General features: G+C 42.3%; 2 protein-coding genes across 2 annotated transcripts; both read left to right on the top strand.

Moving 5' to 3' along the window:
- Window positions 1–24,719: 24,719 nt before the first annotated feature.
- On the top strand, window positions 24,720–35,306 carry LOC144262131 (p53 apoptosis effector related to PMP-22-like). Its single transcript, XM_077811772.1, has 3 exons — window positions 24,720–24,930; window positions 34,042–34,185; window positions 35,107–35,306. Exons 1-3 carry the CDS (start codon window positions 24,720–24,722, stop codon window positions 35,304–35,306), a joined length of 555 nt encoding a protein of 184 aa, XP_077667898.1.
- An 11,285-nt stretch (window positions 35,307–46,591) lies between these two features.
- Window positions 46,592–66,624, top strand: LOC144262130 (p53 apoptosis effector related to PMP-22-like). Its single transcript, XM_077811771.1, has 3 exons — window positions 46,592–46,802; window positions 65,974–66,117; window positions 66,410–66,624. Exons 1-3 carry the CDS (start codon window positions 46,592–46,594, stop codon window positions 66,622–66,624), a joined length of 570 nt encoding a protein of 189 aa, XP_077667897.1.
- The last annotated feature ends 3,304 nt before the right edge of the window (window positions 66,625–69,928 follow it).

The raw sequence follows: 69,928 nt of genomic DNA, 5'->3' as shown, positions 1-69,928 counted from the left end.
TAATTGTGCCCTTTAAAGAAATGCAGTAATTTACTTCACATCTGGAGTAAGGTTACCAGGGCCAAGGCGTATCCCACTCCTTTCCTTTCTACACTCACCTGTTCAATGGAAGGAGTAGCATGCATGCAGCATCTACTTATCCCCTATGCATTGGAACCCAAGATCTGGGGAGGCCTTGCAACGGTGGCTGCAGTCTGGCTTTAAATGAAAGTGTTTTAAGTACAAAGTGAAGGGATTTATGGGTATTTAAGATATGGATATTTATTTCTAACATTCATAAATTCATTAATAAGCCCAGCCTCTTTAGCGTCAATCCTCCCCCACACTTCCAAACCCCCCTGACCACCACCCAAACCCATCCCCATGTTGCCTTCCTCTCCCCTTACAATTACCCTGATTCTTCACTTCCAAAATGTATTCAGCCTGTTTGTGGCTGTGTGCTGAGGGTTCAAAGTTCATTAGACTGACTGTATTATTTGTTTTTGGAAGCACTGGCACCCACAATTGTCCTCACCATGCCAGAAATAAAAGAAGGCACAGTTTCTACCTCACAACAGGTGGGATCCAGAAAGGGACTTTTTAAATTTAGGTATGAATCTTTATATTTAAACTTTATATTAAAAATATACACTTCTACACCAAATAAACATTTTATGTACAATTGAATCATATATAGCGTATTATATTATACCTCTCTCATATCTTCCACTTTGCTTTGGTTATAATGTTTGAAGAGGATTAAATTGCTTGTTGTCCATTTTGTTCTGTATAACTGGATGGACGGAGAATTGTGGTAGAAAGTGTTGGTGGAAAAAAGGCAAATGCTCAGTGTCACTGAACCTAATATTTAGGATCCTAGAAAATCATAGGAACAACACTAAGATCCACAAAGCCTGAGTTAGGTGTATAGGCTCCTATACAATGAATGGGAGAGATAGGCACCGTAGACCATAATGCTAGATGGGGAACCACCTAAAATAGCCGGTGAGAGATGCTGACCAGCATGGGCTACTCCTGAGGGCATTCTGCACCAAAAAATAAAAAATTTTGTGTACAGTATTTTAAAATTCTGCAAATTTTATTTGTCAGATAAATGTGGAGGCTCTAGCATGGCTTTGGGGAGCACAGGCCACTGGCTGCACACAGGTGGGAGATCACTGTGCAGCTCCCACTCTGGGACATGGACTCAGCGGTGAGGCTGCACCCAACCCTGACACAGTGCCGGGGCTGGGTTTGTACCAGAAACACCCCAGGGCCCTGCCGCTCCATGCCAGGTGCACCAGGTGTGGGCAGGCAGGCTCAGCAAGGCAGGATTCAAGTGTGGAGGGGCTTAGTGTGGGGGGATCCAGGTGTGGGTTGAGAAGGTTCTGTGTGGGGCGACCTGGGTGCGGGCAGCTCAGTGGAGGATCTGGGTGCGGGGGAGGGGGAATCTGGATGCACAGGGGCTTGTTGGGGGGGTTCTGGGTGCAACGGTAATGGGACTCTGCAGGGAGGTCCAGGTGAAGGTGGTTGGGGCTCAGCAGGGAGGGGGTCTGAGTGTGGAGGGGATAGAGCTTGATGGGGGGTCTGGCTGTGGGGTCCAGATGTTGGAGAAGTGGGGCTCAGTGGGGTTGGGATCCGGGTGCAGGTGGCTCATCGGGGTGGTGGAGTTCAGTGCGAGGGTCTGGATGCATGGGGGGAGGGGCAGCTCCCTGTACAGGGATCCCTCCCCCTGCAGCTGAGTAGCGATGGGTGCAAGAAGCAGGGGGAGTTTGCAGAGCTTTCTGCAGCCAGGAGAGAAATTCTGTGAGTGGGTCTGACCCGGCCCCAGATGCCATGCAGGGGAAGAGGAAGTGCCGTCCTCCCCAGCCCAGCCAGGACTAGCAGCTGAGCCTGGCGCGGATAGGAGCCACCAGCTGGGTCTTCCCCAGTTTCGCCCCCTGCCCCACAGTGATTTACCTCTCTGCCAGCTGCTCTGGGCACCCAAAACATACTGCTGGTGAGGGTCACATGACTGCTCTTATGGCTTCCCTTTGTTTCCCTGTCAGAAAATCATTTTTCTGTGGGGAAGCAAAGAAATCTGTGGGGGACATAAATTCTGTGCATGCGCAGTGGTGCAGAATTCCCCCAGGAGTAATGGATGGTGCGTATCAGAGGCTTGGGGGAGACTAAGCCTTCCCAAAAAAGACTGACCTCACTTTGGAGGTGTGTCAGCCCGCTGCCTTTGGAGCTGCAGAAGCAAAGCTCCTTTGAAGTTGGGGGGCCACCAGCACCGAGACCATGGGCCTGCCCATGCTCTGCTGCAAGATCCCACCCCTGTTCAGCCTCTTCCCCTGGGGCAATCCCCGCCACTCGCTTCTCTCCACCATGGAAGAGGCAGAGAGGAGTGAGCAGCGGGCAGGCAGGCCTTGGGGGAGGAGGTGGAGAGGGGGTGTGGGTGGAGTCTCAGGGGGCGGGACCATGGTCTGGATGCTAGTGGTCCCCCGACTTCTAGGGAGCTTCCGGTGCTTGCATTTAAGCCTCCTAAATGGAAGACTCATGCACCGCCTATGCTGACCAGATAGGTGTGGACAGAAGCCTTTCCCTTCTCTTGGATATGGTTGCCTGAGACTGGGCTGCAGGTAGGCACCAAGCTCTGCTAGCAATGGAGTTAAGAAGAAACTTTCCACAAGTGCAGATTCTTCAATAACTGCCTACTGCAGGGTTCTTGCACCTTCCTCTGACTTGTCTGCCACTGACCATTGACAAAGACAGGATAATGGGATAGATGGACCAATGATCTGATCCAACAGTGCAAGTCCTATCTTGCTATGCAATGGTTGCCATGATTTTAGCTCTCCATTATGTCTCAGCTTTGTTCTGGAGAGGTCACGTGCAGGGGGCAGCGGATAGTTCAGTCTCTGTACCTATTCACTGCATGGCCTCCTTCCTGACGTTGACTGCAAGGGAGCTAGTTGTGATTGTGATAGTGTTTTTATAACATGGGAACCTATCTGCTGGGGATGGATAGCGACCACCATTTTACCTAGGCCATAGAACCACCATCAGATAAAATATTCATAATGAATAATTAATGGTAAATTTGTCCACTGTTTGCACACTTGCTTATTTTCAGGAAGCCAGTGATGACACTCAATTAACTCCAGTCAAATTTATGATATATTTTCTAGATTAATGCATTATAAGTGCATGAATTAATCTCTCTGTGGTCTTGACGGCACTGCCTTTTGCAGCTGGGGTCCCTACTAAGCCACAATCTTTTCATAGAAGTTTATCCATGGAATCAAGACTCAGACTCATTTGCATTGCCGTCACTATCACTGCTGTTTGTTTTCCAGCAAAATGTATACTGCACAGCTGAGCATTTCTTCAGGACCGATACAGCAGGGTGGGAGGACCCAGGTTCATATTCAAACCCTCATCCTATGCTTGAATTCTGCAACCCACTCCATGATAGTGGCTGGAGGGGAAAAGTCAAAGTAAACAATCATGTCCCTTTCCTAGCAGATAAGTTTTAGAGTGCCACGATGCTATGGTTTGCTGACATCAATGACGTAAGCCACTTCTCTTTCTTATCAGCCCAACAACAAATGAACCGGAGTCCATCAATCCTTGTCTCTGTTTACTATGGTAACCACATAAATGTGCACATACCATATCAGTTTCAGCACACTGGGAGTCAGTCCATGAGCTTATTGAATATGCCCTGTAAAGTACATTACATACAATGGACCAAATTTGTTTGCATATAATGGCTCCCTTCCACATTTAGCCCAAGTGGTCTGGAATGGCACAGGGGCCTTGGGTGGCAGGTGCAGAGTGGAGTCAGGTGGGAGAAGGGAAGGAATCCTCTGGCCCCTGCCATGGGGTGGCAGCATTGCTGCTCCATGGCTACTACTATGGCACACTGCGGCTGCAGCAGGGCCTGTTGCTGAACCCTGGCTATGCAGGAAGCAAAGGCCAATAGGCCTGAATAGTGGCAGATGCAACAGCCTCATCTCAGCTCCTCCCTTAGCACATGTTGACCTGTCCCTCGAGCCCTGCTGGACAGTGATGTAGGCGGATGCCATACAGAACTGGGGTCCATGGGATGCAATGGGAAGTAGCCCAACACCCATTGATTTCAGTGGAAGCTGGATGCCTGACTCTCTTAGATGCTTTTGGGAAGCACATCCTGAAGTGTTGCAGATCTTTTGCATTGCAGCACTGCAGACGATATTTAAGTCCCCATACCACACCCAGCACTGAGCTCCTAAAGAGGCACCAAATATGCAAGTACCAATGAGGGGCATGATATAGAGTGGAAAAGTAACACATATTTAATATTTATTATTTATTATTTATATGACTGTAATGCCTAAGAGTCCAGTTATGGATCAAGACCCTATTGTGCTACTGTACAAACATGACAGAGAGACAGGCCTTGTCCCAAAGAGCTTGCAGTCTAAAGAGAAAATGTTAAGTAAGAAATAAATAACATTTGTGTCGCCTCCCTAAACACCTGAAAGACATTTGGGTCCAGATTTTCAAAAGAGCTCAGGCCAGGTTTTCAAGTGCTCTGCACTGACAGCCAGGGCCAGGTTTTCAAAATGGCTCAGCATCCAGCCACTCCCATTGTGTCACCACTGGCCAGATTCTCAAAAGAGCCCAACACCCAGCATGCTCTGAGTGCATTGAAAAATCTGACCACATGTTTTGGTGGCTAAATTGGAGCTGGACCCTTTCGAAAATCTGGCCCGGATTGCAGATGCTGAGCTATTTTGAAAATCTGAGCCCATCTCTCTTAATTTTACTCTCTGTTGATTCAATAGAACCATGAGACTTTACACTAACTGAGGCTCTGTCCCCTAGACTGCAATGAGATCACGTGAGTAAAAAGAGCAGGACGGGGCCCTTGTTTTATATTTTGCATGTCTGAGTTTTGGCATAGGGAGGGTGCTGTAATTTTTACCGTGTTCAGGTAGGAAGCCACCATACACTCTGTTAGTACTCACTAAAGTTGTTCCTCCTCAGTGCCACCCCTGCATAGTGCATGACATTTGTAAACCGAGAAAAAGCTTTGTAAAGCTAGTGGCACTAGGGTGGGGCAGGCAGCAGAGATTAGCAGTGTTAGCAAAAAAAATGTTTTGAGGTGGGATTTACCTCTATCTACTCAAATTAACTTTGCCTTGCCTTTATTTGTAGGTATCATTGAAGTCTGATATAAGGATATAAGTAATTGGCTAGATTCTCTGGCCTTGCTGAGCTGTTCTTGGCACAAGACCAACAGAGCGTGGGAGGCAAAACAGGTGATGTCCTAGTAACTTGAAGAACTTCAAAGACAATTGAGAGAGGGTCTTGGGAGGGGGAATGAATAAAGGACAAAAGGCAGCACAAAAGACTTGAACTACACAAACAATCTACACAAATGTAATATTGGTAGAAGTCCACGGCACTGAAAACACTGCCAAGTGGAAAGGGAAAATGAAGTGAACCAAAGGACAGGGCTTGATAGCACAAGTGCTTTGAGTTGGGCGTAGATAAACTTCAACCAGCTGTCAGAGAAGTCACTGCACCTCCTAACCCATTGCAAAAACTCTATAGGGCAGGGTTGGGCAAAGGGGATGCTACAGCATCTCCTTTATCAAAAAGACCACCTAGGGATGAGGCCTAAGGGGTCCAGATAACCAGCAGAGTGATGATAAAAGCCCTAAACTAATTCCCTAATAAAAAGATTTCACCCGTTTCAAAACTGAGAGGTAGTAGGGTGCTAAAGGGATAATGGAAGTGTCTTCCCCCAAAAGAATAACATATTGGGCTGCCTTTCTTTCTATGATTTATTATTGATATTTCTCTTATATGGCTTCACCTTATTTCTATGATTTTTTGCTGTATATATAGATATCCATAGAGAGGGATTAAAGACATAGGACTAAATTCTTCTTTCTGGTGCAATGGGGTAAACTCAGAGTAACCCCATTGACTTCATCTGGATAACAGAGCAAAATTTGCTCCTTGAAGCCCAATACTGCAGCCTTTTCTTATGCAAGTTGTGACAAAGTGGGAATGTTTTTAATGTTTTCTCTGAATACTGTGTGGGTGCCTCAGTTTCTCCTATGCATTTCTTAAGTATCTAGGTGGTGGGATAAGGGTGTGTGATTGTTGCAGAGCCCTAGAGGGCAAGTGTGATATGGTCTGCACAGGGAATGGCCAACACCCTGTCTCCTGGCAACTGATGGCCTGAGCCCCTCCCCTGAAAGATGCAAACTGAAGGTGTTGGAGAACAAAGAGATCAGGTGGCCTCCTTGCCCAGGAAAGAGACAAAGGCGAGGGGAGGGGCTGGAAGGAGTTTCAATTTGGAGCTAGCTGGGAAAATGGAGGGAGGCCCAGAACCAGGGTCTGGGCTCCCTACTCCCAAGATGGACCTGACTGAGGGGTCCCGTTCTCTGTACTTACAAGCTCTGTTTTAGACTGTGTTCCTGTTGTCTAATAAACCTTCTGTTTTACTGACTGGCTGAGAGTCATGGTGAATCGCAGGAAGTGGGGTGTCCAGGGCCCTGACACCCCCACACTCTGTGACACAAGTATTGTCATTAGCTTCTAGGACTGCTTCTATTAGAAAGGGTTGTCAGATCAGGCACTGATTTATTACCAGTATTTATATATTAGTAGGATCCTGAATGGACAAGTCCAAATAGCTTCAATTTGAGTAGATCTGTGTTCAAACAGGAATCCATTACATCCCTAGTTCTCACACAATAAAATTCAGGTCACTGACAGAATTAAAAATGCATTAAACACAATTCTTTAGGTCATTTACTATTTTTACACCTGTTATGGCCTTTGATTGAGAAACATATGCCTCTTGTTATCAGGAAAAAAGGGAGGTTGGAATGTAATGGCTGCTATTCTGTATCTGTCAGGTACTAAGGAGGCACAGTCCAGAAAAGGTCCGGCAGGAAATGGACAGTGATTTACTTATTCTGTTTGTCTATGAGCAGGTTTATAAATATGGTTAAAATGTTAAAAACTGAAATGGTGTCAGGTTCCTTTTTAAAATAAAAATCCCTGTGAGACCACAGATTTACAAGCCAAACTGCTTATGCATTATCAGACCTTCATGCTGAGTTCACCAGTGACCAAACCCATTATTTTATATCTGTAGTGACATAGGAAAATTGAAGTGAAATGCTGTTGTTTTTTTTTTAAAGCAAATGAATAAAAAGCCTGTTTAAGAGTCGAAAACTTTTACAGAATATGGGCCAAATTTTGATCTGTTGCAGCAGTCTAAATCTGGAGTAACTTCATTGGTTTCAATAGCATAATGACAATTTTACCCCCTCACACAGATGTAATTAAAATAAGAATCTGGAATTTTATGTGTAGACTTAACATTTAAAAATTAAAGCTTAAATAATTGCAGAAAATTCTTACATAACTTATCTGCTCAAGATGCAGGGTCAAGGTTCTGAGAAAAATTCACATATGGCATAAGCAGGTGCATTTGCATTTACATAAATGGTGCTGGACATGCTCACGCCATGTTTATATTTGTCCCCCTGGTATTATTATTATTATCATAATTACTAATAACTAAAATTATATAATGAAAGTGGCTTCCTACTCTGATTTCGCTATTCATGATTTAATCAGTCCATTAATGGGCCTCATTGTGAAACATCTAAGTACCATACAGTAATCACACCAAGCCCCTAAAACATTAGAAAATGTAAAAAGAAATAAATGTGGGTGTCAACTGTTATAGGTGAAACACAGAACCCTGAATTCAGAGAAAAAGCTTTTACCTTTCATGAATTTTTTAAAAAGTTTCTCTACCCACAATATTATAAAGTGGATTTGTCATTTTGCTTGTGGCCTATGGGTTCTACGAGACGTCATCAATATTCCAGAATGCGTCTAAGTATCAGATTCTGAGATGATCACGTAAAGAACACTTGAAGATCTGAAATGTGCTACCAAAGCTGGAGACAATTGGTTTTTAAAGAATGGTCCACTACTTTCATTGTGTAATAATAGTTTGTCTGAGAGAAGGACTGATAAAAATCACTTAATGCATAGGATTGATGGCAGGAGGTTAGATTGGGAAAAATAGTGATGGCATTAAACTCATACTAGAGTATTAAATATTTTGGTAAAATGATCATCTGTGTAATGGTTGATGTTGATTTTTAAATTATGTTCCAGAGTTAACTCATCACTGTGATGAATGGGGTAGTTCATGTCTCTCAGAGTTCCTATTTCTGTCAATCTGCTGAGTCAGTGGGCCTAATTCTGCTCTATGTAGACTTCAAAGGGTTACTCTGGATTTGCACTAGTCTAAGAGACCAAATTTGATACAGAAAGACTGCAGTGCACTGGTTCATATCTGATATGTGCTCTTCACAACCATAAAAGGTAAAAATCTTATTTTAAAGAGATTAGGCCTTAGATTCTGACGGGGCCACCAAAAAGTGCAAGGAGGTACCACACGCCATACACTACTATATATGGGGACATTATCTCACATTATCCTATGATGTGCAGATACATGACTTCTGAAATACTTCACAATGATAACATCAGTTTAGGAGACTGAGAAATGCATGTGTATGTAACCCACATACCATGAGTCAAATTCTGTCCTCAAATGCATGCACAGGACTCCCGAAAACAGAATTTGATTCCATGCACCTAGAGATTAACATGAAGAATCAGCCCAACAGCTTTCAGGTTAGCTGTGCAGTTACATGCTTGGAGAGTTGTCTTGGACACTCTCTCAAAAGATTCTGGTTTAAGTTTTACTGTAGGTTGTACACCGAGAAACAAAAGTGACCAATATATTTTAGTTTTCAGAAATGCCCTTATGTATTCATTATTTACTAGCAAAAGTCACTATGAAATCAATGCTCAATTATTATTGGCATACACTTTTGGAAATATCATCATAGAGAATGTATTATTCAGATTTCATCATGTTTGAAGTCGACAGTAATTGCCTTTAAATCATGGTCAGAAAATCCAATACTAAGTGTATATTGAACCACACAAGAGCTTTAACTGCATTAACAGCTCACTCCAAACCTGAAATAATATCTTTCTGCCAAGTACATTCCTTAGCAGGGCAGACGAACACCATTTATTTAATAATATTCACATATTTAAAAGATTTGCTTTGAAAATTGCTAATATTGGCCAAGTTTCGTGAGATGTTCATAGGAACAGCAAAAGGCATGTCCTGGATATAAGTGCCTCCCCCTGCCAAAGTTCAAGTCCGTGCTCCAAAGCCTGAGAGCGCTAGAATTTCTCAAAGAAAAGATTGCCAGAATTTTTACACATGGGCAAAACAATGTATTTTTCACTAGCTTCTTCCTTGGAAACAGCTAAACCATTTTGGTTGAAGTTTTCTGATTCAGCCTGAGGCACGGCATGGAAAATTTCAACCCAAATGGATAAAATTTGGCAAAGATATAAGCAACTGAAAACAGGGTCTTGTAATATGAAGTGCCAGTCAACCTTATTGATAGGCTGTTCTATCATCTGTGTCTATGAACAGATCAGTCTTATTATAACTCAGTGGTTCTCAACCAGGGGGCTGCGAGCAGGATTCAGGGGGTCTGCCAAGCAGAGCCAGAGTTAGACTTGCTGGGGCCCAGGGCAGAAAGCTGAAGCCCCACTGCATGGGGCTGAAGCCCAGGGCCCTGGGGCTGAAGCCAGAGACTGAGCAACTTAGCTTTGCAGGGGCTCCTGTAGTGTGGGGCTCTGGGCAATTGCCCTGCTTGCTACCCTCTAATGCTGGCCCTGGCTTTTATATGCAGAAAAACAGTTGTTGTGGCACAAGTGAGCCATGGTGGGTTTATAGCATGTTGGGGGGGGGGGTTAAGAAAGAAAAAGATTGAGAACCCCTGTTATAACTAACATATCTGTGATAAAGTTATAACTTTTGTGAAACGCTGTGCCTCAAAGCAGCACCCTGGCACCCCCATATTCACCATGGTGATATAATTATGATAGGTTTTGTACAAAGTATGCCTTGTGAGGTATCATTTTAGAAGTCTTGATCTGTTGAACATTAATATCCTGTTGGATTGTATGTGCTACCATTGTATGTGAAGTTATGAAGTTTTTCTATGTGTGTGTTACTGAAATATGTTGTGAGGCTGGGAACACCCACAACCAACCTTTCAGGTACAACAATGGAGCAGCCAGACCGCGTGGATGGCCCATTAAGGGGAATCCACACTACCAAGGGCTACCACAGGATCTGTATACAATGAAGGCTTCTCAGAGGGAGCATGCAGACAAAGGATACTGTTTGACTCATGTCATAACAAAAGATCTTTCCAGCAAGCTGGAGGAACCTAAAAAGGAGGGGAAGTGACATCATCATTTGGCCTCACTCCCCCCACAACTCAACACCTGTAAACATGTCTGGAGGACAAAGACTGAACTGGGGAGATGGTCTCAGGCTGGAAAGGAGAATCGCAGCTTGTGTCTGAAGGAACTGTACTATCAGGGTGAGACACTGCTTGATTCAAATCCTGTCTAGTTTATAGAACTCAGATTGTGATTTTACTTTTATTTCTTAGATAATCAACTTTGATCTGTACGCTTACTTCTTATAATCTCTTAAAATCTATTTTTCTGTAGTTAATAAATCTGTTTTATATTTTACCTAAAGCAGTGTGTTCTGGCTGAAGTGCCTGGGAAATCTGCTCAGGAAAAAACCTGGTCATGTCGTCTCCACATTGAGGGACGGGAGGACTGGGTAATAAACGTACACTGGTCAGGCTTCTGACCAGAGCAAGAGGATACAGCTCTGGCATCCTAGGCTGTGATTGCTGTGGGGAATTGGCTGGAGCCTCTCTATTGTTGGTGTATGAGTGGCTGCCAGAAGCATTCATGAACTTAGTTGGGTGGGTCCCTGCCTGTGGAAGTCTGTGTTAAATACAGTACTTGGAGAGATTTGCAGCTTGTTACAGCATCACAGTGTGAGAGGGATCCCAGGTTGGTGAGTCAGAGGGCTCAGTGGTATCCCAGTTCCAGGTTGCAACCTTATCTTAGTCTTAGTTAATACAGCAACAAAATGTCACTAATAGTAGTAACTGATGTACATTTATATATTTCAATTACTTTGCCTTCTCTGATTGCTTTGGAGGGTTTAAGGGTTATTTTATTCTTATATATAAAGTGCCTCACTTTTATGATGTCTTCATTCATTAGGAACCTGGTCCATTGCCCACTGAAGTCAATGGAAAGTTTCCCATTGATTTGAACGGGTGCAGGACAGAAGAGTATTGCTGCCTCACAAATGTACATCCATGAATCTATCAGACTAACAGGATTCCAGTTTTGTTCCAGTTGTTTGAGTTTACATGAGCACATGACATTCATAGTGTAAATTAGCATCTCTGTTGTTTTTGAAAACATGTTTTGAAAAATAGAGTTCTCAGGCTCTGTTCGTAGTTCTAATTTCAGCCTGAAGCAAAATGTTGCAAACTGATTTATTGCCATTAACTAATGAAAACAGGCATGCCGACCCACACAAAGCCTAATCTCTATTATGACATTTATGTTCAGGACTGAGAAGAAGAAACTCTCCAATTGTCACAACCCTCCCCAAGAGCAAACATTAACACAAGACATGTATTTTATAAGAGCTGATCCTTCAGTATACCTACATTCACCCAGGAGGAGGAATGCAAGAACTCATGTATTCTCTATCATTCCTGAAAGGCTCATGTGATAAATGTAAGTTAGTCATCATGTACGTGTGCAAGAGTGGCTGTATATAGACTGTGTTGTACATTGCCATCGTCAAAGCACAGATCTGTCAAAAAACTGGACGGATGTTACATACCTGTGTTATGGGCAACCAGATCCTCAGCTGATATGAATCAGCATACTGCCATTGAAGTCAATAGAGTTACACCAATTTACAGCACCTGAGGAGCTGGGCCTATATTTTTAATACTACACTGTACCTAAATCATGATTCAAGATCCCTAATATCATCAGCTGGTCAAAGAGAAAAAGGCAAGTATCTTATGCAGCCAAACCTGTTTTATTTCAATTTTCATTAGCATCAAAAGTCAATAAATAAGGAATAGGCATGCTGTTTATAAATCTAATGCTTCCCTATTATTGCTATAATGAATCCAGTTAGATGGGATATGGCAGATCTATGCCACACATCAGAAATGTGATTTTATCTTGAAAATGAGACATTTGTATTATGGTGTAATGATCCATATTGTGTTGCGCAGATGGCATTTGGCCTTTGGCCTTGTGTTTAACAATGCAATGAGGAGGACTCCTTAAAAGCTGTGCATCAATAGAAGGATTCTGAGTCAATGGCAGCACAGAAAAATTAAATGTGAGCCTTATACAGATGATGAAACTTATCATAGAATATCAGGGTTGGAAGGGACCTCATCTAGTCCAACCCCCTGCTCAAAGCAAGACCAATCCCCAACTTTTGCCCCAGATCCCTCAATGGCACCCCTCAAGAATTGAGCTCATAACCCTAGGTTTAGCAGGCCAATGCTCAAACCACTGAGCTATTGCTCCCCTCTCTTTAGTGACCCCCTGTGTGTGTATCCAGTCTCAGCACTTTTTTCCACATAGACCACTCACCATTATGTGCCCTCAGAAAAGTATTCACATCTCCACTCTGCAAAAGAACATTACTGCAAAGTCTGGGAAAGAAGTAGCACAGATTTTTCAAATCCTCACCAGGTAAAAAAAATACATTCTTGATATTGTCATTTGTTGAATCTTTCTTTCTTTCTTTCTTTCTTTCTTTCTTTCTTTCTTATTTCTTTCTTTCTTTCTTTCTTCTAATCTAATAAGAGAACTTCCCATGGCATCAGGGCATATTTGCAATGAATGGCTTTTGTGCTTATCAAACATTTCACAGCTTGCTTTGGCATTCAGTCACCTGCAAAAGCCATTATCCCTTAAATAATTCATATTCCATTGTGCCTTATTGCTTAAGCTGCAAAGGTCATGCCAGATATTTAGAGATGCTCTTTACATAAAACTCACATATTTTAATATAAATACAGTTGAACCTTCTTCTGGAGTCAAGTTTGTTCAAGAAAACTTCGGTAGGCAGGAAATTTACTCTGTCTGGTGTGAACAGTTTTCCTCCTGATTTGTGTCTGAACCATGAGAAAGAACATCTTTGGTGCAGTCTTCATTTTTGGAGGGACATTTACAGACAGTTAAATCATTTTTATCTTCTAGATGTTCCTGTGATTTGTAATTTACCATTTGCATTTACAATTAGGGGGCAGAGCAGATGGCAAAGGCTCAGCTTGATATAACATGTCCATAAAATAATGGAAGCTGTCAGTGATCTGTCTCTCCAGCGGGAGTTTATTTCACTTCCAATAGCATTTTTCCTTCGCTGGAACGTATTGTGAGAAACTGTGACTTCAAAGAGAACAATAACTGTCTTGTTACCTAGGGAAATTCAAGTCTCATCGAGTTCACAAGATGAGAGTTTAGCTATCCTAGAAATCGAAAAAAATTCCTAAATATATCCTTGAATTATAACTGTGGTCTAGGGAAGGTGGTGGGGCTTGGTGCTCCATTCCAGCCAGGGGTAGCTCTACCAATTTTGCCGCCCCAAGCAGTCGCCGCCGAATTGCTGCAGCCGCAACAGTGGTGGAGCTGCGGCACAAAAACCGCCGCGGCAGGAAGAGCAGCGGAGCTGCTGCTGAGTTGCAGCCGCGGGACACGGACGGCCGCCCCATTCTGAATGCTGCCCCAACCACCTGCTTGGAAAGCTGGTGCCTGGAGCCGGCCCTGATTCCAGCCCAGTCAGCCTTAGTCAGGACATTGAGATCAGGATCTAAACGAGAGATGTGGGGATGTAGATCAGGTATTCTACCTTGGGCCCCATCTAGTTAGACTCTAGTTAATAACTGCTGCTCCCTTATTGTGTATTGATTTGCAAGGATCTCATTTTTCAGTGTATAAAAGGGTGAGTCATAATATAGACGCAGCTCTGCTGAGAGCATAACAAAGAGTGTTTTGCAGTGCAGCACAGCTGATAAGTATCAGTGCTATTATCTGGGCATTGTCAGCTCGATACTGCCGTGAATCACAGGTCTCATTATAGTGCATTCTAATGATGTTTTTGGCAGGGTTTTTATTTTTAAAATTTTCTTATGTTTGCTTTGTTCCTATTATCATAAAAAAGGGAAATTACAATACTAAAAAGAATTTGGTCTCAACAAGCAGGGAGACAAGGGTGAGGAAGTTGCTTTTAAATATATGATTTTAACCATGATGGTGTTCCTTTAGGTAGGGCCTGTAAGCCCCAGTCTTGCAAGGAATTATGTACATGCTTAATTTTAGGCACATAAGCAGTCCCTTTGAATTTAGTGGACTATCATAGCATGTGTAAGTCTTAGCAATGCCAAGTAGGGTTGCCAACTTTCTAATCGCACAAAACCGAACGTCCCTGCCCCACCCCTACTCTGAGACCCCGCCCCTGCTCTGCCCCTTCTAAGATGCCCTGCCGCCACTCATTCCATACCCCCTCTCACCGTCGCTTGCTCTCCCCCACCCTCGGTCACTTTCACTGTGCTGGGTCAGGGGATTGGGGTGCAGAAGTGGGTGAGGGCTCTGGCTGGGGGTGTGGACTCTTGGATGGGGCCAGGGATGAGGGGTTTGGAGTGCAGGAGGGGCTCAGGGCTGGGGCAGGGGTTGGGGTTCAGGAGAGGGTGCGGGGTGCAGGCTCCAGGATGGGGCTCAGGGCTGGGCAGGGGTGTGGGCTCTGGGAGGGTGTTAGGATGCAGGACGGGTGCAGAGCTGGGGCAGGGGGTTGGGGTGTGGGCTCTGGGAGGGAGTTAGGGTGTGGGAGGGGTCTGACCTGGGACAGGGGGTTGGGGTCCGGGCTCTGGGAGGGAGTTAGGGTGCAGGAGGGCGTTCCAACCTGGGAGAGGTGGTTGGAGTGCAGGAGGGGGATTGGAGTGTGGGGGCTGGCCGGGTGGCACTTACCTCAGGCAACTCATGGTCGGCTGCGCAGTGGGGCTAAGGCAGGCTCCCTGCCTGCCCTGGTTCTGTACAGCTCCCGGAATCAGCCAGCAAGTTCCTGCGGCCCCTAGGTGGAGGGGCCAGGGCGCCCTGTGCACTGCCTGTGCCCACAAGCACCGTTCCTACAGCTCCCATGGACTGCGGTTGCAGGCCAATAGGAGCTGTGGAACCAGCGCTGGGGGTGCAGGCAGCATGTAGAGCTTCCCTGATCGCCCCTCTGTCTAGGGGCTGCAGTGACATGCCACCCACTTCTGGGAGCTGCACGGAACCAGGGCACACAGGGAACCTGCCTTAGCCCCACTGTGCCACTGACCAGACTTTTAATGGCCCGGTCAGTGACACTGACGGGAGCCGCCAGGAACCCTTTTCGACCAGGCATTCCGGTCAAAAACTGGACGCCTGCCAACCCTAGTGCCAAGGCCTAAGGCTCTTACTTAAATGTACACTGCTGAGATCACTAAAAGTCACTCTCTTACTCACGTTAGGAGTTACCCTCCTAGGCTTTGCAATGAACCTTGGAATGAATCTTTCAATGAACTCAACAGAGGCAGATCCCGGTGCCTTCATGGAGTTCGTTGTAGAGTATTAAAAGTGAAAGAGATTTAAATATCTGACAGTCTTCAACACTTATATTGTCTGTGTGCTTTCTGCATTTCCCAACCATGTGGCCAACTGCATTAGCCAGGATAACAGTGCTCAGATACTATAGAGATAAGCAGGGCATAAATGTCTAGCTAGGTCAGATTCACTTTCTGTTTATAGTCACTTTCACTTTCTGGCACTAGCGCCACATTGCACTGCAAGGCAATGTTTAAATCCACTCTACAGTGATTTGCACTGAAATTTAAAAAAGAGAGCGAAATCGTGAGAACATTTTTGTTTAGCTCAGGGTTTGTAAATCGTCATCCCTTTTTTATTTTATTGTGTTCTAATTTTTACAGAAGCTACATTTTGGACCTAAATTCCTCACCAAATCCAAGAACTGTAGGATCCAAGCCACCATTCTATCTTTAATACACACTGTAATGCTTGTTCAGAGGCCTGAGAACAGAGGAGGATCTTATACACTGGGTGTGCATAGAAATGGTCCCAAACCAAAAACCCTGGATCCAACCACCCCTAATTTGGGGAAGGGGTATAGCAGTGGATACACAGCCTCTGCACACCTGTGACCTCTGAGGGCCTTTCTACCTCCCTAGAGCAGGAGGCTCCCCAATGCTCCATGTGTTGGGATGACTCTGCACTGCTCGTAGCTCAAGGCTGATGCTGACATGACCTATGGAGATGAAAGGCGCCCAAAGGGGCAGAAGCAGGGATGCAGCATGAGACAATTTACAATGATCTCTCTGTGTGTTTAACACCTACCTATTTGGCCATATGTTCTTTTGGCCAAATTGCTTTTTAGATAGTGCTTTAACCTGGCCTCTTTTTCTATGTTTACAGCAGAGGGGTCGTCATGGAGAAATGTGATCTTTCATTTGTTTTGCAAATATTTTTTATTGCCCCAGTCTATATTGTCCCATCTGTCAGTGCATGACCATTTGAAGTCTCTTGTGATCTTGCTCTCCCAACGGATCAGACTGTACCTTCAATGTAATTACCATCTGTAAATGAGAGAGAAAGAGAGAGAGAGAGAGAGACCAGGAAGATGTGACTGTTTCATTTGTGTCTAGCACCCCACTATGTTTGAGTATACATACATTGCAATGCTAACTGATTACCAGTAATGGCAATAAAGATAATTCCTCTCCCTTCCCATTCTACACAAGTGTGGTGCTGATATCTCATTGTTTATTACAGGAACAGGAACAGTCAGGGTTGGCGTGAGTGAAGAGAAGGTCCCGGTCTCCCAAATATCTTCCTCTTACGAAAAACAGGTCTTGTCAAACAAACTGGATTTCATTCTTTTATGAAATTGCAAGTGGGTTGATCAAGGTAACTGCGTAGCTGTAATATACTTACGCACGGATCCACAAAGGGACTCAGATGTTGCAATGCTAAGTGCAATGCTGAAAAATCACAGACTCATAGTGTGATCCACAAAGTTGAGTTCAGTGCCAAGGCTCCTATACAACGAATAGGGAAAGGTGGGTGCCTTATAACGCAGGCCACAAAAGCCAACATGCTGGGTGCGGAGACACCTAAGGTAGCCAATGGGAAATGTCGAGAAGAGGGGTGTGTGCTAAGTCCCATTCCTCTCACTGAGCTAGGCGGCTATGTCTGGGCTGCAGGGAAGTATCAGCTGTGCTTGTGACCCATGAATGGGAACGCACTGCCTGCTGTGTGGTGGCTTATGTGCTTGGTCCACTTCTCTTGGGAAGAAGTTAGGCACCTGCCTCACTCCACACAAAACAGCCAAAGGAGGCAGCAGAATTTTTAGTCCACTGGTTAGAGCACTTGCCTGGGACATGGGAGATCCAGGTTCAATTCCCCCCGACCCTCCCTCTGTCCGCCAGGGAGAAAGGATTTGAACAGGGGTTGTCTACCTCTCAGGAGTGGGCAGGGCTCCAGTCACTGGGCTATGGCATATTCTGACGTTGGGGTTCCCTCACTCTCTCCTTTTGGACCTGTTCCACTGTGGCTAAATAATGAAAGAATAACTGGAGCCAGGGGACTGGAGCCAGGGTCTCCCACCTCCCATGTGGGTGCCCTAGCCACTGGACTTCAAAGTCAGTCTCACTATCTTGTCCTTTCTCTCTCTGGCCCAATAGTTACTTAAGAATTTATCCACAATGGAACAGTCATTTGGGTCAGAGAGAGAGAAAGAGAGACTGCACCTTACAATATAAAAAAATTGAATGGCCTTTGTCATGCAGGAGGTCAGACTTAATGATCTAATGGTCCTTTCTGGTCTTCAAATCTATTAGTCTATTAATGTCATTTTTAAAATTTTAAAATCTTTTCTAATATTAATATTCTTAAAATATTTTTCTCAAAAACATTTTCTTAAAAATAAACCTCTTGTTTCATTTTTAACAAATATTTCTTCTATCTCCTGTGTGTTTTCAGGGCTGGGTTGATCTTCTCTCAGATCTCAGCTGGATGTGATTTTTTTCTGATGATTCTGAAGCTGAGCTGAGTTTAGAGAAGTTGAAATGGCCCAGACACACGTAGGCCCTGGTACAGCGAAGACTTACATACCTGAGTGACATTTGGCACATGCAGAACCTAAGGGGCCCCACTGAACTAAATGAGGCAACTCTTATGCATAAGTGCTTTTAGGATCAAGGTTTTAGAAAGGCATTAGCTCACTCGGGTGCAGGGGACCCACACAAGGACTTGCACACAGGGGTGCTGGAACAATTTTTATAGTGGGCGAGCTGAGAACCATTGACTCAAACTGTTAATCCTGTCTATGATGGAAACCACTTCAAGCCAGGGGGTGTGGCAGCACTCTCCCTGCCCCCCCGCCCCGCCCGTTCCAGCACCTATGACTGCACAGGGTGAATTTCAGCTTAGGGCGCTGACTATAGCAGAGTGGCAACATTTGCCCCTACATGTGTCTCAAAATTCCTTAACTTTTTTTAGTGTCTTCTGCCCTCTAGTGGTAATATCTATCAGCCTTTCTTGTATCTCCTAGGAATGAAAATCCATTGGAACATCAAAGGAGAATGGCTATTAATTATTATTAGTAGTAGTGATGAAGTATCACTTAGGACCAGGACTCTGTTGTGCTAGACAATGTATAAACAGAGAACAAAAAGCCTACACAAAAAGCTATCACACAGGGTTGCCAATTTTGGTTGGACGTATTCCTGGAGGTTTCATCACACAACATAATCTTTAATTAAAGGTTTCAGAGTAGGCTGTAGCCCACGAAAGCTTATGCTCTAATAAAATTTGTTAGTCTCTAAGGTGCCACAAGTCCTCCTGTTCTTTTTCTTTAATTAAAGATTAGACTTTAATTCCTGGAGACTCCAGGACAATCCTGGGGGGTGGTAACCCTAATATCATAAGATTCCCATGGCTCTGGTGTGTCAACAGAGATTAAGTCTGGTTGGGGAGCCTGCCAAGAGGAGACTAAGTATAAGATGCAACTTGCAGGAGGCACCACGGTGGCATAGCCAAGTAAAAATATTTTGGTTTTTCAGGTGTTTTGTTTGTTTTCTTTAATCCATATTTTCCATGGAAAGCAGACACTCATCATGAAAAAAAATCTGTTTAGGCAAAAAAACAATTTGCCATTGAAAAACAGCTTTGATAGAGCATTGCCGACCACCCTCAGTGATAGATAATGAGAGTGACAGTGGAGTAAGCTTCCAATAAGTGCTGGTGGCATGGAAACAGATTTCAAAATGTATGCAGCTCAATGAAAATGGATTATAATCACAAAGAATAAAAATACCTTAAGTATGGATATTTTCTTACTGGAAAGCAGATGTGAAACAAATTTTGCACTCACACCTGTTCAGCTCCACTGAGTCACTAAGGCTCTATGTGGGTAACTGAGGTCAGAGTCTAGCCCATCACTCCTGTTTACATTGGACTTGTTTAACTTAGTGATTCATAAAAGGTGAAATGTGCCAGACAGTAGCTTAAAGCCACGTTCAAGCTTAAAGAATGTTCAATCTCCACAGGATCCAGCAGGGAGCACTGTAAATCCAACTAAAGATCCATCCGATGAAGTGAGCTGTAGCTCACGAAAGCTTATGCTCAAATAAATTGGTTAGTCTCTAAGGTGCCACAAGTCCTCCTTTTCTTTTTGCGAATACAGACTAACACGGCTGTTGACTCTGAAACCTGATTGCTGTAGTTGTGTGTTGGTGGTCATCAAAACAAATAGGAAAGAAACCTGAATAGAGTTAAAAGTTTGTAACAGAAATATTTCAGTGTACTAGCATTTAACCTTTAGGGATAAACCTTGTAAGGAGTTGTATTCCAGTGTTTATAATGGCTTTGTGAGGCTGATGTTCCTGCTCTCTAAAAAGACCTGATCCAAAGCCCACTGAAATTAATGGAAGGACTCCCATTCACTTGAATGGGCTTTGGATCAGGCTATAGGTCCTTTCAAAAAATAAACTAGAAGTGATTACTAAATGAAAATTTTGCTTTGTAGCTCAGGGCAGCATATGGTTTTGCCGACACAAATTACACCACATATCAAATAGCCAAATGCAGGCGGAGCCCCAGCTGTGTAGCGCAGAAAAAATATTGCTACAAAATAAAAAAGATGATGGAATTATCTGATTTGAAACAAAGGCTATACAACCCTTTTATACTCAATAATTAAGGGTGGGAGGAGGAACAAGGGATTCAGGGTTACTTATGGTGTCCCTGGTTTATGGTTGTCACTATAAAGGTGCCATTCAGGAAGAAGGGTCTAGATTCACGCTAATTACAGCACACATGACTTTGTGTTGTAATTCAGGATCCTGCATGTCTGAGATATCATCTTGTTCCAGAATGTGTGCCCAAGTGAGTCACATGCCCAAGACATTTGAGTAGGTTAGCTAAGCAAAGGCTATTTCACTTCATTAGGGGTTTTTGCATCCTTTCCCTGTGATTACATGCATCACTAAGGTTTTGGTTTGTTTCTTTGCAGTCTCAGACTTGATAGCTACCCTCTGGTCTCTGGGCATAAGCAGTCAACACACCTTTGACAGGAGAGACGCACCATACCCACATGGAACTTCCTGCTCTGCTAAGGCTGCCATATTGCTTTGTTAGATTTTTCAGTGCTAGATAACAGGAACATTAGCACTGAGGGCAGGTAAAGGTCAGTAATATGTCATTGAACACTTGGCCACAGATAATATACAGTAGATTTTAGTTTATTTTTGGATTTATTTTGATTTCTCAAGAGGCTTCCCTTCAGCTGGATTGTCACAGGTATTTCTTCTACACAGCTCAGTGAGGCAGCTCCTTTCCACAGCTCAGTGAGGTTTCCAGAAGTAGAGTCCAGGAAGCAGTGCAAAATGTAAGGAGAATTACTCTTTTTGGGCAAATCTGTCTCCTCTGTGCCACCCAAAACCAGTATTCGTTCTAGGGTGAGTAGGGATATTCCTAGTGTTCAAAGGGTAGTACGGCTGAGTAGTGGGAAGTGTGGCTTGAGGGCAGTGGCAGGAGAAATATATGTTGGACTTCAATAACGGTCATTCATTTAAAAATGAAGAGAAAACTTACATGTACCTCTGTGCAGTTGCACTGGGGAGGGGGGTAGGAGAAGCCCAGTTTAGCGCTGACGGCAGTGTTGTGAAACAAGAAGGGGCATGGCCAAGTCTCCAGCAATACGTTGAACAGCACTATGATGGTCGGGAGGGGAGTGGGGGACATAGATTACATTGTCTTAAGAGATGTAGCAAGGGCTGCCTCTCCCCACACTCCCTTTAGACCCCAATACAGTAAGGTACTTAAAGCATGATCCTAACTTTATATATGTGAATTATCCCGTCACTGAATGAACTGACTTCATGGGACTATGCACATGCTTAAAGTTAGGCACACGATTAACATATCTTCCTTTATTTTAGTTATAAGCTGGGGACGCATCAATTAGAAGTAACGGAGGAGGAGAAGGACCTTGGAGTATTGGTTGATCATAGGATGACTATGAGCCGCCAATGTGATATGGCCTTGAAAAAAGCTAATGCGGTCTTGGGATGCATCAGGAGAGGTATTTCCAGTAGACATAAGGAGGTCTTAGTACCTTATACAAGGCACTGGTGAGACCTCACCTGGAATACTGTGTGCAGTTCTGGTCTCCCATGTTTAAGAAGGATGAATTCAAACTGGAACAGGTACAGAGAAGGGCTACTAGGATGATTCGAGGAATGGAAGTCTTTAAACCACAATTTGAGGACTTCAATAGCTCAGACATAGGTGAGAGGTTTTTCGCAGGAGTGGTGGGTGAAATTCTGTGGCCTGTGTTGTGCAGGAGGTCAGACTAGATGATCATAATGGTCCCTTCTGACCTAAATATCTATGAATCTTCCTGAATTGGGGGTTAGCGTCTCTAACCTTAGATAGCATAGGGATCCAACTACCTCTGCCTGCGTGGCACACTTTCACTGCAACACATGTGTGACTCTTACAAAGCATATTTTAATCTTAACATAATTCTCCTTTCTTCCCTTACCATTAGTGTATTGCATTCAATACAATCTCTTTTTAGTCTTGAAGAAACAACAGTGTTTCCACTTCTGAGGTTATTTGTTTGAGTGATGAGGGTGGGTGGGTTGGGAAATCTCATCACTGAACCAACCAAGCACTTCTAAACTGGCACTGGTTACACTTTTTACAGAAAAAAACAAACACCCTTATGTATACCTTATGCAATCCCCAATGAGGAGTTACATGTCCATTCAATGTAGGCCCTATATTTTATTGTTTACATGAAAAAGGGATGGAATCTGAACAACAGGAGAGACCTGAACGCAAGATGAATTTGAGAGCATCACTTTGGATGAAATTGCAGGGGCATGGTAGCAGTAGTCAACGCTGAAGAAGAGAAAATTAAAGTAGTCAGGATTCAATATGACAAGGGCCTGGATGAGAGTTTTGGCAGTCTGGAGCAGACAGAAAACAGGACATGTTATAAAGGAAGAAGTAGCAATATTTGGGTGTAGCTTTGATGTAAGGATCCATAGAGAGAGATCATTCAAAAATATGGGCATGATACGTGACATATGGTATCAAATGTATATTCGTTAAGAAATTTTCAATTTATCGCTTACCCATCTTACACTTCTTGCCGTTGTTTGTATCTCAGTTGACTTAGTTAAGAATTCTTATAAGTTTATACATTTTACTAACCAAAATAATATTTATGGTAACATTAGAAATTACAGCATGAAAAATAAAGTTGGTTAGATAATAGTGTTCATAATTTCTAAACAAATGATTCTGACATAGAATACTAAAACGTTATAAAAAAATCTATGTCAAAGCAATAAACCAATATATTTTCACGATAAATCTTAACACAGTGGTAAATATATTGTATTTTTTCTGGATAGGTATTTTCAATACCAGTATAGAACAATAGATCTTAAAATAAATGCTTCATTAGTTTGCCAGTCAAACTTGATATGCCAATTATAAGCTTTATGTGTTAATTAAATGGCGGGACTGTCCATCAATTCAACCCAATACAATTTCAAATTTAGGAATTTATTTAATAATTAAATAATTAAAAGTATCAATTTAGTTCAAAAGTACCTTCTAGGTAACAATAATTCATAGCCATGCCTTGTCATTTATACACTAACAAATATGCCACATACTAAGCATCAAATATGCAGATAATGACAGAGCTATTTTTAAGAACAAATTACATACATTAGGGGAAGCAAACTTAATAACTTTATTAACTGAGCCACTTCTTTCATTCAGGTTTCATTGAAATTGGTATGAACAGCTATATTTCTTTCCAGAGTTTGCCAGTGGAGTCTTTCAAAAAGACTTTAGGAAAAAAAGTGATACTTTATAAGCTGTTTGGTGTTACCATGTCACAAGTCTTTGCAGATTCTAAAAATTCTGGGGCGAGATGCCAACTTAATTTTCCTGGCCATATATTCCAATAAATCATTTAATTAATGTCAGTCAATATACAGGCACTTGGCATAATGCTGACTGTAATAGCAGGTAAGCTATAGTTAAAACAAGCAGATTTCCTTGTTAATAATTTCTTACTTCCATTCTAAAGACAGTTTTTGCCCCTAATTTGCATTTTTGCTATCTCAAAATTGCGTGAGAAGTCACACATTTTAATTCAATAACAACACGTTTTAAGCCTTCAATACATTAGATGATTAACATATTAATAATATCAATTTTTGGTAGCTCATAATGCTATCAGTTTTTGGTAACTGACTTGTTTTCAGTGCTCAGACTCTGGGTGTAAGCAACATTATCAAGAATGAGGGAAGGGAGAAAAGCATGGGAGATAAAATGAGGATCTTAGTTTTAGCCATATTTAGTTGCAACTGCCAACAGGACATCCACAAGGAGATGTTAAAGATACAGCCTGATATGTGGGGACTGAAGGAGATCTGTTAGACTTAAGTAACCAGCTACAAGCTATAACATAACATGAATAATGAACGGTGAAGAGTTAAAGTCATCAGTTCATGAACAACTTACAGGTTGGAAACTAATACTTCAAACTAATTTGGGAAATAATTATGAATAATGACGATGTTAGAAGAAATGCAGGATCAGTTTGTGGCTGATTCACGGACCAAAAAATGGGCTGATTTTATACTAAATATTTTTTACATCAAACAGTTTGATCAGCACCACTAGAGAATACTTTTTGTAGTACCTTTCAGTGAGATTTTAAATACTGCATCTCTTATGAAATCTCACTTTCTCACAGCCTAGGGCAGCCCTGAATCTTCTCATACTGCAAAAAGACTTGTGAACTCGTGAGGTGCACTTTATGCTGGGCAGTGCCTGCTAGGAAAGGGTTAAGTGCCTAGACTAGGGAGTGTAATTGGAACCATGGTTTGTTTAGCAGCCAGGGGACAGGAACAGAGCGCAAGGGAGTTGAGCCCAGCCCGGCAGCTCCTCTCTGGCTCAACAGGTTATTGCTGCTGTTAGTCACTGGAATCTAGGTGGGGCTCTCTCCTCCCTTACTGCCTTTCTGCTGATTAAAAAGCAGCTCTCGCTCTCTCACACACACACTCTCTCTTAAAACACCCCGCCCTGCAGAATCCAGAAAGAGCTCTCAGGCTTGTGCATCCATTCTCTGCTGAAGGCCCTGACTGCTGCATGAGATGGCGATATGTACCCTTGCCTGCTGGAGATGCAGGTGGCTCCTGCCCCTTCTCCTGGGCTTAGCTATCATCTTGGGCATCATTGCATTGTCCGGCCGAGGCTGGCTGGAATCGGAGTCAGCGCCGTACCAGCACCAAGCGTCGTTATGGGAGAGCTGCACCCGGTGGGACACTTCCCCCAACTGGGTATGCCAGTCCCTCATGGATTACTGTAAGTGTTTGCAATGGGGTGTCAGAGTCCAGGCCACATGCCTGAGCTCACCCTACTCCAACCACCCCAGTTATCCCTGCCAATATTTGACAGCTGTAAATTGGTGCCTTCTTTATTAGCAAAATAACTGCCTCTACCAACGGCCATTAGCAAAACAACCCCTTTCCTCACTTAGGAAGGGTCCAATTGTTCCCCCTGTGTGGCTGGTTAATGGGGGGTTCAGGACAAGTTGGCGTTTGCAGGACTAGCATTAACAGCATTTCCTAGTTAATAGTTACACAGAAAACCAGGCCTTATCTGCCTCTGGTTGCTTTTGAACAGGCTTCCCTGTCAGTCCAACATTAAGCAACTGGATGAGGGACTCACAATGGAAGTAAATGAAAAAGAATAGCAGATGGAGTCTTTTAAAATCAAGTGAACAGATCTGGCTCTTTGCATGTCTTCTCTCCTTTATTGCTGGCTCTCCACCAGCACTATTTGTGACCTACATGAGGCTCCTTGAAGTCGCCAACCTCTTTGCCCTCTGATGAGTGTGTTGATAAATGCTGGCCATTGCTAGCACAGCACACATGCCCAGCCTCTGGAGTGCCATACCTGGACAACATCTTAACTACCCTCTTCATAATACTCTGGAGGGAGTGAGGGAAACAGGAGTCCAACCGTTCTGGACTAAGGAAATTCTGCTGTTTTGGTGCCTCTCAACCTGTGATTTCAAATAGAGTGAAATGTGTTTTGAGTATGGAAAGAAAATGGTATTTAGTTGATACACATACATATATTATAGAGAAGGAAGTCACTATATGAAGCAGCTGAAAAATCTGAAACTAAATCAGGGGGATATTGTGTATATATTTTCGAAGTGGCTAAAAATGTTAGTAAATTATGTTCGGTTCAGCTGCCTCCTCTTAATACTCTCACCACATATTCTCAGGGTATGGTTTTTGCTGCCAAAGTACTTGCTGATTACATTTGTTGTTTTATAAAATGAAACATTTAGGGTCAAATACAGAGACACACCTTCAGAACTTCATTGAAATGCACTGGACTGGGGAAGCTTGGGAGGATAAGAAAAGGAAAATGGAATATATTTTTTCTCCCTAAAAGGCAGAGGCTGTTCTTTGCACATATTGGTTCTTTTACAGCCTTCTTAGTGGGGGAGGAACAGATACAATGATTGTATCAAGATGATAAACATCCAAAATGATCTGGAAACTCAGAAACCTTGGATTATACTGGATTTAAAATGGGTATTAGGAGTGTGGAAACAGAGGATAAACCATTGGGATACTGTATCTGTTGTGTGGATGGATTAATGTTTGTGAGTAGTTTTCCATTATGGCACTTGCCCGCAAGCAAAATGCAGAACTCATTGTGAGAGCAACAGCATAATTTTTTACCCTGATGATGTCTGTAGGTTTTACTCTTATGTGGGAGGAATTTGGCTGCCCTCAGAAAGTAACTCCATGTTCCCAGACCCTTCCTACAAAGAGAAGAAAGGCTAAAAAAACAGGTGCCAGGTTTCAGAGTGGTAGCCGTGTTAGTCTATATCAGCAAAAAAACCCGAGGAGTACTTGTGGCACCTTAGAGACTAACAAATTTATTTGGGCATAAGCTTCTGATGAAGTGGGTTTTAGCCCACGAAAGCTCATGCCCAAATAAATTTGTTAGTCTCTAAGGTGCCACAAGTACTCCTCGTTTTTTTTTGCTAACACAGCAGAGTTACTGCACTTGGGTTTCTTTCAATACATGCTGTAGATTTAGTACTATATGACTGTTTCATACTTCACCCCAGAAAACCAGGAGCTTTGGGAAAGGGCCACATTCTGCTTGTTTTGCTAAAGAACTGTTGTTCCTATGGCTGTTATAAATGAAGAATAGCCTTAATTATTGACAGGTTATTTTAACCAACTCAACTTTGTCCCTTGAATAATCTTGATGAGGTTAATGTTGTACTGTCAAAATTATTCTGTTCAAATAGTATCTACATCTAGGCAAAGGACATAACATGTCAGACCATGGTTTGATTTTCTTAACATACCAATATGGAACATGTTGTTTTATTTTTTAAAAATGCTAAGAATTTTAACTCAAAATAGGCATGCACAGGGCTGCCGCAGTTAAAACAATTAATTTATTAATCTAGACGCATAACTCTTTGTAATATCTAATTACTCCACCCTATTCTGTTCCCCTCCCAGTGATAAGAAAAGAAAGCTTCAAGGTGGATCCCCTCACTAATTTAAAGCTACATTGGAATCAGCTTCTTAATCAAGCATCTGCATGTCCATTGCATGTTGATTAGGGGAGATGAAACTGAACCATGCCCTCTAGTTGGGGGGGAAAAAAATCTTCCTGTTGGAATGGTTCCTAAATTGAACTGCTTCTTAATACATGTCTGAAACCTGGGGCTCTGGTGCCCCACAACGGACAAAGGGTGGAAAGACAAAAAGAAGAGTGGGGGTCAGCTTGTAGCTGGAAAGAGGGTTTGTTTTGAGAACTGTTCTGGTTTCAGGCCAGGAAGCTCCTGAGTGCCAGCATGTGCATGTTACCAATATACTACATGCAAAAGCTGGCGCATTAAACTGCATTTTGAATTGAGGTTATGTAGCCCAGAATGCTGCTGGATTAACAATCCTCCTTTTGTGTCTAGTCTGTGCTGGTCAGATATGCTGTATTTGATGTATTACTGGTAAGGGCTTGTTTGCAAAGCAATTGTTTTTCGGCCTTTGTACCTTAAAAAGACACTTGTAGGTTTAGACCCAATATTTGTGGATGGGAATGTCCTCTTGATTCTAGATAAACATTTTTATTTTTTTAAGGTTCTTAGCTTCACAGTTATTTTAGATTTGAATTACCATCCTCTAACAGAAAGTATATATGGTCAAGTACCTAACAGGGTACTTAGTGCCCTGCTGGTTATGTTTTAATAATCCATTGGCATTTATGAAATTCACAATAATTGATTTGAAAAAGTACATACAATACATGGAAACATTAATTTGGATCTTTACCAGGAAAAAAAAAAAGGCTAGAATCTTATGAGCATGAGCCAGGCTCCGTGAGTTATTTGTTAAGTCCATCTGGGGATGTGTAGCAGTAACAGTGTAGCTGGGAGACTGAGTGGACTTTGATTCAGCAGGCTCTCAGCCAAGTTTGTTGATAGATTTATCAGGCAGCTCAGATGAGTTAGGTAGGAATGTTAAAGATATATTACACTCTCTTGACCTTACCCCTCTGTGCGTATTCCTATCAGCTTTGTGATACAAGAGTTGCTTTAGGGGAAGTTGAATGTAGTTTGCAGTGTGTGCTCAGCAAAAGTCAATGACAGTAAAAGAGACACTATCAAGGTTGCTGTGTCCAACCCACCCAAATCAAGTATTATAGCTTTACCTAAACTAGGAAGCATTATATAAGGTTCCTGCCAGGGTACCAGACTAAGCATCCCAGTGGAGATGAGTATTGCCGGACCAGTTAACTACCTGCTTTTCAGCATGTTCAACTACAGTACAATGGTTATACAGACTCTGGAAGCTGCCAGCATTTTGTCTACAATAGGACCCCCACCCAGTGTCAACCTGTTGTTGTACTAGTGGGCATTGTTTTGTACAATTTCCAGATGTAGCCATGGCTTATTCAAAACTCGCACCAGTAAAATAAAGGGTGCAATTAACAATCTTAGTTCCTCCAAAACAATCTCTGAATCCTGCATTTCTTGCACTCTGATGTGGACATATCCACCTTATTCTGTCATTATGTGTGCAAGAAAATTCCCTTTACCATGGACTCCTGCTCAGGATGAACCAGAAGAGAGCTTAGACCTCCTTATTTGGTCAACAAAATCACATTTCATACCTGCTGCTCTGTTGCTGAACCAAACAACCTGCAGCCATTTATGATAACAGAAAATAAATATAACATCACTATCAGCAGTTCCCAGTCTTCAGCCATTAGAACGGCAATTATTCACAACCTCACCAACTGAGCATTGCAATGAAACTTATAAAATCAGAAGTTATAGATGGAAAAGTCCTGATACTTTAAATTATCTAGTCCATGTACCTGCTGCTGTAGGATTGCTCTCTACAGAATGTTCTCCTAGGGTTTTGGTTCAATCTAATTTTAAATGTCCGACGCAATAGAGTTTTCACCACTTCCCTTGGGAACACTTTTCACTGTCAAAAAGATTTCCTGACATTCAGGCTAATTTCTCTTCCTTTTTAAACTTCATCCCATTTCTGGTAATGCCACCCTAAATAACTCCTCTCCCTCCTTGGTGCTTGCAGTCCTCTAATATCTGTAGACTTACGTTCTTCTCTAAATAATCACTTAGCTAAGATGTGGGTATATAGGTCTAACTCTTTTAATCTTTCCTAGTAATTATATCCTTTCAGCCCTGAATCATTTTAGTTGCTCTTCTGTGAACTCTGAAATATATTTCTGGTAATGAGATGTCCAGAATTAAAGGCAGTATTTCAGGCGAAGCTGGTGCAGAGTACATAAAAAAAGACTATTACTTCACTGCTGCATGATCTGATGCTTCTATATATGCAGCCCAAAATTGCATTGGTGGTTTTGCGACCATATCATAAGCACCTATTTGCCAGTGCTGAATCAGAAACTCTCTGGCTAAAAAGGGATTGAATACATCAATTTCTCCAGAACTGAAACATTAACAAATAAACACCTCTCACTTATGATTGCAAAACTAGCCTTACAAATGTGAACCAAATGGAAACTGGTGCAGTGTTTTCTCCCTCTGTCAGGAGGCATAGAGCTTCAAGTTGCCCAAGCAAAAACAGCGTGAAAATGATGAGACAATGGCTAACCCCAGAGAAAGGCTGTTAAGCAACTGAGATAGACAAAGGACCCCACAAACAAAGGCTGGGAGCTGGGGATCAGCTGAGGCCCACTCAACAGTCAGAAAGCTCTGGGATGGAAAGAGAGCAAAAATCTGTCATTTCTTTTAGCACACTCATGGACAGGGGGAGTCTTTCACGTTTGTCAGACAGCTGAGAGGCAGAAGCTGATCAGAAAGAAGGACCTCCATCTAGAGTCTAGGGATAATACTCTAAAGGAATCCTAGCACTCTCCCTCAGATCTGGAAGTCTCGTGTGTGTGTGTGTAAAAGTGGTGTTCACCAGGTGCTCTGTGGTGAACCTTCCTACCCCAATCTTTATATTGACCCTTAACACAGGTGTCCGGTACATTTTTCAAGCCCTATACTCCTTGGTATTGTCAAATGCTCTCATTTAGGGCATATCTATACTGGGGTTTTCTTGCATTTCTTTTGCCAAACATTTCCCACTGTTGCTTCCACCAGTGTTAGGAACAGTAGCAGTGTTAGTGTAAACAGGGCTGTAGGACTCACTGTTTCAAGCACGATGTTGTCTAATCCTGCTCAGAGCAGGTCCACAAGACGCAATGGCAAAAAACACCAACAGCTATCTTCAGTCCTATCTATACTAATATGCCAACTCTTGCTGCCACTCGTGGTGCTGAAATGGTGGAAGCAATAATAGAAAATTTTTGGCCAAATTAGACAAGGCCACAGTATCATTTGTAAATTTCATGACCATTTTACTCCCTCTTTATTTATGAAGACCAGGGCCGTCCTTAGGATTTATGGGGCCCTACGCAGTATTATTAAACTGGTGCCCCTATGCTCCACTGAAAGTGGTCCCCAGCTGGCACCTCTGACTCCAGTGTGTCGAGGGGGCTCAGCCAGGGCCGGCTCCAGGCACCAGCTTTCCAAGCAGGTGCTTGGGGTGGCATTTAGAAGGGGGCGGCCGTCCGTGTCCCGCAGCGACAATTCGGTGGCCACTCTGCTGCTCTTCCCGCTGCGGCGACAACTCGGCGGTGACTACTTGGGGCTGCAAAATTGGTAGAGCTGCCCCTGGGCACAGCCACCACCCCTGCCCGCGGTCCCCCAGAACCCCCGCCATTGCTGACACACACCGAGCTTCCTATGCAGCAGACGCTGTGGCAGTGGTTCAAGGCAGGCTTCGCGCTGTCACATGGGGGCTGCATCTTGCCAGAGCCTAGGGCCCTCCTGCAGCCCCTCGCCCCTCCTGGCTCACCATGAGCATTTTGACAGTAAGTACCAAGCAGTAATAACAACAATAATAATACAAGTGTGTGCGTGTGAGAGAGCCTGTGTGTGTGTGAGAGAGCCCGCGAGAAAGCCAGTGTGTGTGTGTGTGTGTGTGTGTGTAGGATTGTGTGTTGGGGGACTGTGTGACAGAGTATGAGACTGTGTGTGTGTGTGTGTGTGTGTGTGTGTGACAATCTGTATTGGGGGACTGTGACTCGTGAGAAGCAGAGTGTATGTGGGTATGAGAGCCAGTCTGTGTGTGAGAGAGACAGTGTGTGTGTGTGAGTGTTAGGGAAGTGTGAGCTCACTGTCACTTTAAGTTGTGTCGTCCCGTCCCCCCGTCCTTCCCCCACTGCTGACTCACGGGGAAGTTTAGCTCCTCCTGTCCTGGCCCCGGCCCGGCCCCCGCTGGAGACCCTCTGGCAGGCAGGGTCCAGGGAGGGACCTGAGCTGGGCTGCCGCACCGCCAGTGACCGGCCGCACTGCCCTGGGCTCCCCTTAAGGACAGCCCTGATGAAGACATTAAATAAAACTGGTCTTGACACTAATCTTTGCAGTTTCGTCACTAGACATCTCCCAAAGCTAAATACATTGCTAGTTTATTATTACCAGAGCTGAGCAAATAATTCACAGCAAATGGATTCCAGGAGGAGCTTTCACAGCAGGCAGTTATACAAAAACTTCTTTTTACTTGTAAAGTAAGTGTATCTGATAAGGAGATCCCTGAGACTCAATAAATGTGAGACCCCTACAATGCCATTTTTTTACAGAGTCAACTGTTCAGAGTCCATCCAAATTATAAGGTGTTTGAGTCCTTGGAATGTTTGTACTTGATATTCCAAACTCCCCTTGCTCAAGGAGTGTACAGATCTGGCTTTCTACTGAACTTTTATAATAGTTTTGTGAATTATTCTGTATGACAAATCCCAATAAATAGTTTAAATAGATGGTTTAATCCAGGAAGCATTTTTTCTTGAGCTGATTCCATGCTATGTTTAAGCATATTTAGACAGTAATGATCAGCAAATGAATCCTTTGGCTGTGGCAGCTTTGAACTTAATGGCCAGTACCAGCATTGGGAGCGTCAGCGAATGACATCCAGTATGAAAGAATTAGTACAGGTTTCAGACCAAAAATTCCAACCAAGCCGTTCCCGTCCTCCATTCCTAACCCTGCATCAGTTCCACATGGGAGGGAAGGGATAGGATATACTAGGGGTGGTTGAGGAGGAATGCAAATTGCTGATAGTGATGTTATATTTATTCATTTGCACAAACTCCCTTCTTTTGTCAGTAGCAATGTGGGTCCAGTTTGCAGGGCTGCTGTGGAGCTTCTCCACATTCTTTCTAGGCCCGGCTGACTGTCTTCAGGATTGGGCCATGCCCATGTGGAACCCTCATGCGTATTCTGCTATGCCCCTTAGTCCTATACGAGACAGGTTCAGGATTTGGGCCTACATGATTTCTTTGTTTTAATCCCCTGTGTAAATGCAGGCAACCAGTCTTTAGAGTAGGTGGACGCATGGTAGATGCATGACGACTGTCTACCTATAAAATTAAAACTCTTGAATTAGTACCTTTGGTCTCTTCAAAGTCAAAATAGTCAACTATTTGTCCTCGTGGTTAAGAAATGGCCTGTTGTTGCATGATGCTTGCCTATGCTTGTGTCTGCTGTTTGGAAAGAGAATGGGATTTGAATCTTCAGAAGCCACATTTATTTTAAAAAGGAAACTGTAGGTTGCTTTTCAGGAAGGGATGTTATTTTTCTGGTGCCCGGACATTGATGCCCATTGTTGCTATGAAGGGATTTCTTACTTAGCAGCGGCAAATGGAGGAGAACATTCTGGAATAAGGTTACTGGAATAAGGTTACTTTCTGAATGTCTTTTTGGTCCTCTTCTTCTGCCTCTGAGTGACTTGAAGTTATACTTGAGACATATCCTGGTCCCATGAACCTGTCCACTTTGAATGTATTCTCTTATCCCACATGGTACTCAAAATAATTAAAATTGGGAAGTTTGGGTAACTCCACCAGTCATTGGACTGCTCGCTTTCCTTCTCCCTACACATCTAAGCTGGTTCCAAGTCCTTTTGGTGCTGAGTCTACATTATCTTTAAGAGCCACCTATTCCCTTCTATTTCTACTGGTACAAACCATGTCCAAATCTTTGTAATCTCTCCCCTTAACTATTCCAAATCTACCCCATTCTGTTCTCCATTCTGTTCTGTTCTCACTTCACGCTCCAGTTCATGCAGAATAAAGCTGCCAAAATCCAATTCCTTGAATGTGACTTATTCCACTCCCTTTATGACTACCCATAACTTTCTGCATTGGTTGCCTTCACATCTCTCATTTCCTCTATGTGGGCATAGGCTCCCTTATCTTGTATACCAATCACCCTTTCCTTATTCAGATCTCACATTAATCCTAACTTCTTCTGCTAAGCCTTCCAGTGCTAGTCCTCCATTACAGCATTACTCATTTCTTCATCAATTAAAAAAGTAACTACAAATTCATGATGTCAAACAGCTTCTATCTCTTGGTCCCAGCAGAAAACTGCATTGCCCAGGTTGATATCCCTTCATTTGTCTGATTTTTGTCCTCCCCACATCCTTCTTGTCTGTTTGCTCATGGACCATGAATGGAATTTTCAAAAGTGGGCTAACTCTCCTCCCACTAACTTCAGTGAGAGCTTTACCATTGATTTCAATGGGAGCAGAGCTAGGCCAATGCTGAGTGCTCTTGAAAATCCCGACCTTTGTCTTTTTTCTTGTGCTTGTAAAGCATTGTGCATACTTATGGCACATATAAATAGTGATAATAAATAATTACTCTCTGCTCAGACGTCTATGGTTCCCTAAAAGCCACACTTACATTTCTGATACTAAGTCAAAGCAATATTGTATGCTTATAAGGGAGAGAATCTCCACAATGATAGAATTAAAGCAAACAAAAGACCTAAAGGTGACACCTACTTCCATGTACTGTTTTATATAACATGTTTCCCCCTTTCCTTTCAAGCCTGGGGAAGAGCAGCAGCTGCCACCTACCTCGTCGGCTTCGTGATCCTAGTCATCTGTTTCGCCCTAGCAGTCATTGCATTCTCTGTTGACATACTTCGTTTCAACTTTGTGCGAGGAATCGGTGGCTTGCTCTTTGTCGCTGGTAAGACTGATGATTGCTTCTTAAACTGATGTTTGTTCTAACTCTGATACCTGCTAGCTGGAGTAAAGCCTCCTTCTCTCTTCTCCTAAAAATATCCACCCCACACATATTTCTAATTGGGTTCATGATTCATTTTTATGAATGAGAAAAGCTTGTTTTACTTTTGAAGTGATACTTGGTTTGCATCCTCAGAGATTAGGCATGTTGTAATGATCATTACAATGTCCAAGGATGCAAATCAAGTTTCACTTCAAAATTAAAACAGGATGTGGGTGTTGTGACATGATGGGGGAGACATAAAGCGAGCAGGTAAACTAGAATGCTTTGCTCTGAACTCTTTCTGATAGTTCTGTGGAAGTAACTAAACAGTGAAACAACAATCCCAGCAGCAATGTCTCTAACACACAAGTATGTTTTGCCCTGGAAACTGCTATGCAAATACTAAAGTAAAGGACTTTTAACTACAACATTTGATTCTTTTAGTCCAGATTGTTCCACCTCTGCATCTATGCTTGGTTAAAGAAATTTGCATTCCTCTTATTAAGCATCATTGCCATTGTGTTAGTTTGAATTGTTCTCAAGCATAGGGTTGAGGACCCAATTCTTTAGTCACTTTGCACCCAAAACATCCTTTTGAAGTCAGTGAGAGATCAGTGTGTAGAATGGTTCCAGAATGAGGCCCTGATCCTGCCATAAGATCTGTGTGGGCAGACCCTCATACCTGCGCTGAGTCCCATTGAAGTCAATGGACCTCTGCAAGAATGCAAGGGTATACCTGCACTGATCTGATTGTAGGATTGCAGCTAAGTCCTTAAATATCTGAGAGGGGAGTGCACCTACCTGCCAATAAAGTCAGAGTAGGAAATGTGATGAGATTAATTGTCACTCATTTTCAATTTGTTTATTTTTACCTTCCTTTAGCAATATTCCAGATCATATGCCTGGTCATCTATCCAGTGAAGTTCACAGAAGACATCGAAATGAGGGGAGCTAATATGTTCAGCTGGGCATACGGCTTTGGTTGGGCCAGCACTATTATTCTAATAGGCTGTGCTTTCTTCTTCTGCTGTCTCCCCAACTGGGAGGATGAGGTGCTGGGTAACATCAAGCCAGCATATTAGTATTCTTCCCCAGAGAGGAGTTGAAAAGCACATTGTATACAATGAAAGAATAAATTAAAATATAAACACACTAAAAATTACAGCACAGGAACTTTGAAAATTGGATGTTACAGACTGAAAAAAAATCTTATTTTTCCAGAATGTTTTGAACTTGTGCTGGCGCTGAGTTAGCAGAAAGGCTTGGCAACCTGAAGCAAATATTTTAGAAATTGTAGGTAAAAGATCAGAAGGTTTGTATTTTCATATTCATATCCGATATGGATTGATTTGGGTTAGTCAATCTGTTGCCTCTCTCTCTACATGCAAAAGTTCCTACTAATTAAGTCACTCTCTTCCACACATTTGTTTAGACATCCATATAAAGAATTTAGTACTTAAAGTACAGAGGGAGAGAAACAGAAGTGCATTCTGATTTTAACCAGAAACACTGCAGAGCCCTTTTATTCCCTTCCTGGTATTTTTGTTTTTATGTTTTATATGCAAATTTGTCAGTAGTGAAATAGAATTAAAAAAAAATCTTTCAAAGAAGGTTTTTTTTCTTCCAACATAATTAGTCCCAAAAAAGAATTTTTGCTTTGCAAGTTCATTGCAATCTGAAGTCTCCTAAGAATTTCTTCTCCCCTCCGTATTATTGGACTGATATCCAATACTAAGTAGTAGAAATTGAAGCTAGAGAAATTAGAAACTTAAAACAAAATATTTTTCCACTGACTGTAGCAGTTAGATGGCATTAAAAAGCATAAAGTGAATATCTGTGTGTACAATATTAATGGTGTGTGCTGGTGTAACATTTATTAGCATTCGTTTGTGAAGACTGCAGTACTCATATGTGATGAAACCATAAGTGAATAACACAAATTGTTCCAAGAGTACCAATAAAACCTTCAGACCATCAAACACCATCATGTATTTTTATGCTACATTTTAGAGATATTAGTTTAGAAAATATTTTAGAGTTGTATTTTGTTTTTAAATAGGTACTATTTTTCACATCCCTTCACCTTTAAAACCAGGTTGCCTTAGCTATCAGACAGGCTTTGGAGGAAAATTTTAAAATACAGTTTTCAAAAGTGATTTAAAATAGATTTTCTGTATTTCAGAGTGTAGCAAATTTAAGGTCTCATATGGGGTGAACCACCAGGGATCCAAATGCACAGGTCTCTGTGTGAGTGTGCATATATTTACACACATTTCACTGGATAATCGGAAATCCCAGCTGAGTGGGATAACAAATGTGATTCTAGACTTGAAAGAAATACCTAAGAGATGTAGACATATTTGGAAGTAAGGACTTATCACCTTAATATCTCAATACCAATGACATCAGGCCTCTAAACTGTGGATCCCTCACTGATGCAGCAAATGTAATTTTCAATCTGTACTTTTTACTTTATCTTCGTTTGAGGAGAAAGAAGGAAACTTTTTTGTGGCAGGTTATTTTTTTTTAAGTGGTGCCTATTTGAAGCTGCTCAGAGGTTGCAAATCCTGAAAGTAGCTCTGGCACAGCTATATGACTGGGTAGGGTACAGGTGAAGTGGTGAAAAGTGAAAGCAAATGCACGTGGTCACATCCTTCCATTGTTTGTCAAGTGGTCTGGGGTTTATATCACATGGCTGAAGAAATAAAACAAGTTATTCGAAGTTATCATGACACCATACTGTAGGTGGTGTGTGTGTGCACACATGTATTTATACATCATGTAGAAAACACACACAAAAATATAACCTATAAGACATAACCAGAACACAGTAGAACTAAAATACATAAAAACTAAGTTTACTCAATGCCCAATCTATTTTGTATTATATTGTAGTTTTGTAATACACCTTTTGCTTTTGGTGAAAATGTATAATTGTACATGTTATAATCTCAGTCATGGCTAGCCAATCAACTAAATTTATGATTCTTGCTGGGAAGGGGCAAATTTTCCTCTCTTTCTGTACAGTACAACTGCTGGTGCGGATTGCCTTACAAATTCATCTGTACCACTAATATGATAATATATAGTTCTACATTGAGCACAAAGGACAACAAGGAATAGTGATGTTGTCTCGCAAATACCTTGCACAGCTAAAGATCTGAAGCAAAACAAGACCTGAAGGTGGATGTACGCACTTGGAGAGAGGTTGAGTAGAAGTGTGTTGCTCAGAATTACTGAAGTGTTTTGTATGTTTTTGTAATCATTGTCATACTTGACAAAAAAAGAAAGTTAAATATAAACGAAGTTGAGTTCCAGAAGTATTTTGAAAGGAAACAAAAGCAAAATGTTATGGCTTGTTATGTTCACTTCAGCTGTTCAGGAATAAGCAATTGCAAATATTTTAATAATAAACTACTTTCAATAAATGATGGCAATATATTTTGATAATTTCCAATATAGTGGTTTCACTTATTCTGTTTAAGAAGGTTATTCAAAAACTGTATACTTAGTAGTGGTAACTGTTTGGAGTAGTTTGTGAGAAGGGGGCTCACTTAAAGCATGAATTTAAGGAATTCTTGACTTTTAATGTGAACATGAAAACGTATGAACTCTAAAGGCAAATAAATGAGGCAGAGCTATTATTTATATGAAAAGGCAAAAATGCGCAATGTTCACGGAAATGAATTGCCCCTCTTATTCTGAATACTTTCATCAAACGCAGTGTATCTGGAAAACACTCCATTAGGCCTATAAAAGGTAATCATTCAAGAAAAACAAATAAACAGCATTCGAAAGAGATTAAGTATAAGCTGCATCTGATGAGGAAGATGGAGCACAGACATTTTTATTTGTGATCTGATTGGATAATGTTGTTCCAGACCCCAGGACTGTTGATTTCTGAAGCAGGTAAACAACAGAGACATCTAACAACAGTTTCCAGCTAATAAGCCAGAATTTTCTTCTTTGTTTGCATTAATTAACCATCCTCCTTCTTCATCCCCAGTGAATCTGAGAGACTTGCTAGTACAATTGTAGGGAACATGTGATTTCTTTCTCCTATCCTTCACCCCACTTTGTTTCTGACTGTTGGTTGGGTTTTTTTTTAAGATTTTTAAAAATACTCATGATTTTTAAGTACACATCTAGGTCAGTCTGGTTGATTTTAGATTTTCCGAAAGGGCTTGAAGAGAATTTAAGTTTGTTTCGGGTGTTCTCCACAAACATACTTATACATTAAAAGTCCTCTCCTACAACCCTTGCTCACATGAACGCTCTGTATTCATAGACCAGAGCCTGCTCTCATCGAAGTGAATAGAAAATCTCCCACAGGCTTCAGTGGTGCAGGATCAACCCAATCCTGGGAGACAATAAGCAATTCTGGGGTCTGAGCACCTGCTATTCCTAGCTATTTCTGGATGAATCAAGGGCACTTGCTATCTTGCAGAAGTGGCTTTTTAAGAAGGCTCATTCACTTGAACAGACAACTAGCGAGTATACCTATGAATAAGTGTGGCAGCATTAGGCCCACATTGAGATTTTTTTTCTTTTTCTTCATATTTAGTAAAATTAAGGACACATTTTTCAAAAACAAGTTGTTAATAAGAAGGTTCATTAAAATATCTGGCTGAGCTTTAGTTTAAAAACCTGTAGTTAATTTACATAAAGTAAAGCACTGGAGTCCAGATATTTGAAGATTTGTTGGAGAATGGGTGGGGGAGGGAGTAGTATTATGGTGATGAGCACTATAGAAACACTCATACGTATAAACAATTAAATGAACGTAAAAAGGAGCCTCTGAGATCAAGTGTTTAAGTAAAACAATGAGTTCCAAATAGATTGTATAAGAAAGAAAGTTAAAGCAATTTATTTTAAAAAATGGTTTATGGAACTTGTGTTGTAAGGTTTCAGAGTAGCAGCCGTGTTAGTCTGTATTCGCAAAAAGAAAAGGAGTACTTGTGGCACCTTAGAGACTAACCAATTTATTTGAGCATGAGCTTTCGTGAGCTACAGAAGTGAGCTGTAGCTCACAAAAGCTTATGCTCAAATAAATTGGTTAGTCTCTAAGGTGCCACAAGTCCTCCTTTTCTTTTTGTGTCGTAAGTTAATTTTTCTTCTGTGCTTGCCTCATCTGAGAAAGTCTGCCATGGTGTCAGCTGATGCAGTGGTTTTCCAGGGGCAATGAAGGCTGCTGCAACACAGAGAAACCCCCTAAGAAGCACACCTACTAAAAACTATAGGCTACATTCACAAAAGGACTGAGGAGCCTAACTACAAGTTAGCTGCCTAAATCCCAGAATCAAGCCCCACTGAGATTCACAAAACTCCTGTTCAACTGCTGCTGAAGACTGTAGGCACCTAAACTCACTCAGCACCTAAATGTTTGTAGTAAAAGTTCCCTGGGCACCTGTGTTTCTGCCTCTGGGCATGTGCACACCAGGCACCAAGATACCTAAGCCCCAGAGTGATTCACAAACCCAGGGAAGATAGATGGCCCTCCACCTAACTTGCCTGTGGGGTCCAATCCAGTAAGCATGCTTACAGCTTGCCTATCAGATTGGGCCCCTTTAAGGTAAGCTTACACAAAACAGCCAGGGGAAGGGCAGGTTCTCTCACAGCTTTTGGCCCAGAGGTTAGGGAACACTCCGAGTACATGGGAGACCTTTGTTCAATTCCCCCCTCCAGCTTAGAGGGAGAAGGGTTTTGAACAGGGATCTGCTCCCTCTTGCGTGGGTACCCTAACCACTGAGCTATGGCATATTCTGAGGGCTGGGCTCCATCTCTCTAGTTAAAATTATTTTTCTACAATGGAATAGTTTCAAAAGAGTCATAGGCATGGGGGACCTGGATTTTCCACCTCACAAGTGACAATGTGCTAACTACCAGGCTACAGAGCCATTCTCTCTCTCCCCTGCCTCCCTCAATGACCTCCTTTGCCACTGAGAGGTGGCCGATCCCTATGCAAATCTTTTCTCCCCTCAGCTGGCAGGGGACTTGACCCCCAGGGTCTCCCATGTCACAGGTGAATACACTAACTATGGGGCTAAAAGTTATGAGGGAGCTCCTTTCCCCCACCCCGACATTGAAAAAAATGGCATAGGCACCTAAAGCCAAGACAGAGTTTGCAGCTGAGAATCCCACAAGAGTGGTACCTCCCTGCAGCCCAGATTTAGGCACCTAGCTCTAAGAAAGCAGCAGGAGTTGGCATATGCCCCTTGGCTTGGCATCTCTCATTAGCTGCCTTAGGTGAAGAGCTGCCTAGCATGATGGCTTTTCGTGTGTGTGTGTGTGTGAATTCTATTCTGAGGTGTCTCTCTCTCCCCATTCATTAGACAATGGAGTTTAGTGGTCAAACACAGGCTTTGTGAATCCTGGTTTGATTTTCTAGCACCAAAAAATTAGGTATGGCAATGCATAGTGTCACCACACCTAAGTATCTTTGTGAATCTAGCCCTATGTTTTCTGTACAAATAACTGGAGCTACAAAGAAATAAGGACATAAAAATAAACAACCAAAGAGTTACGTACTGACGTTAGACCTAGAGGAGATGACCCTCACAGAGCATATGGCCTACTAAATTATGCAAAGGGATGCCTAATGTCACATGGCAAACAAGCATCAGAGCCAGGATTTCCATCTATAAAGCTCCCGGGCAAGACTTCTACCTTACTAAATGTCAGTCGCTGATCTATAAACTAGGAATAATAAAAGTCTTGGCACTGTCATGTTCTGTGGCTCTCAGAGGTCTTTACAAAGGTAAGTAGCTCCAATTTATAGATATAGTGACTGAGGCACAGATAACTTAAGACTTAAACCACTGACTCCCATTCACAGAGGCAGCTTATGAGTCTGTCAAGGTTCCTTCTCCACTCTGAACTCTAGGGTACAGATGTGGGGACCTGCATGAAAGACCCCCTAAGCTTATTCTTAGCAGCTTAGGTTAAAAACTTCCTCAAGGTACAAACTTTGCCTTGTCCTTGAACCCTATGCTGCCACCACCAAGTGTGTTAAACAAAGAACAGGGCAAGAGACCACTTGGAGACGTCTTCCCCCAAAATATCCCCCCAAGTCCTACAGCCCCTTTCCTGGGGAAGGCTTGATAAAAATCCTCACCAATTTGTACAGGTGAAAACAGACACAAACCCTTGGATCTTAAGAACAATGAAAAATCAATCAGGTTCTTAAAAGAAGAATTTTAATTAAAGAAAAGATAAAAGAATCACCTCTGTAAAATCAGGATGGTAAATACCTTACAGGGTAATCAGAATCAAAACATAGAGAATCCCTCTCGGCAAAACCTTAAGTTACAAAAAGACACACAAACAGGAATATACATTCCATTCAGCACAGCGTATTTTACCAGCCATTAAACAAAAGGAAATCTAATGCATTTCTAGCTAGATTACTTACTAACTAACAGAAGTTCTGAGACTGCATTCCTGATCTGTTCCTGACAAAAGCATCACCCAGACAGACGAACCCTTTGTTTCCCCCCACTTCTGATTTGAAAGTATCTTGTCTCGTCATTGGTCATTTTGGTCAGGTGCCAGTGAGTTTATCTTAGCTTCTCAAGCCTTTACAGGTGAAAGGGTTTTGCCTCTGGCCAGGAGGGATTTTATAGAACTGTATAGAGAAAGGTGGTTACCCTTCCCTTTATTTTTATGATAGTGATCGATCGGTAGCAGTCTGGAGTAGCCAGCTTCCACAGTGCAATCACCACATGCTTCTCCAGTGACAGGGCAGCTCTCATTCTTGTGTCCTGGTGCCGCAGGGCTGGAGTGAGCTCATCACACAGTCCTATGAATGTGGCTTTCCTCATGCAAAAGTTCTGCAGCTACTGCTCGTCATCCCAGATGTGCATCATGACGTGATCCCACCACTCAGTGCTTGTTTCCTGAGCCCAAAAGAGGCGTTCCACTGTGGTCAGCACCTCCATGAATGCCACAAGCAATCTCGTGTTGTAGCTACTACGTGTGGCGAGATCAATTTCAAACTCCTCTTGCTTTGTAGTTTAAAGAATAACTCCACTGCCACTTGTGACGTGTTCGTGAGAGCGAGCAGCACACTGGTCAACAGTTCGGGACCCATTCCTGCAGCCCGAAAGAGGCAGGGTGCGCAGTAAACAAACCGTTGAAAGATGGCGCCAAGTGTGGACGGAAGCACAGGGATTGCTGGGATGTGAAGCAATCCATCACCGGGCATTGGGACAGGACCCAGGATGCCCCACGACCCCCTCTGCCTTCCCACAAGTCTTAGTGGCAAAAGAGAAAGAGGTGCTCTGTGGGACAGCTGCCCAGAGTGCACCGCTCCGAGTAGCGCTGCAAGTGCTGCAAGTGTGAACACGCTATTGCACAGGCAGCTGTCAGTGTGAACACACAAGAGCGGTTTCCCTTCTGTGCTCTGAGTGGCGCTGTAACTTTGCCTGTGTAGACATGCCCACATTCCCCCAGGTCTTCTGCCTGTGGGAACTCTAGTTTCTCGATTAATCCCTTCAGAGACAATTTGGCAGGAAAGCGAGGTATACAGAGGCAGCCAAATATTTTCTGAAACTCAGACACTTTATTCTTAACAATGCACACTAGAGAGTTAAGAATCTTTGAAAAATAACAAGCAGTCCTAAATGCAGGCCCCACCCACCTAGTCTGATTTCATGGGTTTGGCCTTAATGATAGAAAGCCCATTGTTCCAGTAGAAAAGTCCATGCATCCAATGAAGTGGGCTGTAGCCCACGAAAGCTTATGTTCAGATACATTTGTTAGTCTCTAAGGTGCAACAAAGACTCCTGCTCTTTTTGCGGACAAAGGCTAACACGGCTTCTACTCTGAAACCTGTCAGTAGGAAAAAGACATTCAATACTGATGGCCCTTGACGGCTCTGTCACAGCTTCACAGCCCCAATCATTCAATTAGGTGTCAAGCCCACAGTACAAAATGAAAAGGAGTACTTGTGGCACCTTAGAGACTAACAAATTTATTTGAGCATAAGCTTTCGTGAGCTACAGCTCACTTCATCGGATGCATTCAGTGGAAAATACAGTGGGGAGATTTATATACACAGAGAACATGAAACAATGGGTGTTACCATACACACTGTAACGAGAGTGATCAGGTAAGGTGAGCTATTACCAGCAGGAGAGAGAGAGGAAAAAAAAACCCTTTTGTAGTGATAATCAAGGTGGGCCATTTCCAACAGTTGATAAGAACGTCTGAGGAACAGTGGGGTGGGGGGTGCGGAATAAACATGGGGAAATAGTTTTACTTTGTGTAATGACCCATCCACTCTCAGTCTTTATTCAAGCCTAATTTAATGCAAATTAATTCCAATTCAGCAGTCTCTCGTTGGAGTCTGTTTTTGAAGTTTTTTTGTTGCAGAATTGCCTCTTTTAGGTCTGTAATCGAGTGACCAAAGAGATTGAAGTGTTCTCCAACTGGTTTTTGAATGTTATAATTCTTGACGTCTGATTTGTGTCCATTTATTCTTTTATGTAGAGACTGTCCAGTTTGGCCAATGTACATGGCAGAGGGGCATTGCTGGCACATGATGGCATATATCACATTGGTAGATGTGCAGGTGAATGAGCCTCTGATAGTGTGGCTGATATGATTAGGCCCTATGATGGTGTCCCCTGAATAGATATGTGGACAGAGTTGGCAACGGGCTTTGTTGCAAGGATAGGTTCCTGGGTTAGTGGTTCTGTTGTGTGGTGTGTGGTTGCTGGTGAGTATTTGCTTCAGGTTGGGGGGCTGTCTGTAAGCAAGGACTGGCTTGTCTCCCAAGATCTGTGAGAGTGATGGGTCGTCCTTCAGGATAGGTTGTAGGTCCTTGATGATGCGTTGGAGAGGTTTTAGTTGGGGGCTGAAGATGATGGCTAGTGGCATTCTGTTATTTTCTTTGTTGGGCCTGTCCTGTAGTAGGTGACTTCTGGGAACTCTTCTGGCTCTGTCAATCTGTTTCTTCACTTCAGCAGGTGGGTATTGTAGTTGTAAGAGTGCTTGATAGAGATCTTGTAGGTGTTTGTCTCTGTCTGAGGGGTTGGAGCAAATGTGGTTGTATCGTAGAGCTTGGCTGTAGACAATGGATTGTGTGGTGTGGTCTGGATGAAAGCTGGAAGCATAGCGGTCAGTATGTTTCCGGTATAGGGTGGTGTTTATGTGACCATCGCTTATTAGCACTGCTCTAATCTACAATGAAGGTTGCAATACATTATGAGGTCACACTCCAACATGAAGATTACAGTATAAAGTGCAGCCCCTGAAATAGGGTGCACAAATACAAGGTGGAGTTCACAATCTGACACACACATATTCCTAATCTGTCACGGGGCTAACAATATCTACCTTCCTCATAGACCTGCCCTGTGCACTCTGCAAAATACCAGCTCTAACATCTACAGCAAGGTCCCTGGGCTCTGCAGCAGACTAGAATTTTTGTGACCATTTAAATGAAAAAGTTGAAGAGTTTAATGAATACAAATTAAATAATACAATTAGTACAGTTGTCCTGTCATATTTATTTTTATATTAAATTCAGTGTAGTTTGTGCCATCCCTGCAATTCCACATTTCAATATGATGCAGGTTTTTGTTCTGATAATTACATAACCATGCTGCAGAAATTGTCACCGGTGAAGCTGCAGGTATTGGCAGTGGAAAGGGTTGGAACAGAACTTAGGATTGCTGACCTCCCAGCCACCTGCCCACTTCTCTCAGCCAGAGGAATATTTTGATGGGGTGTGGAGGTCAGAAGTAGGTGGAGCCCTTTTACTAGTTGATCAATTGCTCAAAAGGTTTCTCTGGCTTAAACTGGGAGGCCACTGTGGAGCCATTTCAATATGCATCAATTATGGGAGTGGCTCTCAACCTTTACAGACTACTGTACCCCTTTCAGAAGTCTGATTTGTCTTGTGTACCCCAAGTTTCACCTCACTTAAAAAGTGCTTGCTTACAGAATCTGACATAAAAATGCAAATGTGTCACAGCACATTACTGAAAAAATGCTTCCTTTCTCATTTTTACCATATAATTATAAAATAAATCAACTGGAATATAAATATTGCACTTACATTTCAGTGTACAGTATACACAGCAGTATAAAAAAGTTATTGTCTGTATGAAATGTTAGTTTGTACTGACTTTGCTAGTGCTATTTATGTAGCCTGTGTAAAACTAGGCAAATATCTAGATGACTTGATGTACGCCCTGGAATACCTCTGAGAACCTGCAGGGGTACAGGTACCCCTGGTTGAGAACTACTGAGTTATGGCATCTAGCGATGCATATGTATACCTTACTGGAGGCTGTATGGTGTTCAGTGATCACTCAGTGCTTAAGGTGCTTGCAGAAAATATTCTGTGTCCATTCCAACTGGTGCATAACACAACATCAGCTTCACAGCACCCTGCCCAGGCTCTTTCTCTGGGATGGTCAGCAGTTAAAGGCACAGTTCCCAATCCCAGAGGAGCCCAATTCTCCACTGCATTGTATAATCTTACTTCCGTGCAAAGTGGAAGCAAAGGCTATCAAACTAGTGCAAATGGAGTAATCTGTTTTAGTAGCATTTTACACTCGGGCAGTGGAGAATTAGCCGCAATTATTGTACTGTGCCTGCTGAGAATATTCGTAGAGCATAGTCAAATCAAACCTATTTTCTCCCCATAAAAACATGCACTGCTCCTCAATGCTTCCAAGCCATGCCCTATTGTAAGTGTCAAATTTCAGCTGTTGATTTTTTCCATAGCTCTTTCAAGAAAGAGTCAGAAATTTTCTTCACTGTCCTAACTTTGTAATGGCTGAGGAAACATGCTCAAAAGATTTCCCCTTGGAGTAGAGGCCCAGCATGGGACATTTTAGCCTTAAAGGGGAAAGTTTCAGACAACTTTGAGCATCGGACAAAAGAGCTTACAATGCAAATTGGTTTTTAGCTTTTCGTGTAATTATGCCACCTGCACCCACTCTAGTGCAAAAGCACCTTGTTTAATCCAAGTTGCTCCTTAATGGGAAGTGACAGCCAGGAAAGGGTTAAAAGCCCAGGGCCAGGGCGTGTAATGGTGCCTGGTGTGTTTACGAATCAGCAGAGAGGAAAGAGGAGCCAAGCAGATGAGACAGCCTAGCCCTGCAACTTCTGTGCAGCTCAAACAGGTTTCTGGTGCCACCACTACAGCTCTTAGTCATTGGAATTTAGGTGGAGCTCCCTCCTTCGGTGTCTGTTCTGATTCAAAAGCTGCTCTCACTCACGTATTCATACATATACACACACTCCTCAGGAGCCTTCATAAAACACTTTTGTCCCACACTGCTGAGTTAGTAGCAGAAAAAGCTCATCAGTTTGTGCACCTGGCCTCTAGAGAAGCCACTGACCATTCCACAAGATGGTGCAGTATGGCCTTGACTACACAAGGTGCAGATGGATCTTGCCTCTGATGTTAGGCATAGCGGTCATCTTTGGCCTTATTGCGCTGGCTGGCAGGGGCTGGCTGGAGTCGGAGACGGAGCCCTATCAGCATAAAGCCTCGTTATGGGAAAGCTGTACAATGTTCCCTGGTGAGCTCGAGTGGACGTGTACCTCCCTGATGGACTACGGTAAGTGACTGCAATGGGGGTGGCAGCCCCTAGTGAGTCTAGGTCACATGACTGAGCTTACCCCACTCAACTCATGTCTCATCAGTTTGATGGGAAAAAATAGGGCTCACTATTCCAATACATAGAGCATTTTTTGGAGAAAGAGTGGAACAAGGTTGATCTTTTGAGAGAAAAGAAAGAGGGATGATTGCTATTTTCATAGGGCTAGAGGGTATGTATGTTCATGGTACAAAGACACATACGGAAACAGTGCAGGGAACATTTGAACCATGGGAGATTAATTTATTTAGATATAACTACAATCTCTGCTTTCCAGAAATGAATAATTATTGGAGGACAAGCCCATAAAGCAATAAATAGCAAGCTGTATGGGTAAACTTGGGGTTAACAAGATGGGATCATCCTTCACTGGCAAGGAACTGTTGGGATGTAAAAAAACAGCTGTGAAGCAGAGAGGTCCACAATAAATATCAGGTTGCAGAACGTGGCCTCTAAAATTATATCAGGGAGCACACCGCACCACTTGTGATGTGGTGATGAAACAAAACGCTTAAAGGAGAACGTGCTTTTTCTTTGACAAGGGTCTGAATTAAGGTTTTCATACCTGGAGGAGTTTTGATAAAAGTTTGGACTCTGATGAAGTCACTTAGATAATGTTAATTCAAGTCATAAGGGCCCTTTGGCTAGTAGCCTGATTCTCAACTGTTTTGCAGCTTGTATACTTATTTACACCTGTATAAAGTGTGTGTATAAACACTACCAAATCAGAATAGTAGCATGTTACACTCACCTTGTACGTATACATGTCTGTTCAAGGTGCACAGCAGTAGAGACACAGACCCTTAGCGTCCATTTGGTTCAGCCTTCCAAAAGTGTCATGAAAATGTACCACCCATGCACAAATTGTGCTCTCTGGCCATGCTCTGCATTGACTGATGGTAATGAAAAGATAATGGTGATTTATTCACTAGTCAGAAAGAAGTTAGGGTTTGTTTCGGGGAGGTAGGATTTGTGCTGGAAATGGCCCACCTTGATTATCATACACATTGTAAGGAGAGTGATCACTTTACATAAGCTATTACCAGCAGGAGAGTGGGGTGTGGGGAGAGAAAACCTTTTGTAGTGATAAACACCCATTTTTTCATGATTTGTGTGTATAAAAACAAACATCTTCTGTATTTTCCACAATATGCATCCGATGAAGTGAGCTGTAGCTCACGAAAGCTTATGCTCAAATAAATTGGTTAGTCTCTAAGGTGCCACAAGTACTCCTTTTCTTTTTGCGAATACAGACTAACATGGCTGTTATTCTGAAACAAGTTATTCACTGTGGGCTAGTGGAATTTTTCAAGCATGTTCACCATTTGCTGTATTTGGGGACTCTATTTCTACCCCTGATGCCCTTTGGGTAACCCTCCCCTCCCCAATCCCACATGAATGTTATATTAATCAGTTCTACAATGGTATTCTTTCTCCCTAGGCACCAGGGATGTGATCCACAAAGGTACTCAGGCACCTAGCCCACAGATTCAGGAATCTATGTCCCTTTTTTAGGTACCGCTATGAGCCACAAAACTCTCACTGCTGCCTAATCCTGTAGGTGCCTAAATTCACTCGGCGCCCATGTTTTTTCCTCTGAATGTGTGCACTGCAGCCTCACTGTAGGTGAGCGGGTGCCTATCTCCTGCCTGAGCATGCGCACTTTGGCCGCACTGTAGGCATCTGGATGCCTGTCTCTCAGAGTGATTCACAGAAGAACGTCAACAAGACGATTACAAGAAAGACAGGCAATCAGATGGCTAAGCTGTGTGCCTGATCTGGTAGGTGGCCTCTGATCACACCTGTCAGATCCAGCCCCTCAGGTGAGTTCACACAAAGCAGTTGGGGGAAAAAGAGGCAGTCCTCCCTAATAACTCTTTAGCTCAGTGGTTAAGGAACACACCTAGGATGTTTCTCCCCACCCCAGAGGGGGCAGAAGGGATTTGAATAGGGATCCGTCATCTCTTTCAGGTCAGTGGCCTAGTAGACACTAGGCTATGAAATATTCTGATGTGGGACTCCCTCAGTCTCTCCGCTCAAAACTGTTCCACTTTAATTAAGCAAGTGAATAATTATTTATTAATTGGGCCAGTAAAAGATTTAGAATGACTCTACTATAGCCTAGTAGTTAGAGCACTTGCTGGAGAGATGGCCGAGCCTTATTCAAATCCCTTCTCCCCTTCAAGTGGAGGGGGGACTGAAACCAGGGACCTCCCACATCCTGGGTGAGTACCTATCCAGTAAGCTAAAGGTTGTAAGGCAGGTCCTACCCCAGCTAATTTGCTTTGAGCCTGGCCTGCATTTAGGCAGCTGAATGCCTATCTTCCCCCAATTTGTGGATCACTAGCAGAGCTAGGTACTGCCCTGCAGCTGGACTTGAACACCTTTCTCCAAGAGAGGGGCACAGCTTAGCACACCCCTTTCTGGTTGGCATCTCCAGAGGCTAGTGTAGGCAGCTCCCTGTCTTTGTGGATCACAGTCTAAGGCACTTATATTTCCCCATTCATTGTACAGAGAGCCCAGATGCCTCACTCAGGCTTTGTGGATTATGGTGCTGTTCCTGTGATTTTTCTAAGCACCTAAAAGTTCAGCTCAGCATTGCAATGCCTAAATTCCTTTGTGGATCTTGGCCCATGTCCCTCACAGACAAAGGGTTGGAATTTAGGGTCCAGGCTGGCCCTGGGCTTTTCATGACGGTCTTTCTTCCCTGCTTTTGTATTTTTCTCAGACAAATGCATTGGAGTTCTATAGCACCTTCCAACCGAGGATCTCAAGTCAATTTAAAAACATCTGTGAATTAATCCTCAAAACACAATAGGCAAATATGATCTCCTATTTATAGATGGGGAAACTGAGGCACAGAAAGGTGAATGCCCACATTTTAAAAAATGTTTACTAATTTTGAGTGTCCAACTTGACACTCCCATTGGCTTCATCTGTTGTTCTGCATGCTCAGTGCCTTTGAAAACTAGTCCATAGGTGCATCAAGTGGGGCACCCCAGTTTAATGGACACTTTTTAAAATTTGGGACTAAATGAATGGTCTAAGGTTGCACAGGAAGTCTTTGGCAAAATTTGGATACAGAATTCAGAATTCCTGGCTGCTCTTAATCCTGTGTTTTAATCACAAGCTCATACTTCCACCCTCTGTACTGGGACATGGTTTGGATCTGGAGAGAATGGGCAAACTGAGCCCTTTGGATTAGGTTAATGCCATATCTTATTGACCAGCTCTGAGCTGGAAATCAAAACTGCCTTCCACTGATCCTTTTTGGCTGGAGTGGGAACGCTAATTTTTGGCTCCATAACCCTCTACCTGAATGCATCATGGTAGGTTCCTGTACCTGTAATAAACTCCTGTAATAACATTTAAAAGTTGCCTTTGCTATTGGTGTAGACTGAAAACTAAAGGAAAAGGCGCACCTATGATCAGGTTTTTAATAAAAGACGAATTTTATTTGTGTGCTTCCTTTTATCTATACTAATATAAAAACGTTAAGGAGGACAAGTGTCCAATATCACAAACCATATCGCAAGTATGATTACATTTCCCCTTTTCATAAGCATGGAGACATGAAGAAAGACAATGTAGATAGAAGGGGGCAGAAGTGATTTGACATTTTTTGTGAGGAGTGAACTCCTTGTTTCTTCCCTGTTCTCCTATTGGCTTGATTTCCAGTTTCTCTGCCCCACCCATAATTTACTGCAGGCCCAAAAGGGTCTTCTGCAAGTCCTGTGGAAGGTGGGTTGCTGCAGGGGGGCTGATCCCACTGATGTGATAGATGTGTATCCATCTGGGAGTCAGCTTCCTGCTGCAAGTGAAACTTATCAACATTAGTGGAATAGGTAGCAGCCGTGTTAGTCTGTATTCGCAAAAAGAAAAGGAGGACTAGTGGCACCTTAGAGACTAACCAATTTATTTGAGCATAAGCTTTTGTGAGCTACAGCTCACTTCATCGGATGAAGGAATAGTAAATATATTTTACTCCTGTGATAATTAGATTTAATTATAAAGACCATACATGTTATTCAATAAAGTACACAAATTCAGATTAAATTCTTCACTAGCAAAACTTGGAATTTGAATCTGAGCAGTTTGACTTATCCTGTATAAACCTTCAGAGGCTGCACTAGAAAAATCAAACATCTTTGAACCTAATCAGACTGGGAAGGAATGAAATTTACAAAGTTTATAAACTTTGTGAAAAGTGAGAGTCTGAGGAGTTTATAAACTCTACTGCATCCTCAAGAGTTTCAAATATTTAAATTTAATTATCCAACCTTCTAAACATACTTTAAGACCGTAGGTTCCTTTTAGGACAATTTTTTTTTTTTAATTTCTCAACTCTAGAGCAAGTCATTTGAGATAGGATAGTTAAAAGCATTAAACTTTTGTGTTATTTGTGCACATACTTATTTCTCAAATACATCTTGCTGAGATAACCTCAAATTTTGCAGGAAAAAAAATCTCCTTTTTTCTAAAGGCCACATATAAGAAGCATCAGGTGAAAGGTAGGTTGTTTTTATTCTCGAAGAAGATTAGCATGGCCAAAAATGAAAGAGCTGCAATACAATATCAAGGTTTGCTTTAGCGCCATAGTGGCAAACGACTTAGATAATATAAAGTTACTAAAAAGGATAGTACACTTGAGCTTTGACAAAAGCCTGGGTGAAAGGATGACAACTACAATACTGACTGTGTCTATGTGGGAACTAGCTGGGCTTGCAAAGTTTTTTTTAAAGTGAACACATGCTTGCATCTGTACTTTGTGAAGCTGGCACAACACCTTTTTATTTTCCTGACTCTTGGCTATATGCGCTCTCCAGAACAAGGTATGCCTCTGAAAGCCTTAGACAAAGACTTTTAAATATTTAATGTATTATGCTGCAGGCTTTTGACATGTTTGAACGTGCTTGTTGCCTGTTGCTGGAAAATGATTGCTCCTGTTTTGCTAAGTTGAATGTGGTGCACAATAAGATGAAAGAATCTTTAATACATGCAATCTGTCTATTCTCTCATATCATGCCTGATCCTGCAGTCCTTTGGCCAGCAGAACTTCCATCAATTTCAATGAAAAATGCCATGCATAGGACAAATGCAGGTTTGAGTCCTTCAGATTTAGTGTGAAATGTTAGGCTTAATTGCAGATCTTGAAAAACCCACACAGTGCTTGTGCACATGGCAAGTGGAATTTCAATATTTGCAGTGATTTCCACATACCACCCAATATTATATTCTAGTCATTCTAGTCATTATACAGAGCAACCTTTGGCACGTGGCCCATCAGGAACTGCTGGCGGACCGCGAGACACTGTGTTTACGTTGACTGTCTGCAGGCATGGCCCCCCCGCAGCTCCCAGTGGCTGCGGATCACTGTTCCCTGCCAATGGGAGATGCGGGGAGCGGCGGACAGCACATCACCTATCTCCTGCCTAAGCCCCAGAGAGATTCACAAATTAGGAGGGACAGATGTTAGACTGTGTAAGTCACGTGTGAAGCCCGAGTCTGTAGGCATACTCAAAGGTCACCTACCAGATTAGGTCCCACAAGCATGGGGGTGGAGGGTGGCAAAAAATGACCTCTCTTATACCTTTAGCCAGGGGTGAAAGTAGGCTAGTAGGAAGCCGGTACCAGCCTGTATGCAGTTGACGTTAAAGTGCTGTCGTGGCAGAGCTTTAACATCATTGCCCCTTTTGTCGTCCCCCATGTCCCCCCCGGGCCACCGACTGGGAGCGGGGGGCAAAAGAGGCAGCTGCCCCAGGGCTGGCGACTTAAAAGGGCCCAGGAGTCCCAGCCGCCGCCGCCGCTACCCGCCCCCAGCCCCGCCCCTTCCGCCCAAGGTGGAGAGAGTTATACACCATATTAGTAAGTGTTAATATTACTTTCACCCCTGCCTTTAGCCCAGTGGATCAGATACTCATCCAGGATGTGGGAAACCACCAGTTCAAATCCCCCCTCCATGTCAAGGGGAGAAGGGATTTGAACAAGGACCTGCCATCTCTCAGGTGAGTGCCCTAATCACTAGGCTATGGAATACTTTGATATGCCCCCCCAGTCTCTCCTATTGAACATATTCAACTTTAAACAATTGACTAATTACATATTAATTGGGCCCTTAAAAGAGTTAGAACAACTCTATAACCTGGTGCGTGGGGCACTCACCTGGAAGATGGCAAATCCTTTCTTCCTTTCAGGAGGAAGGGGAACTTGAACGGAAGGTCTCCCCAACCTGCGTGAGTACCCCTAGGCTAATGGTTGTAAGGGAGGTCATCCATTCCCCTGGCCATTTTGTTTTAAGCTCTGTTTGCAACTAAGGTGGCCGAACCCACCTATCTTCACCCAGTTCATGGATCACCACGAGAGCTAAGTGCCTTTTTGCAGTCCAGACTTTGGTGCTTATCTCCAAAAGATTGGTGGGACTTTTCTCACCCCCCTCTGGTCGACATCTCCCATTGGCTAGCTCAGACAGCTCCCTGCCTACCATGCTGGCTTTGGGGATCACAGCCTAAGGTGCCTATCTCTCACCATTCATTGTATAGGGAGCCTAGGCTTTGGGGATTGCAATGTTGTTCCTGTGACTTTCTAGGTGCCTAAAAGTTGGGTGCCACCACGCCCAAAGTCACAATGCCTAAGTCCCTTTGTGAATCTGAGCCTTGGTAGGTGTGTCTCTATCCCCCATCTCCTCATGGTGTGTGAGCAGCCAGAATCTGACCCCAAATTAACACACGAGAGACTTCATTTCTACTTAGTTCAATAAATCACCATGAGCAGAACATTATAGGGCTTTTCATATTGCCAGATTGAGGGAACAGCCTTTTTCAGCACTGGGTGGGATGAGGGCCAGGTTTTCTATCTGTTAGTGGAGTACACTGAACACAGAATATATTGTGTACTACTTTGAAAACTGTAACGAAGAGCTACACATTTGAAACAGATAGTCTTGAGCCATAAAGTTATTATCCAGATCTGAATCTAAACTTTCCCTGCATTCCAGGACATTCATATATATGGCTTTGGTTCAAGCCAATCTCTGAATCTAGGTGTGACAATGTGGAGCTACTGCTCCTTCAGTGACTCCACTGCCAACATACAAGTCCTGTTAATACCAGTCGAATTTTTGTATCAATAAGAACAAATGTTATTTGCAGCACAGAGGTCAATTTCAGTAGATGATGTATTTATATGAAACAACACAATGGGATAATTCAGCAGCTTTCTTTGTACAACATCTCTTTCTCTTGAGTAAGTTAGGGACTGTCTTCTTGTTACATGTTTGTACAATGCCTAGTATGATGATGCCCTGATCCATGATCCCTAAGTACCACAGTAATACAAATAATAATAATGTGTGCAAAATTCTCCACTTTCATCCTCCTTGCAAATCTCTCACACAATCTTTATTGAATTGTTCTGTTCTGGAGAGACAAGGTGGGTGAGCTAATATCTTTTATTAGATAAACTTCTGTTAGTGAGAGAGACAAGCTTTTGAACTACACAGAGCTCACCTTCTGGTCACTCTCCTATATCCTGGGACTGACCCCGCTACAACAAGTGCATACATGTTCTAGTCTAGTTATTTACATGATCATTACCACAGTAGTAACTGGAAACCTACTAACATTCATGAATTAATCCTCTCAGTCCCTCTGTGAGCTAGGGTAGCATTAGTATCTCCATTTTATGGGGGATCTGTGGCAGAGTGATTGTGTCTTGCTCAGATTTACAGAGGAAGTCTGTGGTGGAGCTGGAAATGGAGCCCCCATCTGAGTCCCAGTCCACTTGCTTAACCACAAGACAATCCTTCCGCCCCTTATTTGCAGGGCAAATTGAAGATAAGAACTTCATCCTGTCCATACTACAGCCAAAACCTGAAACAAACAGGTTCAATGTGGTTTTTTTAGGTAGTTTCAGTTACAGAGTGGAGAGGTTCTTAGCCACACGCTACTTTCCAAATCATCTCTCAAAAAAGCATAACATTATTTAAGGTCAAGCCTTAATACAAAACATGCACAGAATTTACTATTCACACAGTAGCTAGACTTTTAAATGGTAGAAAAAATGGGCTCCTAGTTAAATGTAATAGCTACAATACTGAAAATGTTTCAGTGATATTGTTCTTAAGGAACTCTGATAAGAAGGGAAGAAAAGAACAGACATGACTTGATTTTCCTCTTGCTTACAGGAGTAACTCCACTGGAGTAAGTGAGAGGGGAATCAGGCCCACAGCGTGGCAGTTCATATTCCTCATTTGCAATTACTGACATACTTCTTTATCATTTCACAGTTCACCCTTTTACACATTTATTGCAAGGTGCATTTCATAAGACCCTTTGCTAAATAAGTTATTGCCTTAGTTGGGTAACTAACTCTACAAAGAGCCCTCTCAGATGGCAACAAATACTCTTTATAATCAAATTGCTTCCCTAATAATTACAGCCAAATTGGCTAAAACAGTGTTGATGGTGTGAGATGCTGAGGGATCCCAGCTACCATATGAAAATAGAAGCAGCTGAGGACAAAGTGCTGAGATCCCAGCACTTTGCAGGCTCAGACAATGAACTCTCTTAAGCATGCACCATTCAGTTACTTTTCTAACCTTTCACACAGGAGGTAACCGTGCTGAGGATTTATGAATGTGGGTAAAAACGGTACTGAATTGTGGAAGAATGTGCATGTGGGTAAAAACGGTACTACACTGTCGTTTTTCTTTAGTTGGGTCATCTCTTCAGAGAATCTGACAGGATGGAGTGATGATGATTCCTCCATAGTAAGAGCTGGATATAAGTCCCATTATAAGGTTGACTTCGAATAACTTTGGGAGGATAAACAAGCAAACAAGAAAATCTCTCAGGCTAAGTCTATACTACAGATCTTACAGTGGCACAGCTGTGCTGCTGTAAGGTCTCCCGTGTAGCCACTCAGTGCTGACGGGAGAGAGTGCTCCCACTGGCATAGCACTGTCCACATTGGGGCTTTTGTTGGTGAAACTTATGTCGGTCAGAGGGGTGTTTTTTCACACCCCTGACCGACCACAGTTATACTGACAGCAGTGCTAGTGTAGACATAGCCTCATGCTTTCACATTTTTCAGGGAAAATCTTGTTGACAGCTAGTATCTATTCTGAACAATTTTGAACAAGATTGTAGGAGAATATTATCCTTATTAATATTATAATAATACCCCAAGCTCCTCCTGGGAACTTTTTCAAAGTGTCTTTAACAAGTTCTTGATCAGTCAAAAATCCCAATGGTTTCAAATTAGTCAGCTTTGATTGAGTAAGAACTGCAGGATTTAGCCCAATGATGCTAAAGGAAGAGAACTTAAACCACAGCTAGACGTTTAGTAGAGGAGGAATGACTTTACACTATCATGGTAAAGAAGGTCCAAGCTGATCTGGAAACTCCTATACCATTTAATACACTGGATTTTAAATCAGTTTGAGGGGAGTTAGGAAGGTGTGTGTGTGGGAGGGCGTATGACTCTTTGAAGCGCTATACATGCTATATGGATGAAAGCATTAATATGTGCAGACATATATATGTGACACGCATATGTGTTGCAAATAACATTTAATTTTGATTTAAGTGCTGCTTAATGATTACTGTAGGGCCAGATTCTGATGCCTTTACTGACACTGAATAGAGCCTTCCTCCACAAGCGATTCCACTGAAGTCTCTGGAGCTACCTGGAGAGGAAGCTGCTATCCAATCAGAGTAATAATAATTAGCTTGTATGCAGTGCTTTTCACCAATAGATTGCAAAGAAGGTCAGTATCATCATCCCCATTTTACAGTAGGAGAAACTGAGGCACAGAGCAGTAAAGGGACTTGCCCAAAGTCACCAACAGGCCAAAGACAGGAATAGAGCTGTCAGCCTCCTGAAATCCAGTCCAGTGCTTTGTCCACGAGACCTTGATGCCTCTATATTGAATAAAAGTATCAGAATCTGTCCCTAAATATACAACTATAACATAGACTCTTTTTGTACTCCCCACTCACGTTAACCACCCTATCAACAGCCAATACTAGTGCATCAGCAAAAATTGTTAATATCGCCCTCTTGTTCAGTCACAGGGAGAAGAAATGAGCAAACAGCATCACGTCTCTCCCTGTAGGCTTTTTTGTTTCTTGGGTGGGAAGGATTTGGTTTCTATCAGAAAGTTACTATCAGAAAGTTATTCACAGCCACTCCCTACCCAGGGAAACTCCTTCACTGCAATTAAGGCTAGCCACAGCAAGGTTTCTGAACACAGTTTGCTCATATTCTGCTGCAAACTATAGACTAAGAGTTATCTGATTAAAAATTCTTGTTTTTGGAAATGAGATGTAAATCCATTGTGCTTCAGCCAGATGTAAGAGTGCAAGCAAGCTTTGGGAAAAGGATACACTGCTATTTTGCTTAATAGTCATTGTTTGTAAGGCTGAGCTATAAAAGACGATCCCTTTTAATCTGTAGGTTATTTTAATCAACTCATCTTTAATCCTTGACAAGGTCTTCTGTCCAAATAGTAGTAACAGCTAGAAAACAGACATAACATGCTACATTGGGATTAACTGATATGATTTACCTGGATTGGCTTATTAATATGTTACATATTTTTTCCAAAAACCCCTAGTTAAAATTTAGCTCAAAATAGACTGAACGAGCAAACCATGTATCAAACCAAGCATCAAAACATGTAAAATTAAGGTCTGATCCTGAGGATGCCCACAATTCCTGTTGAAATTGGTGTGAACTGCGGGTACTTGGGCCCTCTCTCCTGATCAAGCCAATTGTGAGGCATTGGCATGCACATTACTTTTAATACCTCACTCACTCCTCTGCTGCACCCTTTGATGATTCTTCTACACCCCGTGTTGCTCCCTTCTTAGCACTAAGCATCAGGGAGGATCCCTCATTAGCACAAAGCTTTGTTGGACTCTCTTCTAAATCAAGCTCCTGCATGTCAAGTATGTGTGCCGAGGAGTGTAGCTGAAACTGAACCACTCCCTCTAGATGGTGGAGGAACCCTTCCGTCCCGCCATGACCAAACACAAAACTCTTCAAGTGGAAATGTTTCCTACACTGAACTTCTTCCCCCAAAAGGAGGAGGGTCTTCAGGCATGTCAAAACTGTGGACTCTGGATTTTTCAACAAATATGTTGATGAGTGTGTAGATGATGCTGTCTGGAAATACAAAGATGATGAGAAGGTGAAGGTCTGTTTGCTTTTAATGAGAAACAGTCTGTTTTGAGTTTGAGAAGCCTCTGATTACCAGCAGTTAGGCCATGTCTGCACTACCACTTATGTTGGCAAAACTTATGTTCCTCAGGGGTGTGAAAAAAACACCCCCCGAGCAACACAAGTTTAGGGGGGAGGGATAGCTCAGTGGTTTGAGCATTGGCCTGCTAAACCCAGGGTTGTGAGTTCAATCCTTGAGGGGGCCATTTAGGGATCTGGGGCAAAAATTGGGGATTGGTCCTGCTTTGAGCAGGGGGTTGGACTAGATGACCTCCTGAGGTCCCTTCCAACCCTGAGATTCTATGATTCTACACTAACAGAAGCGCCAGTGTGGACAGCGCTATGTTGGCTGTCTTGTCCCCTCACCTCATTGGGATAGTTAAGTGGTTGTCTCTGCCCCTCACTAATTTGATGGCTTTGTTTACCTTATACGTAAACGTATTTCTGTTTTCTCTCCTTGCTCAGTTTACACTGAAGACACATTCAAGCTGGCAGAATCATACTCCTTGGTCTAGGGTGGGGTCCCTTAAGCCTTACCTGCCAAAAACATATTGCCAGCACATTTACAGTTCTTCATATATCCCCTGTACATACATCAAGAAACAATATTAATGACCAACATGTAACCAGTTAGCATATGATACCTTACACCTGTTAGGTACAGATTATGGCAACAGTGAGTTGGAGTGTGCTCAGCTGCTCAGGCCAGCTGAGACTCACTGCTAGATACCCTTGCCCTCTGGCACTGGGATGCTCTTAGAATCAAAGTATTATTCCATTTTCAATGCAGGTTTGGCATTTCATATCGTCTTCCATTTTTTTAAATTAAAGCTATCCTTGTTTAACACAGCTGTGTCACCCACCACACTGTCACGCAGGGGCTGCAGAGGTTGTTGACTGAACAGCTCTGATGAAAATGATAATTTGATGATAATGTAAATAATTGCTGAGATGTATGAACAGCTGACAATAGATTTATTTTTCTTTTAAAGGCTGGTTATGTTTTCAGCTTCAGGGCAGAAGGAATTAAAAGTTGAGGAATTGTGCTCTTATTAATCAGACAAGGAGATATATATCTGAGCTCTCCATGATTTCATCCTGATGAGCCAGGCCTAGGGTACTTGGTAGTGCACATGAAGTGGAGTACCCATGGCATGAATAAACACAATGAGGGGATGGAATGGCATGGATGGGAATACTTGTACACAATGTGGGCTAGTACACAAGAACCCAGAATCTTTGTTTTGTTTCGTATACAGCAATTAGGTTATGAGGTGTATTTTCAGTGTGTTGTGGCCCTTGTGTTATCAGAGAAAATTTGGAACAAATATGTACAAAAATTTCAGTGTGGGTTTCAAGGTTTTGAATATAAGACGTCACTGGGCAGACAATACCCCAAATTAAATTTGCATCCTTTTGTGTATAAAACAGCCCTTCAATTGTACGTAAAACTGGAATACATGAGGAGGTAAGTCAGGAAAATCAGAAAGCAACATTCCCAGTATCTCTGAATTCCTAATAAAACTCTTAAACCTACATTTGACTGAAGACTTGCCTTATCAAAGAATACTCAGATTCCCAGTTACACCGTTGCTACAACATTTCCTTTGGATAGCTTAACCATTCACAAATCAAACAAATATAGCTGGAAGGACCATTCCTCACTCTGCTTTATATGAAAATAAAGATTTGGGTTCTCTTCTACTTGTGCTAATATAAGGCCTTCCCTGTTTCCAAAGACAAAAACTTAAAAAAAAAAAAATGCCAGTTGTAATGAGATTTTAAGACTGGAAAGTATATAGTTTCCTGGCATTTAATAATTATCATACACATTCTTTGATTTGGTGGTAGAGAGATACAAGAAGAAAGAAGCAGACATGCCATTCAAATGATGATGATATCATTTTAGAATGCTGGTGTACATTGGAAAATGCCAATTCACCAAAACCAAAACTTTTTGCAGGAAAGGATCAGGTTAGACAAATTTCCCCTTTTGAAAAAAGTTTCAAAATGTTCAATTTCAAACTTTTCTAAATGAAAACTTTTTCATTTTTTGTTTGAAAATTCTTTTTGTTTCAATATTTACATTACTTTATAGTAAAATATACATATATTGCATATATAAAATTCAAAATTGAAACAACACATTTCAATCAACCCATTCCAAAAAATTTCTTGGATTTTCAGTTCATGAAAAATCTGAGATTTTGACTTTTTGTCCTGATTTAGGATGGAAAAACTTTCAAAATTTTGAAAATTCTCACAGGATAGGAAAATAATTTCCTGTCCATCTCTAGTATTTAGGGATTCTCTGGGATAAATTTCTTTTTTTTTCTCTGCTGACCTCCTTTAAACATATAAAAAAAAATTACTCTGCAGTTCTCTCAGCTGCTTAATTGATCTCAGGCAAATAGGTGTGTGTTTTTATGACCTTAGCTTGACATCCTGAAAGCTAAGTAAACTGCTGTTCTCTCTGTGTTTTGTTTAGTTTCAGTTTTAAATGGGCTGGACTAAAACCAGAGACCTCTCTGTCTCATGTATACTGAGTCTGTGTATATTTGTGAAAAATTGTTGACCTGACTGGATTCCACATTTCCATGAAATGCGTTAACATTTGCCTCGGTGTTTTGTACTTTACCCATGTGTTAAAGCAAAACACAAGAACACAGTGGACAGTGGATAACGTGAGAGACTTAGGACCAATTTCTGCCCTCATTTACACTAGTGCAACCTCATCATTTTCAACCCCACTAAATTGTGGTGTTACATGTAAGATGGATTTGGCCCAATGAATTTTAAACTAGATTGAGCCTTTGCTCTGGGTCTTCTGCAAGTGACCCAGAGAGTCACAATTCTTTCTTTACTCCCTCCTTTTTCATAGGGAAATAACTTTTGGCCCTCCTCCCATACCCTCCTTGCCTGCCTGCTCATGGTTCACCCCTGAGGCTCCAGCCACAATGCAGGAAGCACTAATGTGGCCGTGCAGGAGGCCATGTGGTTTTACTGTCTGTTACTCCCCTGTGTTGTCACTTAAAATCAGATAGCAATTGCTACACTAGATCAGATGCATGGTCCATCTAATCCAGTATCCTGTCTCTGCCAGTGGCCAGTGCAGGTGCCTCAGAAAAAGGTGTAAGAAACCCATAGTAGGAAAGTACAGGATATTTGGACCCCATATTAGGTACCCTCCTGCTCTCTAATAGGCAGGGATTGTCTTAAGGCCTGAAGCACAAGTTTTAATATCCCTTCTAAAATTGTTGTTATAATTAATTATTATAACCCTTGATATTCTTTATCCTAAATGTTCAATTCCTTTTTGAATCTTACTAAGTTCTTGACCCCAATGACTTCCTGTGGCAGTGAATTAATCACACAGTTTGTGAACAAGTTTTTCCTTTTATCAATTTTGAATTTCCCACCTTTAAATTTCATTGTTCTTGTTATGAGACAGAAGAACAGAGAGAGAGAGAACAGAAGATCCTGATCTACCTTTTCTAAACCTTGCATCACTGTAATATACCTTTATCATGTTCCCTCTTGTTCATCTCCTTTCTGAGGAAAACATCCCAGTGTTTTCAATCTCTTTTCATAGGAGAAGTTTTTCCATTCCCTCAGCCATTCTCGTTACTCTTTTTGGAAGCCCCACCGGTTCTGCAATATCCTTTAACAGATGGGGTGGCCAGTGTTGCACACAGCATTCTGAAGGACTTATATCAAGGCATTATAACCTTCTCTATATTATTCTCCTGTTCATTCCTTATGCCCCCCTAGCGTATTAGGTTTTCTGACTGCAGCTGCATGTTGACCAGAAATCTTCACTGAACTGTTGACAATGACATCGAGGTCCCTGTCACAATCTGGCCCTGGGTTAATCTAAATCATCATCAGACTGGACCCGATTGAAACACAAAATTAGGATATATATCAAAATTGTTCATAGAATTAATTAACAAAAAGTCTGTTCTTAGACTGGATCTCTGATGTAGCATTCTGCAGCTTAGATTTAGTTTGAGCACAGCATCTTAAAGTCTCTACGTCTTCCAAACTGAATCTTTAAAACCTCGATTTAAAATTTTCCTCTGCTGCAGAAGATGGAGTCAGAAACCTGCAATGGTTATGTGACTAAGCGATGCATAAAATGTAATAATACTGCAGTGAGCATGTTTGTTCTTGCCATATAGCCAACTCCCTTAAGGCAGGGAGTATGCCAGTCTCTCTCCATGGCATTTGCAATAGCTGGGAGAAAAAACTGGTTAGTGGCATAAAGAGGTGGGGAGCAAGGTGAATGAGAGAGTCTCACCCCCACCCTCCCCGGCCAAACGGCAGGGGCCCCTCAGGGCTCTTGGTTCAGCTGGCACTGGGGGTGGGAAGGGAGAAAAAAGTTTTATAATGTGGGGAGGGAGGAATTAGTGAAATGTAATGAAAAGAAATGGAACATGGATCATAAAGTAATGGGAGATGGTCAAAACCTTCAATGAACTGTTGAGAGAAAGGGAGATAGATCAGAGGATTGGGTCAGAATTCCCCCCACCTATTTGTGCTATGCTTGTTCTGGAACTTGAGTGAGGAGAATGGCTCCCTGCCACCTCCGCACTCTCCCAATCTCCAGCGTTGCTAGTGGGGTTTGGTTTGGCCCTCTATGCAAGTGAGAATGACTTAACGGCCCAAAGGGCCATTACACCATCTGGGGCTTGCTACAAGCAATGCAATGGCCACATCCCCCTCACTTGGCCATAAGCTGACAGACAAAACCTAAGCCTAATTTCCCCAATACTAATTTCCCCCTACTGTTACTCACACCTTCTTGTCAACTGTCTGTAATGGGACACTCTCATTACCACTTCAAAAGTTATTTTTCTTGCCTTGGTATCCTGCTGTTAATTGATTTATCTCGTTAGACTGACCTCACACTTGGTAAGGCAACCCCCATCCTTTCATGTATTTATACCTGCTCCTGTATTTTCCACTCCATGCATCTGATGAAGTGGGTTCTAGCCCACAAAAGTTTATGCCCAAATAAATTTGTTAGTCTCTAAGGTGCCACAAGGACTCCTCGTTGTTTTTGCTGATACAGACTAACACTGCTACCCCTCTGAAACCTATGCTGGGTGGGGGGACGTAGAGCGGGCATATCCTAAGGTGTGTAAAGCTTGGTATGTATGCAGTGCAATCAAACATCCATGGCTGGCCCATGTCAGCTGACTAAGGCTCATGGGGCTCAGGCTAAGGGGCTGTCTTATAGTGATGTAGTCATTTGAGCTCGGGCAGGAGCCTGGGCTATGGGACCCTTCCCTCCTGTGGGGTCCTAGAGCCTGGGTTCCAGCCCATGCTCAAATGTCTACACCACAGTTAAACAGCCCCTTAGTCTGAGCCTCATGAGGCCAAGTCAGCAGAGATGGGCCAACCATGGGTACTTAATGGCAGTAGACATTTCCTTAGGGATTTCCTCATGCTGGAGAGAATCCTTAGCTGCCTGGTTAAAACAGCTTTGCAGTCTTTTTACTGCTGCATTAGTTTTATTGCTGGTACAGTTCACGGTGTTGGGAGTTATTATATCACCTCAGAAATAGCTGCATTGACTGAGATTTTATATATGAAATTCAAAAGTTTGCATTAATGCACATTTGATTGCCACTGGAATCATTGTTAACTTTGCACATCCTGTAGGTTATACGGCATACTCTAACAAAACATAATGTAGCACGATTTAAAAAGTAAAGCAGAAGTACTTGCTCTGAGAAACAGACAAGGTAACAGTGCTATGGGAACTTCATCTTCTGCATATCCTTATACTGTGTGGTTCTTAAACTGCATCATCTTATAGTGTGTTAACAGGGTTACATGTAATTTGTTTGCTTCCTTTAAGGAGAAAAAGAATGCAGCCCATATGAGCACAAGTCCATTTCATGCACTCAACTGCTGCTTTTAAGTAGTGTGAGCTCCTTTCATTTAGCCAATATTACAGATACATATTGTGACAGGGTTGGGCTAGATGGCTATAGGAGAGTAATAGAAGGCAAATATATTAGCCCCAGACTAAGTAGGTCCCTTTTCCCTGGGTAAGGTAACAGGGAAGGTTCCAGAACAACCAGGAACCTTCTGGAGACAATTAAGACAGGCTGATTAGAGCACCTGCAGCCAATCAAGAAGCTGCTAGAATCAATTAAGGCAGGCTAATCAGGGCACCTGGGTTTTAAAATGGAGCTCACTTCAGTTTGTGGTGTGCGTGTGAGGAGCTGGGAGCAAGAGGCACTAGGAGCTGAGAGAGAGAACGTGGACTGTTTGAGGAATAAGGTGTACAAGCATTATCAGACACCAGGAGCAAGGTCCTGTGGTGAGGATAAAGAAGGTGTTGGGAGGAGGCCATGGGGAAGTAGCCCAGGGAGTTGTAGCAGTTGCACAGCTGTTCCAGGAGGCACTCTAGACAGCTGCATTCCACAGGGCCCTGGGCTGGAACCCAGAGTAGAGGGCAGGCCCGGGTTCCCCCCAAATCCTCCCAATTCCTGGCCAGACACAGGAGGAGTCGACCTGGACTGTGAATTCAGAAAAACGGCCAAGCTGAGGGCTGCCGTGAAGCTCCAAGGTGAGCAAATCCGCCAATAAGCGCAAGACCCACCAAGGTAGAGCAGGAACTTTGTCACAATATTAAGAAGTGAGCACATAATAAAGTCATCAGTGTAGTATTTAACAGAACACCACAGGAAAGAAGAAAACAAAAGCAAGATAACCAGAGAGTACATTTGGAACTTGCTATCCAATGGAACAAGGGAGCCAAGGATTGGCCTTGATTTTCCCTCCCCCAACCAAGGCTCATAGGGCCCAAAGATCATCTCATCACTCACATATTTCAAACACCTTGAGCTCTGGAGGTCTTAGTTTGTTCTGGAGTGCAAATCATAAGGGTGTGGGAGATCTGAATTCATCATGACTTCTAATGATCATTGATTGCACTTGTGTGGAGCTTTATAGACTTAGTGTCTCAATTCCCAGTGAAAGTCAATGAGTCACTTAGGTTCTTTTGAAAATCTTACCACTAGAGCAAGAATCTTTGTACTGATCTGGGATATGTAGCTATAACTAAACATATGACATGATAGAGATTGAATTTAAGATCCAACTGGATCTTATGTGTGGTAGGACAAATCCTTGGGTCCTTACTCATCCAAACACCTATTAATTATAGTGAGAACTTACCTGAGTAAGAACCTATGGATTTGGCCACAGGTTATTTCTATAATCACCAATATTGCTTACTGAAAGTGAAGCAGTCATCACTATGCTAAAAGACCTGGTGGATGAGCCAGAGGAACAGACATACATGAAAGGTGCCCTCCACATGCAAATCTTAGAGTCATGATCTATCCCTGATTATTTGTGTCTGATGTATAGATTTGCCAAATAATGCCAAACTTTTATGTTCACATACCAGCATGGTCTGCTAATATAGACAATTTTTTAAAATGGAAGATTTTAAGTTGCCTTTGAGGAAAAGCCTCCTCTTCATTTGATGCCTATGCATAATACCCATTGGTGCCATGATAGACATATACAACAGAGACATGTCTGCCAGTTGCTGAACAAATGCCCTGTATTAGTGAAATAAGATAGTTATCTGGATATTCTTACATTTCTGCCTCAGTGCTTAATATTGAAATTCTTTGACATTCCTATAACATACTGTTCAAAATTAATGTTTGTTTAAACATCATACATTTTGCATTAACTCTCTGCTGGATCAGAACCATTTGGTACAGTGTAAACCAGTCAAAGGAGAGTAGGTGGCTGTGTTCTCTCCTTGTGAGTTTACCCTCTTCTCACGTTTGTCTGAATGAAAACACTTCATTTTTAAGGCAGGCATGAATCTACCTTAACACATTGTTGCCTTCATAATATGTTTTCTTTCTGATTTCAGCCTGGGGGAGAGCTGCTGCTGCCACATTCCTTTTAGGCTATATCATTCTGGTCATTTGTTTTGCCCTGGCCATCATAGCATTCGCCATTGATACGCTTCGGTTCAACTTCATACGAGGAATCGGAGGCTTGCTCTTTACTGCTGGTAAGACTGTGTATGAGGAAAAGGTTGCCTTTTAAAATGGTACCTGTTGTAAAATTGGTACTTGCCTTATTTGACTCTTCAAACAAAGGAGTCTATGCCCAGTTCTATAGACACTCGGCACTTGGAAACTTCAATTAAAATCAATGGAAAGTCCATCCAAATAGTAAATCCTCAAACCTCTAAAACAAAGGTGGATTCAGCTAGAGATAACATCAAGGCAAAAACTCTAATGGATACCAGTTTAATCACTCATTCTGACTTTTTGTTGTTGTTGTCTTTTCTCTTTCTTCAGCTGCGTTCTCGGTCATGGCCCTGGTCATTTATCCAGTGAAGTTCACAAATGAAATTGACATGAGAGGAGTCAATATGTTCAGCTGGGCCTATGGCTTTGCTTGGACCACCACCATTATGGAAATAGGCCTGGCGTTCTTCTTCTGCTGCCTTCCGAATTACGAAGATGAGATCCTGGGCAACGTCAAGCCGACATATTTTTATACTTCCCCATAAATACTAGAAACAACAGGAGACGTGCCTTACTGTTGTTTTGATATTTAGATTCCAGAGATACATACAGACTATCTTATTTTTACAGAGTATTATGACCAGGAATTAGTAGAAAGGCTTGGAAACTTTTTTATGCAAGTAGAAGTATAGTGTTGGAGTTATAGAATAGAAGATCTAAATTGTTCTGAATTTTCCTCTTTGATATGGGTTTGTTAGGGTTAATTATTCTACCATTTTGTATTTCTCCATTACTTCCCACTAGTAGCGGTGTGGGATGGTTCTGGTATTGGTGCTTCAAGCATCTGTGTTTTTATTTAAGTTCAAACAAGCCTTTTAATTCCTCAGGGAATCAGTTATGGGGTCAGACAACACAAACCCTGGTTTCCTGAGGCAAAGCAGCTCAGGAAAACCAGATACCATGATATATGGGTTTATTTGTTTAGTTTAACCTGAAAAGTGATATTTGGTTGCTTACAAAACCTGCCTACCCACTTTGTGCCACCATTGCCAATAATTCAGTCACCACTGCGTAACTTTGTTTCCTCTTTTATTCATAAAAAATATAGCACTTAGAGGCAGAGACGAAATAGAGAAAACTACTTCCTTGTTTTTAACAGGCCATTTTTATTTCTCTCAATGCTTCTGTTGCATAGTTTAGTTGCTAAATTGTCAAAGGTGAACCAGAAATAAGAAGAAAAATAAACAGTCTTCAAATACCACTAAACATAAACAAGTATTATCACTGTGTAGCGTGCGCTGCAATGCAAGCAGTCTTAAAAATCCTGGGTGAGATTCTGGGCTGCTACTTAGAGGAGCAGCACAGGATTAGCACACTGCGGGAGGGAGACAAAAGTAGCTTTAAGACACCCTTTCACCCTTCAGATTCTGGGCTGCTCTGAGGGCTGGAGAGACCCCTGCTGTAATGTAGAGAGTTCTGATGAACTGTTTAAATTATGCCAGCCTCACCAGGTTGCCCTATGGACAGCAGCACTGTCCAAACCTCCATAAACCCATGTGCTGTGGGTCTACCCATGACCCGCCTCCTCTGCTCCTAAACCCATCCTTGGCATGTCCCCTATGCCAACACCTCAGGAGTCCTTGAAGGACAGCCTGCTTCTGTCTTCTTCAGTTCCTGCACCATTGGAATTCTTCCCTCATCAAATCTAGGGCTTTTAGAGCCCCTTTACACCATTCCAGCCCTTTTACCTGGTATCAAAGGGCCAGAGCTGGTATGGGAATCTCACCTCTATTTACCCCTATGGCCCTCATCCCTACAGTATCCAATTGTCTCTATACTATTGAACAGATGGAATTTGAATTTAGAGTTATTAAACAAGTTAAAACAAAATCCCTTTCTTATTGGGCTCTTTCATTTAGTTCTATTACTTTCTGAGTGGAGAGGGAGAGTGTGTGTGTGTGTGTGATGTATATATAATATGCACACACACAAATACACTCTCACACAACCTCCCACCGTAAGACCTGTATAACAAGACACAACCACATTTTATAAAACATTTTCAGATATATTTTGTATTCCACAACACTAAAAATATATTAAAAGTAAAGACGTTTGCTTGCTGTTTTCTGTGTTATATATCCTGATTTTGTAATATTCCATCTTTTGCTTTAGGTGAAAAAATTATAGACCAAATCCTATTATCCTTATCAAACAACAACTCTCACTGAAGTCATTATATCATTTTCTAAGACTAATATTACCTTGTAATACATATACCTCTCTCTTTATATACTGCAGATGATGAAAACTGCCACACTGAGTATTCCACACGATAAAATATGAGATGCAGGAATGAAACCTGGTCTTCCTTGATAAAGGTCTTGGACAATTAAAAAAAGTTAAGCTAAACAACCAGAGTATTATATTGCACTAATTTTGCAGCAGTGTAACTCCATTTACTGCTCTGAAGTTACACCTGACTTAGACCAACAAAATTGAGAGAAGAATCAGACCCAAAGCATATATATAAACCCTTGAGAATGGTTAGACAGAAGAGTTGTGTAATTAATTATTATGGTTCTTCCTGGCCAAAAAATTTAGAAAATATTTTGTATAAAAAAGTGACAGAGTGCAATTTATGCAGATGCAGTTCGTCTGTTTAGGAATAAGCTGTTGCAGATATTTTCATGATGCTAACCATACTTAATAAATGATGGCCATCTGTGTCTTGTTTGAAACATGGTGATTGTATTTAATTCTATTTGGGGATAGGAAGGAAAGCAAGCGATGAAATACGCAAAACTACATTCCGTTGCAGTAGAACTTTGAAGCAAGAGGAGAGTGGGAAAGTAACTTGCAAATTTATTATTTAATATTAATGGGACTTCTATTATTCTTCATTTATATTCTGGTAGCACAATAGTTCACAGCTGACATGCACAGGAAGACACTGAACCTGCCCAGGAGAACCTACAAATTATGAAGAGCTACAGCACATAATGATTAGGGCAGAGGGATACAATTATCTTATGTATAATGTTATATACTTTCTTATTAAATGCACATCAACTGATGAGGTGAACACCACAGTTTGTTGATGAGAAGGAGAAGTATAGACAGAGGCAGTTTCAAGGCTAATATTTACAATGAAGGACAATGAATTTTGATGGTCACCAAACTATGAAGTTGAAATGGGCCTGATCCTTTATTTCCACTCCCCAAAATTCAACAGGCTTCTGATGAGCCAATCCATTTAAGGAGCACAGGCAGAATCTGGCCAATAATTTGTTCACTTTTAATAGTTTGTAGTTTTCGGGGTGCAAGGGGAGGTGCTCAAAACACACGTGGCAGGGATACATTCCTCTCAAAGGAATTGTGTAAACGATTATGTGGGACTGAGGCCCTTGATATCTGAACAGAGCCTTAGAATTTTGGCAAACAAGGTTTCATTGCCCATGGACTCTGGCTCTGGCCCCAGTATTCAACACTCTGGACTAATCAACTTTCAGATGTAAGAAGATTGAACAAGAGACGGCAAGAGTCAACAGGTCAGCAGTGATTGATTTTGCTTTCATTGAATAAAGCATTCTAGGTACAGATTAACTTTACCTAGCTCAACATTTAGCATCATTGCACTTGGCATTACATGCAAGCTGCAAGCACCTTGAAGCATATCCTGAATATTTCTCTCCTTTTACTGTAGCTTCTGTATATGTTTCTTTTGAACGCTTGCTTTCGTGTGTGCTGACACAGACTCCATTGGTTTCAGCACAGAAAAGAGAATCAGGAACTCCTGACTCCTTCTCTATAAAGAAAGAAAATATCACTTCATTACCTCAGACTATT

Source organism: Eretmochelys imbricata, chromosome 3 (genome assembly GCF_965152235.1).
Source record: "Eretmochelys imbricata isolate rEreImb1 chromosome 3, rEreImb1.hap1, whole genome shotgun sequence".
Lineage (NCBI taxonomy): Eukaryota > Metazoa > Chordata > Testudines > Cheloniidae > Eretmochelys > Eretmochelys imbricata.
This window is presented reverse-complemented; position numbering and strand designations above follow the sequence as displayed.

Coding starts and splice junctions, on each gene's coding strand:
- LOC144262131 (XM_077811772.1), top strand. CDS start 24,720: ATGGCGATATGTACCCTTGCCTGCTGGAGATGCAGGTGGCTCCTGCCC. Junction 24,931..34,041: donor CCAGTCCCTCATGGATTACT/GTAAGTGTTTGC, acceptor TTTCCTTTCAAG/CCTGGGGAAGAGCAGCAGCT. Junction 34,186..35,106: donor TGGCTTGCTCTTTGTCGCTG/GTAAGACTGATG, acceptor ACCTTCCTTTAG/CAATATTCCAGATCATATGC.
- LOC144262130 (XM_077811771.1), top strand. CDS start 46,592: ATGGTGCAGTATGGCCTTGACTACACAAGGTGCAGATGGATCTTGCCT. Junction 46,803..65,973: donor TACCTCCCTGATGGACTACG/GTAAGTGACTGC, acceptor TTCTGATTTCAG/CCTGGGGGAGAGCTGCTGCT. Junction 66,118..66,409: donor AGGCTTGCTCTTTACTGCTG/GTAAGACTGTGT, acceptor CTCTTTCTTCAG/CTGCGTTCTCGGTCATGGCC.